The sequence below is a fragment of the Anolis carolinensis genome, chromosome 1 (genome assembly GCF_035594765.1).
Source record: "Anolis carolinensis isolate JA03-04 chromosome 1, rAnoCar3.1.pri, whole genome shotgun sequence".
Lineage (NCBI taxonomy): Eukaryota > Metazoa > Chordata > Lepidosauria > Squamata > Dactyloidae > Anolis > Anolis carolinensis.
In genome coordinates, this window is record NC_085841.1 from 86,873,667 (window position 1) to 86,937,751 (window position 64,085).

Sequence of the window (64,085 nt, forward strand, 5' to 3'; positions counted from 1 at the left end):
AAAATGTTTGCTAAGAATGGTTAGCTATGTTTTTAAACTGCTTTTAGCTGTGTCGAATATCAAATTGTAATAATTTCCACTTACATTGACATTCTAATTATTGTATTTGCATTTACAGTTGGCAGTATCTTTAAAGTTCTAGAGCAGTGTTTCTCAACCTGGGGGTTGGGACCCCTGGGGGGGGTCACAAGGGGTGGTGGTCAGAAAACACACATTTCTGATGGTCTTAGGAACCCCTTTGGCAGAGAAGTCTGAAGATCTCTCCACCTGTCCTCCTCTTCCTTTTTGGAAACAAATAGCAAATCCTCCCACCAAAAGTTGGCCTGCTGTGATTGTCCAGCCTCTCAACTGGCCCCTCAGCCAAGGGGAGGACTGTTTCTGAGACTCCAAGCAGGGAGGGGAGATCAGGCATGCTTGGCGCAAGGAAGTGTGGTCCACAGTTCTCTCTGGATGTAACAGGTGAAATGCAACTCCAAAACTTAAGGTCAATGCCCACCAAACTCTTCCAATATTTTCTGTTGGTCATGGGAGTTCTGGTTCAATTCCATTGTTGGTGGAATTCAGAATACTCTTTGATTGTAGGTTAACTCTAAATCCGAGCAACTACAACTCCCAAATGACTAAATCAATCCCCCTCCCAACCCCATCAGCATTCAAATTTGGGCATATTGAGTATTTGTGCCAAATTTGGTCCAGTGAATGAAAATACATCCTACATATCAGATATTTAAACTATGATTAATAACAGTAGCAAAATTACAGATATGAATTAGCGACAAAATAATTGTATGCTTGGGGGTCACCACAACATGAGAAACTGTATTAAGAGGTTGAGGCATTAGGAAGGTTGAGAGCCACTGCTCTAGATTATTTTAAACAGGATGTTGAATTTGCGCTTATATAAGTCTAATGTTCTAATATGTTCTTCTTTTTCTTTTTCTTTAAATACTTGAAACCTATTGTTGTATATTTATAAAATATGACAGGATTCTCACTGTTTTACTGTATTTAGATAAAAAAGAAAAGATCAGTTTTATATGGTCTAGTTCACATTTCCTCTCCATCCTCTTGCTTATACTCAATGCCTTCAAAAATGAAAACTTGGATTTAGAGATATACTTAAATATGCATTATAACTGTATAGTTTCAAATGTTTTCCCAACAATATGTTTGTGTGTGTGCTTCCAAGTTGCCTGTTGATTTATGGAGACCCCGTGAATTTCATAAGATTTTCTTTGACATGGAAAGTTCAAAAGAAGTTTTGACAGTTTCTTTCTCTGAAATAAAGTCCATCACACCTGATATTCCTATGTTCTCTAAAGTATGTAGTTCTATATATATTTAATTATATCATCTCATTAAAAGTAATGGTTACATTTCTAAACATAATTTATCCAAAAATTCAAATCCTTGTATGTATCTGTTTTAAAACTTGAGAATCGCATCACAAAATGTGGGAATCTGAAGGGAAGCTATATCTAGATCCACTCATGTACAACTTTGTATCTGCAAAGGACAGACTCCTCAAAGATCCTCATCATAACATAATCTACTCTGCATTCTGTTACATCTGAAATACAGCTTAATTGGAATGTATAAATGGATGGAAAGATGGCAAGTTAGTTTTCTTTTTTATTACTGTGAAATACTTTTTCCCATCATAAAACCAAAGCAATTAAATGTTTGCCTTTGTAAAATGTGCACTTCTAAACTTCTGTGAACTGGAACAGGCACAGAATAGGTAAAGATGGTACAATTTGTTTTAATCTATATTCCCTGAAGCACTTTATTCCTCATTCACAAAATATTTTCCTTCTCCTATCAAAGTGAAACATGCACAGATTGCTCTGACTCTGCCAGCTTTTCACATGAAGGGAAATTCTTGGAAGTGAATGTTAACTCCTTACCTAGAAATATTTAAGCCAATATTGTGAGAAGTAATTGCTTACGGTAATGTTTAATATAATACTCAGCAGTTTATCATCTGGTTTGCACCAGAGGTCAGTAAGGCCTTGAGTTTGAAGCAAGGAACTCTGGCAAGAATTTCAGTTCTGGAAGTTCAACTCATGTTATGATATAGTGCAGGAGGAAAATTGTGTGGCTCAATAAAGAGGTTATTAGACTGCATCTTCCAGCAATTGAGCTAAAATAGCCAATGATGGGGAATGTTGGAAGCTGCAGTTCAGTGACATCTAGAGGGTCACAGAATTTCCACAATGGTTACCATGATCTTACACCATGGTATATGCTAGCTTTTCAAGCATGAACCAGAACAAACACAGTAACCTGGACCATATCAGCATCTTATAGGTTCACCAATTTTGTGGGCTTCCTAAGAGGGGAGGGAGCCCATAGGAGACCCCCTACCTACTCTTTTAGGAGGCAATTATTCACAAGTAGTCCTCGCTCACTGACTTCACTGAGTCAAGTCAAGCTTTGATCATTCTGTCATTGTGGGTAGCTCTTTGGAGCAGAGAGGAAGCTTCGCCTCAACGTGTCTCAGCAGCTGGACTCCTCGTAGGGCAATCCAATATCCTGTCCCCTTGAAGTCCAATATCTTTAGGGAAGATCTTCTATTCAGTAGCATCTTACCTTCAAACCTCTAAATTCTCCTGTTAAGAGGATCCCTCCATCAAGAGATTACATCACAGGTGGCACTACTTAAAAACCCAACATTCAATAAAATCGGCGTAGGAAGAAAATATGATGCACAAAAACAGTCATAGCATTTCTTGTTTTCTGCTCAGCTTTTCAAAACCACAGAAAGTGCAATAAGACCAATGGTGAATGCAGGCACCCAGAGGCAGTAGGGCTTGAACATCCAGCATTTTTCAGACAAGCTCGTTCTGCCAACTTCACCAAAATCCTTTCAGCATTCTTATTTATGGGAAAGCGAACTAGCCTAAAAACCCTCAGTGTTGGTTCAATCTGTGACATATTACTTCAACATCCCTCCTGGAATGCATAGCAAAGGTTGGACAAAGGACAAAGGAGGTAATAATCACTGTATCACAAATATTATTAATGTGCCATCTACTGGCCACTCTCTGTATTTTTATTTTATAGGCCTGTGCGAGCAATGAAAAAAAATGTTTCTCATTACTCATTACTAAATTAGGGGAAAGCGCAGTCAATCTTTTCTAAAGTGTTTCTAAAATATCGTTAGAGTCCGTGACAGTCTCCATTCTGTTTTGGAGCTTGCCATGGTGAAAAGGGGTGTTCCGATGGGCAATCGTTATTTCTTTATTTATAACATTTATATCCCAATATTCTCACCCTGAAGAGGGCTCAGGCTGGCTTACATGGGTGGCATTATTTCATGCCTGAACAACAACAATTAAAAGCAATTAAGCAACAATTTAAAGCAACATTAAAACAACATATGTAAACATTAGACGACTATTGTGCATAGATCCAAAGTCAGATGACCAGATAATTATATTCATCAATCCAAAGCCCATTCCAACTATATTGCATGGGCAATTATGCTGTGCTTGCTCCCAAAGCCAGGTTTTCACTTGTTTGCGAAATGACAGGAGGGAAGGGGCCGTCCTAATCCCACTAGGGAGGGAGTTCCACAGACGAGGGGGCACTACTGAGAAGGCCCTATCCCTCGTCCCCACCAGTCACACCTCCAAGATGGTTCATAGAGGGAGACGTGTTCAGTCAGGTAAGTTGGGCTGGGTCCATTCAGGGCTTTATAGGCAAAAGCCAGCACTTTGAATGGTGCTCAGTAGCAAACCGCCAGCCAGTGGAGCTAGCACAACAGCGAGGTGGTTTGCTCCCTGTTAGCAATCTGGCTGCCGCATGTTGGACTAGTTGAAGCTTCCGAACAGTATTCAAAGGCAGCCCCACCTAGAGCACATTGTAGTCGTCTATACGAGATGTAACTAGCGCATGTACCACTGTGGCCAAGTCTGACTTCCCAAGGTATGGGTGTAATTGGTGCACAAGTTTTAGTTGTGCAAAAGCCCCCCTGGCCACCGCCAAGACCTGGGGTTCCAGGCTCAGTGATGAGTCCAGAACTTCTGAGCTGTGAACCTGCACCTTCAGGGGGAGTGTAACCCCATCCAGCACAGGCTGTAACCCTATACCCTGTTTGGCCTTGCAACTGGCCAGAAATACCTCTGTCTTGTCTGAATTCAGCTTGAATTTGTTTGCCCTCATCTAGACTGTCACAGCAGCCAGGCGCCGGTTCAGGACCTGGACAGGTTCTTAAGCAGTAGGTAGAAAGGAGTAATAGAGTTGGACATCATCTGCGTACAGATGGCATTGAACTCCAAAACTCCGGATTATCTCTCCCAGCAGCTTCATGTAGATGTTAAAAAACATGGGGGACAGTACTGAATCCTGTGGGACCCCACAGGACAACGGCTTAGCAGCGAGCTGTCATCCCTCTTTACAGAAGTGCATAATAACTCCTTCCCTTTGCAAATTTCTTTTTTAAAAAATTAATGACAGATATACTGTCGTGTAATAGAGGCATTGCAGAGGGGAGAGAGGGGCAGGCAGTTTTCCTTTGCTGGTTTATTCCAGTGATAATATTGTACTTAGCAGAGAGCTGCCATCCCTGTTTATAGAAATGCATGATTACGCCTTCCTATAGAAAGCAATGGTTTAAAATAGCATCCCTGCCTCAAGGGTCCAATGGGTTTAGTTGCAGAACTATTGCATTCCATGGAAAGAGATGCTGGCAGGTTTGCATGAAGAACAAAACCTGGGACAGAGACTTATCGCCTATGTGTGATGAAGAAGATAGCAGGTGCCTATGGGAAAGCACTAAAAGTCTGATGAGAGGAGAACAAATGAAAGAAGCGAGGGAGGGCTGGAAGGTACCATCAGCTCCCGATTCCTCTCTTTACTTAACTGAACAATGCCTCTCAATACTAGGTTGTTGTGAGTTTTCTGGGCTGTATGGCCATGTTCCAGAAACATTATTTCTTGATGTTTCACCTGCATCTATGACAGGCATCCTCAGAGATTGTGGGATATGTTGGGAACTGGTCAAGTGGGGTTTATATATCTGTGGAAGGTCCAGGGTGGGAAAACAACTTGATTTGCATTGAAAAGCTTTGCAGCTTCAAGACGTGGCTGCTTCCTGCCTGAGGGAATACTTTGTTGGGAGGTATTAACTGGCCCTGATTTTCCTGTCTTCAAAGTGTTGCTCTTTATTTACTGTCCTGATTTGAGAGTTTTTTTTAAATACTGGTAGCCAGATTTTGTTCATTTTCATGGTTTCTTCCTTTCTGTTGAAATTGTCCACATGCCTGTGGATCTCAGTGGTGTTTCTGTGTCGTTTGACATGGTGGTTGTTTGAGTGTTCTAGCATTTCTGTTTTCTCACATAATATGCTGTGTCCAGGACAGGCATGTAGACCGGGGGGGGGGGGGGCGGCTTGAGGGGCTTCAGCCCCCCCCCCCCCAAATTCTCAGGGTGGTCTGTGAGAAGGCCTTACTGGTACTATTATGTTTATTCATATCATGATCTGATCACCATGCTCAATAAATCCCATATGCATGGGGTACTGGGATAACTATACAAAAGGTTTGCTAGGGCAGATCCTCTCTCACTCAGACTCAGCCCCCCCCCCCATCAAAATCCTGGCTAAGGGCCTGGTCCAGGTTGGTTCATCAGGTGCCCTGCTAGGGCTGACTTCTCTGGTTGGATTAGTCTGCAGTGCCTTTCCTGTTCCTTGATTCTTGTCTGGGCAAGACTGTGTTGGTGGTCCTCTGCCAGTACAGTAAAGGTAAAGGTTTCCCCTGACGTTAAGTCCAGTCATGTCTGACTCTGGGGGTTGGTGCTCATTTCCATTTCTAAGCCGAAGAGCCGGCGTTGTCCATAGACACCTCCAAGGTCATGTGGCCGGCATGACTGCATGGAGTGCCGTTACCTTCCCGCCAGAGCGGTACCTATTGATCTACTCACATTGGCATGTTTTCGAACTGCTAGGTTGGCAGATGCTGGAGCTAACAGCGGCTGCTCACTCTGCTCCCGGGGTTTGAACCTGGGACCTTTCGGTCTGCAAGTTCAGCAGCTCAGTGTTTTAACACACTTCGCCACCGAGGCTCCTTGTACATTACAGTACAGTAGAGTCTTGCTTATCCTGCATCAACGGGCTGGCAGAACGTTGGATAAGCGAAAAGGTTGGATAATAAGGAGGGATTAAGGAAAGCCTATTAAATGCCAAAACATCATGTTTTACAACAAATCGAAAGAAAAAGCAGTTCAATACATGATAACGTTATGTAGTAATGACTGTACAGTAGTCTCACTTATCCAACACTCGCTTATCCAACATTCTGGATTATCCAACGCATTTTTGTAGTCAATGTTTTCAATACATCGTGATATTTTGGTGCTAAATTTGTAAATGCAGTAATTACTACATAGCATTACTGCATATTGAACTACTTCTTCTGTCAAATTTTTTATATAACATGTTGTTTTGGTGCTTAAGTTGTAAAATCATAACCTAATTTGATGTTTAATAGGCTTTTCCTTAATCTCTCCTTATTATCCAACATATTCGCTTAGCCAACATTCTGCTGGCCCGTTTACGTTAGATAAGCGAGACTCTACTGTACTTACGAATTTAGCACTAAAACATCGCAGTGTATTGAAAACATTGACTACAAAAACATTGACTACTAAAAGGCAGACTGCGTTGGATAATACAGAACGTTGGAGGCGCGAAGGTTGGATCAGCGAGACTCTCCTAGGATTAGCGCCTTATCACTCTAGAGCTGGAAGGGAAGGCAAAGAGCACGCATCCATCCCAGCTGAAGTCCTGGGGCGGCCTCCTTCCCGCAGAATTCTGGGCCTTGTAGTCTAGGGAAGCCCTGCACCTCTCTGGGCTGGCTGAGCCTTCCAAAGGCCCCTCCCCTGAACTACAAATCCCAGGCGGAAGCCACAGGGTTTCGGACGGAGAAAAGAAGGTACTGCAAGATCCTCCCCGCAGGGCTCCTCCAATCGCGGGGCGGCGCTGTGCGGAGTCAGCGGAAAGGCCGGGAGTGGGCGGGGCCTCTCCCCTTGGTGCGGCGGCGAGTGGGCGGGGCCGCCTGGCCTGATCAGCTGAGCGTCAGAGAGCTGGAGCCCGGAACCCGGCTCGCCGGTGGGGACGCGCTGCTGAGCGGGGCTGAGAGGTAAGGGCGGGCGGGCAATGCCAGGCCGAGCCCTCCTTCTTTCCTTCCTTCCTTCCTTCCTTTCCCCTTTTCCCTCCCGCTTAGGAGAAGGCTGCGGGGGCTTTTCCCCTCCCGTCTTTCCCCTCCCTACCTGCCACTCCTTCCCCTCTCTCCCTTATTCCTGTCTGTCTTCCCTTCCCTCCCTTTCCTCTGCAGCAACACGCCCCTGTGTATTGTATGCGAATGGGAGAGCCTGCCGAGAAACGGGAAGGGTGGCACATGATGCCAGCCATGGAAAACAAGGCTTCCTTTCTGGCGCCTGGTGGCTCCCCCCCCCCTTTCTTCTGGGTGGAGCCATCATGTGACAGTGATAAGGAATCACAGCTCCTCCACCCAAGGCACCCCGCAACATCGTCGGATTAAGGGGAATGGCATGGTGTGTTTGCAGGACTGACACACGCTCAAAGCAAGGCAGCCGGGGCACGTGATGGTGGTTGTTGGCAGCCCCTGCCTTGCTTGTGCATTCCTTCTGGTGGGAATCTGCAAAGGACGGGCTCGGGTTTTGTTGTTGTTGAGGATGTGCAAGCTTCCTTACATCTGGCATCTTCAGAGAATTGCTAGAACATGGACATACAGCCCGGAAACCGCACAACACCCTATTATTATTGTTGTTGTTGTTGTATTTTGTTGTTGTTGAGGATGTGCAGGCTTCCTTACATCTGGCATCTTAAGAGAATTGCTAGAACATGGCCATACAGTCCAGAAACCACACAACAACCTATTATTGTGTTGTCGAAGGCTTTCATGGCCGGGTTTATAGGGTTGTTGTATATTTTCTCGGCTGTAAGGCCATGTTCCAGAAGTATTCTCTCCTGACGTTTCGCCCACATCTGTAGCAGGCATCCTCAGAGTTTGTGAGGACAACCTCTGAGGATGCCTGCCACAGATGTGGGCAAAACGTCAGGAGAGAATACTTCTGGAACATGGCCATACAGCCCGGAAAACATACAACAATCCTATTGCAATGTTCCCTCACTACTTCGCGGTTCACTTTCTGCAGACCCGCTGTTTTGCGGTTTTTCAATAAACTCTAAAGGCTATTATAAATCATAAAAATTTACAATTTACAGCCTAACGAAGGGAGGAAGGAGAAGCCAAAGGGAGAGAAAAGGAGCCCAAGTGGCAACGGGAGGAGAAGGAGGTGATTTATCAACACACGATTGGTTGATAAAGACCTAAAATAGTGTATAACTACCAAAATAATGTATAAATATTAAAATAAATATAGCGTCCCCACTTCACGGATTTTCACTTATTACAGGTGGTCCTGGAACCTAACACCAGCAATAAGTGAGGAACACTGTATTATTATTGTTATTATTATTATTATTATTATTATTGGGTTTTGTTGTTGTTGTTGGGGATGTGCAAGCTTCCTTACATCTGGCATCTCCAGAGAATTGCTAGAACATGGACTTACAGCCCAGAAACCACACAACAGTCTTATTATTATTATTATTATTATTGTGTTGTTGAAGGCTTTCATGGCCAGAATCACTGGTTTTCTGTGAGTTTTCTGGGCTGTATAGCCATGTTCCAGAAGCATTCTCTCCTGACGTTTCGCCCACATCAATGGAAGGCATCCTCAGAGTTTGGAAAACTATGCAAGTGGGGTTTATATATGTGTGGAAGGTCCAGGGTGGGAGAAAGAACTCTTGCCTGTTTGAGTCAACAAAGGATTCCCCCAGGCAGGAATAAGCCAGATTTTGAAGCTGCAAGGCCATTCAGTGCTAATCAAACTGGCCAACTGCACCATTCACACTCTCCTCAAACAGACAAGAATTCTTTCTCCCACCCTGGACCTTCCACAGACAAAGCAGCCTACAACAGTTAAAACAATACATTGATTTGTTGTTGAAGGCTTTCATGGACAGAATCACTGGGTTGCTATGAGTTTTCCAGGCTGTATGACCATGTTCCAGAAGCATTCTCTCCTGATGTTTGGCCCACATCTATGGCAGGCATCCTCAGAGGTTGTGAGGTCTGTTGGAAAACTATGCAAGTGGGGTTTACATATCTGTTGATTATCCCAGGCACTTCCTACACTGCCAAAGAATCCATATTATCTGCTTTGAAGAAGGTTCTATAAGTTTACACTGCCATATAATCCAATTCAAAGCAGATAATCAGGATTTTATATGGCAGTGTAGAAGGGGCCCCAGTTATATAGAATTATAGACTTGGAAGAGACTTCAAGGGCCATCCAGTCCAACCCCCCTGCCATGCAGGAAAACACAATCAAAGCACCCCAACAGATGGCCATCCAGAGAAGGGGACTCCATATTATGGATTGTGATTCAGTATTTTTATTATTACTGGTAAATACCGGAAAAAATGTTTGCGGCATGTTTTCTCCTTTTACTGCAAGAAAAAAAGGGGTTGGGAGTGATTGCAAATTAGAGATTAATAAAGTATGCATTGAGCATCCCTTATCTGGAATTTCAAAATATGAAATGCTCCAAAATCAGCCATGTAGGTGGCAGAGATAATGACACCTTTGCTTTCTGATCAGTGTACACAGACTTTGTTTCAGTGCATAAAAATATATAAAATATTGTGTATAAGGCTGTGTGTATAAGTTATATGTGAAACAAATGAATTTAGCATTTAGGCTTCGATCTCATTTCTGAGAGATCTTTTTGCATATGTATATATACAAATACAGGTACAGTAGAGTCTCACTCATCCAAGCCTCGCTTATCCAAGCCTCTGGATAATCCAGGCCATTTTTGTAGTCAATGTTTTCAATATATCGTGTTATTTTGGTGCTAAATTCGTAAATACAGTAATTACTACATAGCATTACTGTGTATTGAACTACTTTTCCTGTCAAATGTGTTGTATAACATGATGTTTTGGTGCCTAATTTTTAAAATCATAACCTAATTTGATGTTTAATAGTCTTTTCCTTAATCCCTCCTTATTATCCAAGATATTCGCTTATCCAAGCTTCTGCCGGCCCGTTTAGCTTGGATAAGTGAGACTCTACTGTATTCCAAAATCCAGAAAAAAAATCCAAAGCCCCTTTCGTCCCAAGCATCTCAGATATGGGATGCTCAACCTGTATTTCTCCACACAGCACGTAGTTAACTATGGATATTTTTGCGACAGGATATAGTGATGGCAGTTTTTTAGAAGAACATTGGACAAATTGAAACAAAATAAGCTGGCAGTGAATATTATTTTTGGTGGGTATGTGTTCCCTCCAGTCCTGAGTTGAGCTGTTGGAATACAGTATAATTGCTAGGTTGCAATACCAGTCAAAACTACCTTGAGGGCTTCCCATAGGCATTTGGTTGTCCATTTTGTAGATAGGCCTTATATTCTTAAGTTGAGGGCAAAAGAATGAAGAAAACAGGTCACCTCTTTCCTCTGCATTTATTCTTTTTCAGCATGCAACATCCTGATGCTTCTTTGAGTTTTCTAAAAACAAACTCAAACACCACCACTCAGTAATGAGGAGCCACATATGTAGTTTCAACTTCCCCAATTTATTAAGATGTAGTGTGAAATTTTTGGAGATGTGCACAGCTGAGCAAGTATGGTGCAATGGTTTGAGTATTGAAGTGTGACTAGAGATCAGGGTTCATATCCCCACTCAGCCATGAAACCTTGGGCAAGTCATGCTCAGAGCGTCAAAAGAAGGCAGTAGCCTTCTGAACAAATCTTGCCAAGAAAAACCCTTTGATGGGTTCACCTTAGGATGGCCATTGGTCGGAAATGACTTGAGGGCACCCAGCAGCAACAATAGCAATAAATGCTTGCTGGAAGGGAGGTCATTGACTATCGCTTAGCTCCAGTTGGTTGAAAACCGTATAATTTAAAACATAGTTATTACTTTTTAAAATACATTTATTATGGGATTTTAGTATTGCATACACTAAACAATACATAAGAGTTCTACATTAAACCAATAAAATTTCTTAAATTGGTTAAAGTATAGTAACATAAACGTTAAAGCAGTTTAAATTGCTACAGCAATAAAAATATCCTAAGTACAATCCTCTTATCTATGGATTCAATATTCGTGGTTATACTTATCCATGCCCCCAAAATACAATCCTCCCATCTTTAGCAAGTGTTTGTGGGCCTCTCTAAGTTCTTAAGTGCAATTTTATAGTATGCTTTGTTCTCAGGTATAGTCAAAATATAGGTTTCACTGTTATCTGCAGTTTGAAGACTCCATAGGGGGTCCTGGGACAAATCATTCATGGGAAAAGGAGTCATATCATGCATGTACATTTCAAGTAAATTAAGGACCTAGTCACACAGGGGTTGGTGAAGAGAGAGGTAGAGTCGTCTTCCCATCGCGTTCCATGGTGTGATATAATTTACTCACCCCATCACACAGGATGCACCTATGCCCCTTTCTAGTTAAATCATGCATTTCATTCCTCATCAGTCAGGTGGCTGTTGTCTCATCCCATTACATTGTCCACAGGGTTTTTTTTTTAGTGGAATTACAGAATTTCAAAAGTTCAAAATTGCGCAGTTACACCAACATTTTTTTAAAGGAGGATAGAATTATTTACCAGTCCTTTTCTGTGTCCAAAGAGTAATGTAGAGAAGGAGCACCAAGAAGCATGAAAAGACCATCCACATGCTTGCTCACACTGAAATGTCATAAAACAAATTGATAATGTGCAAATGCACCATTTGCCACCCTCAGAAAAATACCCCATTCTAAGCATAGAGAGATGAGTGGAGCCCATCTTTCAAATCCACCTCTTTTTATATGCTGAAGAAAGGAAGTCCCACAAACAACCCATGGAATGAGTTGTGTGTCATTTGATGGAATCTATGAGATGTGTCTTTGAAGTATGTAGAATTGGAAGGTACCTTCTGTGTGATGAGGCCCTAAGTCCACAGCGGCTTCAGTAAAACGCTATGCCTGGACACCAGAAACTAACTGATGTTAGCACCACTCCTTTTACAATTGGGGTGGAACAGCCAAGAAAGCCCTATTTTGTATTATCTCCCATTATATTAAATAAAGCCATCTCTTTCTACTGCATATCACAGATAATATTACATGGTTTCTGAACTCAAACCAAATTTAGTTTGGGAACCTCTTCACAGGTAGATTTGATACTTAAAAGAATTTAATGAATATGATTGTTGACTTTGAAGTTAGTAGTGCCTGCTGCAGAGGATTCTGAAACCATTTGTGGGAATTGCATTGCTGTTTGAAGGGAGGCTTGGCTATTTTAATTTATTCGTATTTCACATTATAACCCTCTAGAACGGTTTGGGGCACCTTCTAGCATAGCATGTCAAGTTGTGAAGGGGATGCAGAAGTGATTACCAAACACTGTAAGATTCCAATTCTTTCCATGAATAGAAGAAATTTTGTCTATAACCAATCTAATACTGTATATGTTATATAAGGGTTCTTCTTGTTGCTTACCCAGTTTAAATAAATGCTGATACTTTTACTGTGTGTTAAAAGATTCCTTTAAATCTGTCACTGTCAACAGTTTTTAACTGGAGTCATTGGATTATTTTGATTCAAGCATAAGAAGGAAGCAATGGTATACAATCTATGAGTATCCCTTCTCCAAGAAAACCCAAAGAAATTATAGGATCACCATAAATTGTCAGGTAATTTGAAGGCACACATATACCATTATGGAACTTGATCATGGAATATCTCTCCCATTTCAAAATAAATTTAGAGCTTGACAATAATATTATGATAGTTGACTCTATGGGTTGAGTAATCTGGATGTTTTCTGGAATGTGAATTCCATAATTCCCCCAGAATTGACTATGCAGATTGACACTGATGGGAGATGAAACCAAAAACACTTGAAGGCCACAGGTGCGTATTCCTGGTGAGAGCCAGCCTTAAGAAAGAAGGTTTTGAGATAACATTGATCCATTCGTCACTTTTTCTTTTATCTATTTCTCAGATGAGATCCTCCTGAACAATGCCTTACTGATGCTAAGAATTCTGAAGTTTGCTTACTAACATGTATTTGTGGAAGAGTAGTTCAGATTTGCTTCTTTCAGGTTATCTTTACTATTATGTTGAGATTACTACTAAGATGTTTTTTAAAGCAAGTTTCAAGTTGGGCAGTTATTTTTATTTTAGGGGAAACATACCTGTATTTGTGAACAGGTTTTTTTTCTGAAGAGTGTAATAACCTCCTGAAAGTGAAACTGTGTGAAGCTTGAGGTACTTAACAAATGTCACCATGGTAGACATTGTGATGAGTCATGGGCCATGTAGTCCCGTTCCTGGCACTGTTGTGCTAGATGAAGAGGAAAACTGGGGTTTTTCACCGTTTCAGTCAGAATTGGAACTTTCCCAGCCAGATTTGGAAACCTTGCACCTGCAAGAGATTTGTCTTCCAGAAGTCTGTCAAACAAGCCCTGAACCTAAATCTCCTACGTTTTCTCGCCATGAGTTTTGTAAACAACAGAGGGGAGTTCAAGCGGCCTCTCGCAGGAGTGCGAGGATAGCTGCTAAGCATTCAGCTGATTAAGTCTGCTTTCCATGGGAAACTTTAAGGAGTCACACATCTGGACTCAGAGAATAGCTTTCGTTTCTGGTTCTCCAGAGAACTGCTCTTTGGCGGGAAAACGGGACCCTATTTAGGTGTTTTACCCACAAAGGGATCTTGCGGAGTCAATTCGTCAGCTACCGGAGTAGCGTGTGTGGACAGCTACTCCGTTTCCAAGCCTCGTTCCTGTTTCAAGCCTTGTTCCCGATTTCAAGCCTTCGTTTCCAGCCTTGTTTTACTCTCCGGATCTTGCCTTGTTTTCCGGACCTCGCCAAGTAATTCCACGGATCCTATTCTTGCTCCTCGTTTCCTTGCTGCCTCGAATCAAGCCTTGTGTTTCAAGAATCAAGTTATTTCCTAGCCTTGCTCAAGTTCATGGACTAAGGACCTTGTCATCTCCCCTCACTTGCTTGGCAAGTGAGTGTTTCGGTTATTGGATTACAACTTTGGACCTTAATATTTCATATTGGACATTGCTTCTTTGGACTAATTTTGACCTTTCCTGAAAGGTCTACTCCTGGACTAATTCATACGCTTGCTTTTATTAACTTTACATATTTCCTTAATAAAGATATTAGATAGATTCTGGCCTCTGTGTATGGTTATTGGTGCTCTGCTGCCTGGGTCGTGACAGACATTATCTTAAACTGAAAATGGGGGAAAGAGGAAGCCCCACTCAGTGAAAAAATTGACTTTGCAGTGAAAGGAATTGAAAGAGGCTTTAAAAATAGCAGTGTGAAAGTTTCTTTAACGGAAAGTTACCAGAATTGTTGCCTGTATGTGGGGCCACCTACTTTAATTTCTACTAGATTTGATATGGCTATATGTAGGACCACTTGCTCTAATTTCTACCAAGTTTGACTGGCTTTTTGTATCTGAGTAGAAAATGGCACAGATGGAATATTAGTTGTTCATGTCAGTAGTTATGCTTCAGTAAAGTTGCTTGTGTTGTTGGCAGTCATGGGTTTCCACAAAGAGACACTCCATACTAGAAGAGATGAATGTGCTTTCATGCTTTGTGCCCCCTTTAAGAAAAGATACGGCACAAGCTTTTCCATGTAATTAATGCTGGAAATGTGCTGCTTATTCCACCATTAGCATCAAGTGACTCCCCATACTTACTGTACATTTCCACATGGGTGGAAAGAACCCACACACAAATAAAAAGATTTTCATAGAAACATGAAGCAAAGATTCCAGTTCTGTGGAAGACAGAGGTCATAGAGATCTTTGTTCATCATTAGTAGACCACAGATTGAATGGATATACATTAGCAGAAAGCTCCATGGCTACCAGGTCAGTGGGCCTCATTATTTAAGAGTTCTTTGCATATTTAATATTTGAAGAGGTGTAACAAGTTATGGCTCGGTGATGGGGAGAAACCAGTAACCCTTGAAGTTCCTATCCACCTTGATTACACCCTCCCAGATCAAATTGAAGCATCATGACAGTAGACAGGTGTCCAGTTTGCTTTCTGTTTCACATTTCTTCCTACAAGCACCTGGCTTAATGCCTACTCAAAGTCTTGGAGAGCAGGAAAGTCCCAGGATGTTTATGACTTTGATCTGAATGTCAGCCAACTGACATGGTACAATTTTATACTTTTTGATTTGGAGGCTACAGGTGAAGGCACTTGCACCCTTTGGCTCTAACTCTCCCTAAAGTTAGTGGAATTTCCTTAAAAATACATATGCTTGAGCTGCCATTACAGAACTGATGTATCCTGCATTCCAGTCCCAGATGTTTTGGACTAAAGCTATACTACATAGGCCCAATTTGATATTTAAATCACTTTTGAGGCAGATTACATGAGGATGGAGCACTGGGTCCTGGTGCCTTTTCACACTACACAATTATAGCACAATGATTCCTCTTTAACTGTCATGATGGTGACTTATTAAATTCATGTGGAGGAGCTTGTGTGAATTCTCAGCAGAACTTTGTAGTGCTTCAGAAAACTACAAACTCTGGGATTCCATAGGATGCAATAAAAAGTATAACCGTACAGTATGAAAGGGCCCCTGGTTGTCCTTGTCTCTTCCATTACATCTTAATTTCTCCATCCATTTGTTGAATGGAGGAACTGATGTAACGTGAAGCCTTCTATACTTGTGATTTACAACCTTCAGAATTCTAAGGCAGAAGACTACATTGCTGCAAAAGATACCCACAGTTGGTGACTATAGTGTGAAAATACCACTATTTACTAAAGTCTAATGCATCATTGAATCTAATGCACACCTCAATTTTCAAAACCTGGAAAACAAAAATAGTATTTGCTGCCAAATGTAATGCACAGTGGCAAAAAGTGCACTTTTTGTAATTTGGCCAGAAAAAGTTTGTGTTACAGTTGTTGTATGATTGGAATTCCTTCTTTAAAAACAAAGGTGTAGGAATACCAAAGCTTCCAGCAATTGAAAGGAATACCTTGGGGTGCATCTGCTGTAGAATGAATCCACTTTAACAGCTTTGGTTCAGTGCTATGGAATCTAGGGGGCTGTAGTTTTACAAGGCCTTCAGCATTCTCAGCCAAAGAATGTGGACGCCTCACCAAACTTCAAATCCCAAGATTGAATAGAATTGAGCCATGGCAATTAAATGAAATGACCTCCCTCAAATAGGAGTTCCAGGTTTTCCTGAAGCAGTTTCCCCTTTCACTTAGGCTCAGCACTAAGATATCAAACAAATCTAATGTGCACCCTAATTTTGGCAATGTAAATTAGCCAAAAAGGTTGAGCATTGTATTAGAGTAATTAGGGTATATGCATGCTGTTTTGATATAATGTAATCATCTGCATTGGCAGACATTGGACTGCATGTGCCTTTCATCTGTTTTTTGTGGCTACCTTTTTCTGAAACTTGGAGAATCTTGTTCTTATAAGCTTTTAGAACCAACAGTTTTCTATAGAAAGTTGCAGGGTCCTGTTTTAGCTAAATGTGTCCTTTCTAATTCAGCTTAAAAATACTTTGTTATTTTGCCCTTTTTTGTAACATAAAAAAATCCAGATTTTTTAAAGCAAGGTCAATTGGAGAGTCCTTGAAGCAAAATTGTTTTCTGAACCTTCTGAAATGTTCCATCTCTTCTGTACATATTTATTGAAAAGAAAGCCCCAGAGAGTTCAGTGAAGCTTAAATAGATGTACCTGTAAGGCTTTCCAGCCATAATTGTAAAGCAAGTGAACAAGGTAGTATCATCACCTTGCCTTCTGCTTCCACTGGCTCTTGATTTAACCTTTGAATCCATTCTCAACCCCAAAATCAATACTACTTACAGCACCACCCCCACTTCCATGGGACCAGTATCCAGGGTTTCATTATCCATGTCAGACAGAATATATTTTTGTAGGCATTTTCTTGTTCCTCTAGCACAGTGGTTCTCAACCTGGGGTCCCAGATGTTTTTGGCCTTCAACTCCCAGAAATCCTACCAGCTGGTATACTGGCTGGGATTTCTGGGAGTTGTAGGCCAAAAACACCTGGGGACCCCAGGTTAAGAACCACTACTATAGCACAACCTACAGTATTCTTTGTCAGAATAGCATAGGTTGTTTCATTTCAATAGGGTTCACTATTATTCACAGTTTTTGTATCTGTGTGAAGTCTGGGAACATGTCCCCAAGATATGGGGAAGTGTGAAGGGGAGTACATGTTTCTTATCCCCTTTATCCTTGCAGCAGGTATGAGTTTAGGCTTAAAAATGGTAACAGGTCCATAATCTGTTCTCACCTATGCAGAGACTCCAGCCTTCATTTTCCCAGTCTAAATTCATCTTAGCCATTCTGCCACTGGGACCAATAAGATGGTGATCTAGAACATTTGCTTTACTTGTAGGAAATGTTTATTTTTTTCACATATGTCTGTATATGGCAACCTTAGGCTTCTGTTGCTTTCTATACCCCTGCCCTATTTTTCAGTATTACTAATTTATTTCTGAATAGAATCCAGCAGAAGACTTTAATTGCCTTCAAAGCCTTCAGTGAATATCAGGTGATGTCAGTTATTTCTTAGAGGGGAAAAGTAGAAAAAAACCTCCACCTCTGAGTACCCTTACCTTAGAAATTTCTGGGGTTACCACAAGTCATGAGGCAACTTACACATCTGCCGAGAGCCACATGGTATAGCAGTTTGAGTATTGGACTACAGCTCTGGAAATCAGGGTTTGGAATCCCACTTGAGAGGAAGACAAACACAAGCTCCTTCTAAACAAATGTCAAGAAAACTCCCTAAAAGTATCACCATAAGTCAGAAGCAACTTGAAGGCACACAACAAAAACAATATTAACCCTTCCAAAATCCAGATTGATATAATATAGCCTTTCCTGAAGTGGTGTTTTTCAAATATTTTGGACTATAGCACTGATGATTGAGTGCTGACTAGAGCTAATATGCATGAAAATCTAAAGCATCTGGTGTTGCCACATTGGGGAAGTGGGTAGGTACCACAGTGTCATGCGAAATGGTTGGTTGATACTGGTAGTTTGCATATTTGTGACTTTTGAATGTGATCCCCCACTGCGTGAAAGTTCTTATCTGTCTTCTCCTTTCAGGTGGTGTTATTAGTGAACCTTCTGCTTATGAGCTTAGTGGCATTATAATCAGCCATGGAGTACAATGGAGGAACCACTGCAGATCCTAACCAGTTAGCACAACGCATAACATCTAATATCCAGAAAATCACACAATGCAGTAAGTTATTTAAACTGTTCAAAATCTAAACTGTTCAAATTAACCGTGTTCCTATACATTACTCTGAGACTAAATTAGAAGGTATATTTAAGAGACACTATCTCAAGAGATTGTGCAAATAGAAATTTTGTTTCATTTTTACCATTTTTGATTCTGCTAGCAAAACACTGTTTCAATGTCAGACTCTTCTGCTGAGGGCTGGGCAGTTAGCCACAAATTATACATCTTGACAATCTTATCTGAAGTATGTATTCAGGGCACTGAAGGCTTGAGTCAAGAATGCTTCACTTACCTTGTTCACTCATTTTGTATTAGAAGAATACTGTATGAAATTGCTAGCTGTGGAAAGATATGCTCCCAAAATTAAAAAAAATTAAAAAAATGTTTTGTGGGTCATGTACCCTGTATATGTAGTTTTCAAATCTCATTTCTAGATGTTGCCTATTGTAGAGGGAATCTGGCAACTGATTTAAATACACACAATTGTAAAAAACGCATTGAAGACAAACAGGCATGTTAGTCTTCTCTTAGGAGAAAATAACGTTAGTACAGTAGCACTTCTGAAAATTGTAATGGTTGCACAGACTTTTTTCCCTAATGGGGCAGGAAATCTGTAAATCTGTAACCTCCAAATTATAGGAAGTTAGCAGTGCACCATTTGCACATGCATGTTGTAACTCAGTTTTATCTGCTAAACATGCTTGTGGTTTAGATACCCTTATCAGTGTAAACCAATTCTTGTGGAATTGAAGGGCAGAGTGTCACTTCTGGATTCTTTTCTGGATACTTTGTTTGGTGGGCTTGAGAAACTTAACTGTTTCAAACTGTATATTGTATTTCTTTTCTTTTGGGCATCTTCACTTGTATTTTTCTCCTGAATGTAAATACCATTTACTATTAATTCACCATATTTGGTGTAAATGCTGGTGTATCATTAACTTTATGAGCTAAAAAATCTGGGGGAAAATTGAATTGAAACAAAAATAGTTTCAGTTAAGTATTTGGTTATTACTTATTATGTAACTTCATATGAGAAAGGGTTAACACAAATGGATGCCTTTCAACAATCCATATTTTGGAATTCAAGTTAGACGGTGTTAAGTAGCTTATAGTTAAAACAGATGATGTAGGTCAGGGGTCCCCAAACTAAGGCCCGGGGGCCGGATGCGGCCCTCCAAGGCCATTTACCTGGCCCCCGCCCTCAGTTTTATAATATAATATTTTATATCAGTTTTAATAATATAATATATTGTATATACATATAATATTGATAATAATCTTATGTTATACAATATAATACTAATAGTAATACCATATAATAATATTAATTATATGTTATACATTCGATATTACATAATAGTATAGTGGTATAGTTCAATATAGTAATATATAATGCTTATATTGTGTTATGCTAATAATATAATATATTATATATACATACAGCTGCTCTGAGTCCCCTTCGAGGTGAGAGGGTGGGATATAAATATAGTAAATAAATGCGGTAAATAAATAATTAATTTTAGACTTAGGCTCGGCCAAAGTCTGACATGACTTGAAGGCACACACAACAACAATCCTAATTAACTTGACTATCTCATTGGCTAGTAGCAGGCCCACACTTTCCATTGAAATCCTAATAGGTTTATGTTGGTTAAAATTGTTTTCATTTTTAAATATTGTATTTGTATTGTTCTTTCGTTGTTGTTGTTGCACTACAAATAAGACATGTGCAGTATGCGTAGGAATTTGTTTGTATTTTTTTTCGGCCCCTCAACAGTCTGAAAGATTGTGGACCAGCCCTCTGCTGAAAATGTTTGGGGACCCCTAATGTAGGTTATATTTCAGAGGGAGAAAATGGAGAAAAACCAAGATTATCATATGTCAATATATATATACATATGTCAAGGCAACTCAAAGACATATATGCACACATAAAGTAGAATGCAGTGGGGAAAGAAGAAGCCTGCATTACATATAGATGGATTCAATCAAGGAAATCACAGATGCCCCAAGTCTGCAAGACTTAAGCAGAGCTATTGACAAAAGAGTAATCTGAGGGTCTCTCATTCATGGGGTTGCCATAAGTCAAAGTCAGCTTGAGAAGTGTTGGAAAATTAGTCCTAACTATCCATAGCAGATTTTCTAGCAAACTTGCTGGAGGGAATTTTTTTTTGAGTTTTGAAGCAAAAATAAGGGCACTGCTACAGTTGCTGAGCTACAGTATATTACACTGAGTACTCATTTGTTTTGTGCTGTGGGTATTATGTACTTTGCTTTGTGTAGAAGGGCCATAGTAGACCACAATCTGATGGAGTTTGGCCAAAAGTATGGCATCTACTTCTTTTGTTAACATATCAGTGAAGCATGTGAGCTCTTCCAGGGAGGTAGTGAAACCAGAGTTAAAAGGGTTGGAAGTTTTTTTATCAGCTGGGGACAGTGATGTCACCTGATTTGTCATTTCTTCAGAGTTTAGCTGCAATCCACACCTTAGCCTTAGAGGAAGTGAATTGCCCAAGCAATAAAGTATTGTCAGGAAGAATTTCTGGTATTTTCAGGATGTCATAGTTATAAATAGGATACTAGCTTACTTGATCCTCATGGAGCAAAAACTTGATAATGCTGGTTGTTAGAGTGGATCAACACAATAGTCCAGTGGTTCTCAACCTGGGGTCCCCAGATGTTTTTGGTCAGTTTACCAGCTATTAGGATTTCTGGGCGTTGAAGGCCAAAAACATCTGGCGACTCCAGGTTGAGAACCACTGTAATAGTCTGTGTTTTTGGACTCTTTCCTTCCTTAGGAGAATAGTTGTGGCAAATATCAGTATGGGCACGTCATTCAGAATGTACCTCAGCACTGTTGAATACTTCTTCAGCTGAGATCAGGGTTGAAGTTCTTTCTTCCATACGTTTGTTTCAATTTAGTTAAGTTGTTTATGTATTGTATTTAGAAACTGAAATGGCCAAGCAGCTTCTCTTGATCTTTTTCACTTCTCACCATTTGAGACCTGCCCCTTTCCAATGTAGGAATTCTGAAGCCTGAAGAGTCCTTGACTAATGAAAGGGTGAATGAATCTCTGCTAGAAAGGCGGAGGCCTCTGAAACTCTGTCAACATTGTAATCTTTCTGACCTTGGTAGCATAATCAGCATCAAGGTGAAGCATTTCAGGTTAAATTAAATTTCTCTATTAGCATTCTTTATGGGTGATGGTACTAGGAGTTTCCCTTGAGAAATATCAGCCCACATGGAGGATGTCATCACTGTTGTAGTACTCTTCTTTAATGCTTTGAATACTTATTACTAAACAAGACAGACTTGCTTCCCTTTAATGTGACAGTAGCTTTATGCATCTTATATGTTAGGTCTGTGTGATGAGTAAAGGACTTCAGTATAAATCCAGGCCAGTTTTTAGGGCAGCACATATAAAGCCTGTGACTTTTGGGGTGTGTAAGTGTGATGACCCATGGGCCTTGTAGTCCTGCTCAGGACATTGTAATTCCTGATGAAGATGAAAACTTGGGTTTTTTACCTTCCCAGTCTGAACTGGATTCCTCTCAACCAGATCTTTCCCAGGCAGATCTGGGAACCTTGCACCTGCAGGAAAGTTGTCTCCCAGAAGTATGTCAAACAAGCCCAGAGTCTACTTCTCCCGTGTTCTTGCGCCGGGAGTTTTGTAAACAACAGAGAAGTTTGGAATCAGCTTCGCGCAGGAGTGCCAGGATTGCAGCTAAGAATGTGGCCAATTAAGACTGCTTCTCGTGAGAATCTTTGGGGAGTCTCACATCTGGTCTCAGAGGTTAGCTTTCGGTTCTGTTTCCCAGAGAACTGCTTCGGCGGGAAAGTTAGACTCTATTTAGGTGTTTTGCCCGCGTAGTAACTTCGCGGAGTCAATTCGTCAGCCTACGGAGCGAGTTGTGTCTGGAAGCGCGCTCCGATTCAAGCCTCGCTCCTGCTCAAGCCTTGCCTTGCTATCCAGCCTTCGCCTTGCTTCCCAGCCTTTGTTTATCTACGGACCTTGCCTTGTTTCCCAGGATCAATCCTTGCCTTGTTTCACGGATTTTACCAAGTTATTCCACGGACCTTGTTCTTGTTCTTAGTTACCTTGTTCCACGTTCAAGCCTTGTTTCAAGTATCAAGTTATTTCCTAGCCTCGCTCAAGTTTCATGGACTAAAGGACCTTGTCATCTCCCCTCACTTTGCTTGGCAAAGTGAGTGTTTCGGTTATTGGATTACAACTTTGGACCTTAATATTTCTTATTTGACATTGCTTTTTTGGACTAATTCTGACCTTTCCTGAAAGGTCTAATTTCTGGACTATTTTCTACACTTGTTTTTATTAACTTTATATATTCCTTCAATAAAGATATTAGATAGATTCTGGCCTCTGTGTATGGTTATTGGTGCTCTGCAGCCTGGGTCGTGACAGTTTGACTCCGCCCCCCTAAGCACCAATTAACCTCGGCCAGAATGTCCACCGGAGTCGTACCTGGGCCGAGCGGCCAGCCGATTACCTACACCATCGACAAGGAAGAGGTGGATCGTATCCGTGATAAGCTCAATGCACAGGATGGAGAAATAAGGGGTTTGAAGGAACGCGGAATTCGTCTCCCGGCCATGGCGTTGCCAACCAAGTTTACTGGAGAAGCTTCTAAGGTTCATGTCTTCCGTCGCCAATGTCAAGCTTATCTTGAGGCCCGTGCTGCCGAGTTTCCCCAAGAAGACATCAAAGTGGCATGGGTTTACAGTCTTCTAGACGGGCCAGCGGCCAACTGGGCGACGGCACTGTTCGACCAAACCTCTCCACACCTAAGATCAGCGCAACACTTCTTGGACCACCTCAAGGAGACTTGGGGAATCGAGGACAATTTGGAGGCAGCCGGTCACAAACTCCGACGCCTTCTCCAAGGAGACAGACCTATGTCTCAGTATATAGCCGAGTTCCGAGTGCTGGCCCACAACACCGGCTGGAACGATGTAGCCCTCAGGGGACAATTCCGGGAGGGTCTCAACATTGAAATGCTGGAAGAAATCTCCAAGGTGGATCCTCCCCAGACCCTCGAGGCACTCATTGATCAATGTCTACGGGCTGAAGTCATGATTGCCAACAGGAAACAGTGGGTTCGAGGCCAGGGCAGTAGAGCCGGGGCAAAACCCCCCGCTCCCGCCAGCGTTCAGCCACGTCCGGTGTGGAGACCCCCACCGCCAACCCCATACCCCAGAGGAGGCGAGGAGGTGCCGATGCAGTTGGGCAATGTGCGTCCCAGACTAGATGCCGCCGAGAAGGCCCGTCGTCAACGCTTAAACCTCTGCTGGTACTGCGGGAACGGGGGCCACTTCGCCAGAGAGTGCCCAGCCAAAGGGAAGCCTGCCGCCCGTCTTGCGGCGGCGTCCTCCACGGAGACGAAGGCCTCTGAGCCGACTGGCACACAGCCGGCGGGGGAAGCCAACGACCGGGTGTAGAGAGGCTCGCCAACCCGGTCAAAAAATCCATCCAAGAGCCGCCAACCGGGGTCCTGTTCCTTCTCGTGGTCACATTATGGTCAGCAAAAAGGGGACCCGTCATGATCCACGCCATGATAGACTCTGGAGCTACCAACAATTTCATCGATAGAGAGTATGCCGACTCTCTGGGATTACAATATCATGATTTCAAGAATGCCCGTGTGGTGCAAGCCATAGACGGCCGTCCCCTCAAGACGGGCCCCGTAAGTCAGTGGTCGGAACCCACCAGGATGTGGATAAGGGAACATATGGAAGAGAATTCCTTCTTTGTTACCGAGGTTCCCCATTTCCCTGTGATTTTGGGAATTCCATGGCTGACTCTCCACGACCCTAACATCTCCTGGTCCAACAGAGAACTGCACTTTACTTCACCGTACTGCCAAAACCATTGCCTCGTAGCCAAGGTATGCCATGCCACAGACACCGAGCCCATCATCACCTTGCCAAAGAAGTACTCCGAGTATTGGGATGTATTCAATGAGAAAGAAGCCGAAAAATTACCCCCACATAGACCTTATGACTGTGCCATTGACTTGGTGGAGGGGGCCCCGATCCCGCGAGGGCATCTCTACTCCCTGACTGAACCAGAGCAAGAAGCTCTCAGGGAATTCCTAGAGACAAACCTTCGCAAGGGATTCATCAGACCCTCTCAATCCCCAGCCGCCTCCCCAGTGATGTTTGTGAAGAAGAAGTCAGGGGAACTACGCTTGGTGGTGGACTACAGAGCATTGAACAATATCACCAAGCGGAACAGCTATCCCCTGCCCTTAATCTCGGATCTACTGGATCGGCTTCGAGGAGCCAAGGTTTACACCAAGCTGGATCTTCGGGGGGCTTACAACTTAGTTCGCATCAGGGAAGGGGACGAGTGGAAGACCGCCTTCCAGACCAAATTCGGATTATTTGAGTCCCGAGTTATGAATTTCGGTTTATGCGGAGCCCCCGCAACGTTCCAGCATTTTGTCAATGACATTTTTCAGGACTATCTAGACAGGTTCTTGATAATCTACCTGGACGATTTTTTGGTGTTTTCCAGATCACAATCAGAACATGAGAACCACGTCAAAATGGTGTTACAACGATTGCGGGATCATGGACTTTATGCCAAGCTGGAAAAATGCGCCTTTGATCTACAAGAGGTAGATTTCCTTGGTTACCGCATCTCGCCTCTAGGGCTTTCCATGGATCCAGCCAAGGTTTCAGCAGTATTGGAATGGCGGGCGCCAACTAACAAGAAAGAGGTGCAGCGTTTCTTGGGGTTCGCGAACTATTACCGCAAGTTCATTCCAGATTTTGCCCGCTGGTCCGACCCCATCACTAGCTGCATCCGTGGAAAGCAGCCTTTCCGCTGGACTGATCAAGCAGAGAAAGGGTTCCAGCAACTAAAGAAACTATTCACCTCCCAGCCAATTCTACAGCACCCAAATCCTGGAACCCCTTTTGTGGTGCAAGCGGACGCCTCTGATGTGGCAATTGGGGCTGTACTCTTACAACCGGTGGGAGATCACCTCCACCCCTGTGCCTTTTATTCTCGTCAACTAACCACACCAGAGAGGAATTACACCATTTGGGAAAAGGAACTACTGGCCATAAAGGCAGCCTTTGAAACTTGGAGACATTGGCTAGAAGGGGCCAAATTTCCCATTGAAGTCCACACTGATCATCGTAATCTAGAACATCTAAGAACTGCCCGCAAACTAAATCAGAGGCAGCAACGTTGGGCTTTATTCTTTGAACGTTTCAACTTCCAGATCCATTATGTGACCCCAGCCCAAACCAAGCAAGCAGACGCCCTGTCACGTAAACCGGAATACGCTGCAGGACGCAAGGAGACCTTTGAATCCCAACTGCTACAACCCGAGAACTTTGCCACGCTCACGGTGGGGAACACCAAATCCATTCCCATTGGTTCAACTTCCCCTACTCCAGGACCCATCTGTGCTCAAGAAATCAGGGCTAGTCAGCAAGCAGATGCCTGGGCGCAGGACCAACTTCGCCAAGGTCTGCATTTTCCCTTTTCGCTTAAAGATGGGCTGCTCTGCTATAGAAATCATGTTTATATCCCACCCGGACCGGGCAGGGAAAAAGCGCTTCGTCTGTGTCATGACTGCAAACCAGCAGGACACTTCGGACTATTTAAAACTATGCATTTGATCCTAAGGGATTTTTGGTGGCCCAAGATCCGCAAGGATGTGGAAAAATATGTCAACACCTGCCCTGTATGCCAGCGCTCCAAGATACGAAGGGAGAAGCCCTCAGGGCTTTTACACCCCCTTCCTACCCCATCTCGCCCATGGGAAATAATTTCCGCGGATTTCATCACTGACCTACCACCTTCCTGTGGATTCACCACGATCCTAGTGGTGGTGGACCTTTTCACCAAGTTAGCCCATTTCATTCCCTGCGAAGGCCTCCCCACGGCCAAAGAAACTGCGGATCTATTTCTTCAACATGTTTTCAGACTACATGGATTGCCCAAGAGTTTAGTCACAGACCGTGGATCTCAATTCACCTCTCGTTTTTGGAAGGCACTACAAAAACTATTGGGCATAGACTCTCGCTTATCTTCAGCTCATCATCCCCAAACAGATGGGCAAACGGAGCGCACCAATGCCACTTTGGAGCAGTATCTTCGCTGTTATGTAAACTATCAACAGGACAATTGGGCTTCTCTGTTACCACTGTCTGAGTTTGCCTACAACAATGGAGTTCAAGCTTCTACAAAAGAAACGCCGTTCTTTGCAAACTACGGCTTCCATCCACGTTTCTTCCCCCCTGTCATTGAAACTTCAGAAGTTCCCGCAGCAGAGGATTGGCTGCAGGAACTCACAGCGGTGCAACAACTTTTGCTCCAGCAACTGGACCAAGCCAAGGAGGACTATAAACGCCACGCTGACAAACATCGCCAGCCGGGCCCCGAAATCAAGGTAGGAGATCGGGTTTTCCTGTCCACTCGCTTTCTGCCCTCCCACCGCCCTTGCCGGAAGTTAGATGCCCGTTTCATTGGCCCCTATCCAGTGGTGGCGCAATTAAACCCCGTGACTTTCAAACTCCAACTTCCGCGTTCAATGCGCATTCACCCAGTGTTTCACCGTTCCCTGCTCCTTCCGGCGGATGGTGTGCGACCTGATACAGACCAACCGGCCCCCCCTCCTGTTTTGATGGATGGGGAGGAGGAGTTCGAGGTTGAGGACATTTTGGATTCTCGCTTTCACCGCCGCCGCCTACAATATCTCATTGACTGGGTGGGTTTTGGCCCTGAGGAACGCTCTTGGGAAGACGCCTCCACAGTCCATGCTCCTGATCTAACCCGTCGCTTTCATCAGACCTATCCCACCAAACCGCGACCTCGCGCCTCGGGGAGAGGGCCCCAGTTTGGGAGGGGCCTTGAGGAGGGGGATAGTGTGATGACCCATGGGCCTTGTAGTCCTGCTCAGGACATTGTAATTCCTGATGAAGATGAAAACTTGGGTTTTTTACCTTCCCAGTCTGAACTGGATTCCTCTCAACCAGATCTTTCCCAGGCAGATCTGGGAACCTTGCACCTGCAGGAAAGTTGTCTCCCAGAAGTATGTCAAACAAGCCCAGAGTCTACTTCTCCCGTGTTCTTGCGCCGGGAGTTTTGTAAACAACAGAGAAGTTTGGAATCAGCTTCGCGCAGGAGTGCCAGGATTGCAGCTAAGAATGTGGCCAATTAAGACTGCTTCTCGTGAGAATCTTTGGGGAGTCTCACATCTGGTCTCAGAGGTTAGCTTTCGGTTCTGTTTCCCAGAGAACTGCTTCGGCGGGAAAGTTAGACTCTATTTAGGTGTTTTGCCCGCGTAGTAACTTCGCGGAGTCAATTCGTCAGCCTACGGAGCGAGTTGTGTCTGGAAGCGCGCTCCGATTCAAGCCTCGCTCCTGCTCAAGCCTTGCCTTGCTATCCAGCCTTCGCCTTGCTTCCCAGCCTTTGTTTATCTACGGACCTTGCCTTGTTTCCCAGGATCAATCCTTGCCTTGTTTCACGGATTTTACCAAGTTATTCCACGGACCTTGTTCTTGTTCTTAGTTACCTTGTTCCACGTTCAAGCCTTGTTTCAAGTATCAAGTTATTTCCTAGCCTCGCTCAAGTTTCATGGACTAAAGGACCTTGTCATCTCCCCTCACTTTGCTTGGCAAAGTGAGTGTTTCGGTTATTGGATTACAACTTTGGACCTTAATATTTCTTATTTGACATTGCTTTTTTGGACTAATTCTGACCTTTCCTGAAAGGTCTAATTTCTGGACTATTTTCTACACTTGTTTTTATTAACTTTATATATTCCTTCAATAAAGATATTAGATAGATTCTGGCCTCTGTGTATGGTTATTGGTGCTCTGCAGCCTGGGTCGTGACAGTAAGGGATACTGCTTCTGTAATTCTCTGTCACAGGCTCCATATATTTGCTAATTATAATTTTTTTACCTTTCCTTTAATCTTAATACATTGGTTTGGTTGGAGAAATGATGAGTGAAACACCACTTGCACAACAGGACTTTTCAGGCTTTCCCCTAACAATACTGCTCTCTGGGGTCATGGGACTCCTTGGAATGAAATGGAGTAGAGCGTGATGAGTTGCAGGAGGACGGGGAAGTAAAAGGAGTCGAAGGAACTATCTTGTACAAACAGAAGTGTTCTGCCACTTGGACAGAAGTCATTAGATCCTTTGTATTGCTGACCAGACCAAGAACTGCTTCACTTTGGCAAAATGACTGTATTTTGTTGTCACAGATCATCCCATGAACCTTTGGTTTCTAGCAGTTTTCTAGTACAGATGGCCCTCAACTATAAACTGCTTGAAAATATTTTTTTAAAATTCCAAAAGCAAGCCTTGATTTTGCCATTTTATATAATAAGGGGTACAATACCACATAATGGTATACAGATTTTAATATCCATAGGCATTGCTGGAACCAAACCCTGGAGGATACCAAGGGCCACTGTACAGTCTTTTTACACATGTCGAGATCTCCTTTTATTCTCATCCTCTTCCTAGTTGAAAGTGGGGTTTTTTTTAGCAGCACAGGCATTAGGAAGGTGTTAATGGAAGGCTGAAGAAACACAAACTTTTGATGTTGGATTGCAGCCCGGTGTTTAAAGTAAGGAATGTGATAAACCTTGATCTGAAATAGAACTGAATGTTGCTCTAGCCATTTTGCTGAATTGTGTATGCCTGCCTAAACAAGACAAAATAAACCACAGCTGCCTCCATAGTTCCTTGTTCAGCATATATGAATAGTAAAACAGAAAGGAAAAGCAAAAAAGCTGATTGATTAGGCTGTTTAACACACTGTCCCTTCCTGTTTGTAGTGTAGGAACCTATCCCTGTTTTTCTGTGGCATTTCTACCTCTGGTGCCAAATTTTCTGTTCATCAAGTAATACCTAAGACCACACCTACTGTACTTTATTAAATAAGGTGTCTATGTATATTAAGTGCTGTTCATTATGGGTAAGAAACCAACACATTTCATTTTAACTTCCTGAGATGATCAGAACATTTAAACCATTACCTTTTATGATGGAAGAATAAGAGAACACCCTTCAGATTAATTAGCTAACTAGGAGTTGATGACACAGAAGTGCTTTAGCTACTTGACTATAACCCAATGGCACCTCTTATATGCAGGTCAAGGATGAAATAGTGATAAACCTTGATTCTGTGCATTTAGTGACCTTAAGTGTTTGAAAAAAAACTTTTAAATATGTCTCCTTTCTGTTGTGATTACAGAGTTGGAAATACTAATGCTTTTAAGGTTATTAATGTGGTGGTGAATGTCAGGACATGGCTTTAAATAGACCCTTTTTTGTTAGCAGCAAATGTTAGGTAGGGAAAGAAAATGTTACCTGCTTGCCATCTTGCTTTCAAAAATTCAAGAGCTTTTTTTGGAGAAAGAGCTTTCAGGTTACTTTGCAGCACAAGGTGTTCCTGAGATCATTACATTTTCTAGAATATGGCTACCATACAAGGCTAATCTTAGCACTATTTCCCCCATTACATATCTACATATTTGCTGAGAGTATATATCCCACCAAGGAGTCTAAATGTCCTAAAGGCATCAGATCCTGTCTGATCTTGACAGCTAAGCAGCATCAGGCCTTGTTAGTGCTTAGATAGGGGACCATCAAGGTGCTGTTAACTATAATTCAGAAGAAATAATTGGCAAACCCCTCTAAAGCAAGTGCCCCTTGCCTAAAAAAAAGCTATGAAATGTATAGGGACACCATGAGTTGACAGGTGACTTGAAGGTGTGCTCACACAGGTGCATACACATGTACATCAGAATGGTGTACTCTTAAAGCAGACAACATCAGAGTCCTGCCAAACCTGTTGAACTGTAAAAGGCTGAGGGTAGTTACCCTGTCCCTGTATGTAAATACTTCCTTTTATTGTGGTTGTTATTTGCTGCCTTCAACTTATAGTGACCCTATAAATGAGAGACCTCTAAGTTACCCTGTCACCAACTGCCAGGATCGCAGCCTCAGTAACTGAGTCTCTGCAATTGGGATGCAGCCCTCCTTTTTCCTTATTGCCCTCCACTTTACCAAGCATTATCATATTTTCTAGTGACTCATTCGATCTCATGATGTGGCCTCTTTCCCTTCTATTAGACTTAATGTCTGGTTGACATGTGATGTCTTCATAAAATATACATTTCTGGACTACTTATTCAAATCTCAGTAAATAGATTGGGCATTACTCCAATCAGATAGTAAACAATGCTTAAATAGTAATTTATGGGGAACAGGAAGAATCCTCCATATAAGAATCATTGAGTCCCTCAATGAGGGAGAGAGGGTAAGATATAAAAATAAATAAATAAATAAATAAATAAAAAATAAGGAAAGGTTTCTAAATTGGAAAAAAAATAGTTCTGTCTCTTTTCCCCAAATGATTCACATAAGTTTGAGTTAGGGCCAGCCTACGATTAGGCAGAGTGAGGTGGCTACTACTCCATCATAAGATGCTGGCCGATTACTGTTACTTAAACAGCAAAAATAGAAATTGCTGTGTATTGCATACTGTAGCCATTATTATTATTATTACTATTACTATTATTATTATTATTATTATTTGCCCCACTTTATCTCCCCAAAGGGGATGCAAAGCGGCTTGACATAAAAGCATTGGTATCCAATTTAAAATATACAAACAATAAAACAGTATTTAAAATTCAGTTAAAATCCATCAAACATATTCAAAGTTAAAAACCATAGCATCTTCTGATTAGATCAGTAATTCCCAAAGTGGGCGCTACCACCCCCTGGTGGGCGCTGCAGCGATCCAGGGGGACAGTGATAGCAGCTATTAGGGCGGGGCCAGAGGAGGGGCAGGACCTCTTCCCAAGTGCCGGAGACAGGGCTGAGCACCTGAGGCATCTGTTAGAACAGAGGGGGCGGAGCTAGAGGAGTGGGTGTGGTTTCTTCCCAAGAGCCCGAGACAGGGCTGAGAATCTATACCTCTCCTGAGGCACTTGTTGGGACACAGAGGGCAGAGCTAGGGAAGGGGGTAGGGCCTCCTTCCAAGAGCCTGAGACAGGGCTGAGCCTCTATACCTCTCCTGAGAGGCCTTTTAGGACTAAAGGGCAGGGCTAGGGGCAGGGGCGGGGCCTCTTCCCAAGAGCACAAGACAGAGCTGAGCCTCTGTATACCTTCCCTGAGGTGCATGTTAGAACACGGGGGTGGGGTATTTATTTATTTATTTCTCACATTTATATCTCGCTCTTCTCACCAGAAGGGACTCAGGGCAGCTTACAATAATGGCAGCAATTCGATGCCCATACAAATCAATATAAAACCGTGCATAAAACAGTTACAACTATTAAAATACATTATAAATTACAAAATATAAATTTCAAACATAAAATCAAATCCGTTCATCCTCATGCTTTATCCGTAGTTCAGTCCTTGTCATCTTCGCCATTTATTGATTAAAAGCCTGGGCACACAGCCATGTTTTTAGGGCTTTTCTGAAGCCCAACAAAGTTGGAATTTGTCGCATCTCTCTTGGGAGGGTGTTCCACAGCCGAGGAGCCACCACCGAGAAGGCCCTGCCCCTCGTTCCCACCAGCCGCGCCTCTGTGGCAGGTGGGACCGAGAGCAGGGCCTCTCCAGATGATCTCAGGGATCTTGCTGGCTCATAGGAGGAGATACGTTCAGACAAGTAGATTGGGCCAGAACCATTTAGGGCTTTATAGGTCAAAACCAGCACTTTGAATTGGGCTCGGTAGCATATCAGCAGCCAGTGGAGCTGGTTTAACGAGGGAATTGTACGCTCCCTGTAAGCTGCCCCAGTTATTAATCTGGCTGCCGCCCGTTGTACTAGTTGGAGCTTCCGCGTCGTCTTCAAAGGCAACCCCACGTACAGGGCGTTGCAGTAGTCCAAATGGGATGTAACCAGAGTGTGGTCAAGTCAGACCTCCCAAGGAATGGGCGCAGCTGGCGCACAAGTCTTAGTTGTGCAAATGCTCCCCTGGCCACCGCTGAAACCTGGGGCTCCAGGCTCAGCGATGAGTCCAGGAGAACACCCAGACTGTGAACCTGTATCTTCAGGGGGAGTGTGACCCCGTCCAACACAGGCTGTAACCCTATTCCCTGTTCAGCCTTGGTCAAAGTGGTTCCTGGTCAAGTGGTGCCTGGTCAAAAAGATTGGGAACCACTGTGTTAATGGCATGTGTTATGCGTGCATCATTTTTTGGACCCTGCAGAGATTGGTACTCCTTTCCTCCTCTGCCCCGTCTATTATGTGTGCCACAAGGAGCAAGCAGAATAAGAGAAATCTAGCTGTCTCCATAACCAGACTTAAAATAATAATAACAGTATTGAGATCTCCAGAGGACCTCAGTGGATCTCAGTGATGATATAATTGGGACATATTAGCCATATACCTCTCTAAAGAAAAGGCAGTGGTTTTTTTGGGAGGGGGGTTGAGTTCAGAATCATTTACATCTAGGGTGGGTGGCTCAACCTAATCTAAGGTCTGCATGTGAAACTAGTTGAGACATAAAAGAGGAATTTAAGATCTAATCCAGTAGTTCCCAAACTTATTTGGCCTACCTCCCCCTTTCCAGAAAAAATATTACTCAGCACCCCATGGAAAGGGGGGCATGGCTTAGAGGGGTGGGCGTGGCTCCTGCTCAAGAAGGCGGGGCTGAGCTTCTCCCCTAGTCCAAGATGCAGGGCTGGGAGGGGGAGGTGGGTGGGACCACAAATGGGTGGCCAGGACTGGGATGGGCGGAGTTACAAGCTCTGAGGCAGGGCTGAGCTTCTATCCCTGCCCTGCGGCACCTGCCAGGACACAGGGGGTGGGGCTAGAGAAGGGGGCGGGGCTAGAGGAGGTCGAGGGGCCTCTTCCCAAGTGCCTGACATTGCTTGTTTAGAGTAAGAGCTAAGGAAGCTCTATGACATTCACAAGTTGGCCATAAGTTGACCAGTGACTTGAAAGCACAGACATGCCATTAACAAGTGCAGGACAAAAGCCAAATATGGCCCTGGTACCATTCTTAACAACTCTAGCAACTCCCCCCTTATTTTTTTTTTAAATAACTTGGGGGCACTTTGTCCACGCTCACATCAGCTGCTGTAGGCCAGAGGGATTTTTTCTATCAATATTTAATCAGAACAACCTTTTTAGCTTTAGAAACCAACGCAAATGCCTAAAAGGGCTTGAGGGCCACCCAAAACACATAGCAGAATGGGTGATATTTTGAATTAAAATAGTTTAAGTCATAAAAACTGAAGGGATGGGAGTAGGGATTCATCATGAAAGATCAGTGTTTTCTGCTAACCCCTGGCAGTTTCTTGGCCTGATTTATAGAGGAGCCTGCATGTGGTTCAGCAATAGGATGCTAAACCTGAAAGGAAAGATCAGAGAACCAGTTTGCTTGAAGTGAGAGGCATATTGTGAAATAACAAACAAGAGGAAGATTATTTTCTTCCTGTTGTTCAGTTTCCTGACACAGATCAACAATGGCATAGCTGATCCCAAACTGGCTTCCAGATGTCACATGTTCTGAATCTAGAGCTTTGGTGTTTGGAAACACTGCTCTCCAGATTGCAGACAGAGTTTTCAAACTATAGCCTGGAAGCAGTGAAAAGGGGAGACTCCCATGTTATTTTATATGAAGACATGGAGGGATAATTATATTTATTTTATATTTACCTTTATCTTGGGTGTATAAGGAAGGAAGGTAATATGTGCTTGTTATTTTCATCTCATACTTTAGAAGAAAATATGGGAAGTAAAATGTAACTGACTTGCTGTTTTCCCCACATCAGATGCACAATATACCCCTCAAATAGCAATAGAACTATTTTTTGCCTTTTAGGGAGACATTGCAAACAAAGTTTGCATTTTTTGTTGTATTCTGTAATTATTTGTTGATAATATGGTTACCTTATGAATGGGAGGCCTCCAAGAATCCTGGTCATCAAAAGTTCCGCTCAGGTCTTGCAGACTCAAGGCTCTTGCTTCTTTGATTGTGCCAATCCACGTGTGGTGCAGTCTTCCTCTTTTCCTACTGCCTTCTACTTTGCTGAACATTATTATCCTTTCCATTGAGTCACTTGTCCAATGATAGGTCAAAGCCATGATAGCCTTAGGATGTTTTCCCACCATCATTATAGAACAGAGGCCAATAGTCCAATCTGCTCCTGCAGAATTCTGGGGAATGAATTTAGGGAGGCCGAGGACCTCTCTAGCTGAGAACTCCCTGAACTACATTTCCCAGAATCCTGCAGGAGCAACTCAGACAATTGCCTAATGATAGCCTCCGTTCTTTAATGCTGGTGGGAAAACGTCCCTAATCATCTAGCTTCTAGAAATGCAGGGAGAGTTCAGACCTGATTTACTCTAGGATTCATTTACATTCAGCTCTTCACATTTGCAGAGTGAAGGCAACAGGGTTGATACAAAAATTGAAAAATTAATATTGTAAGCCCCCCCCCCTCCCATTTAATATATACAAAAACGCAATACAATCCATGGATTCGATCCACCTTCATTTCCAGAAACAGATGGTTGACAGGGCCTGCTGCTGCATCCCTTGCTGCCCTATACCAATTTTTAATAGGGATTTATAAGCCTCATCTCAGATTCCCAATGTCTCTCAATCTTGTGAGGGTTATAGAAGGACTGGAAATATGAGGCAGGACTTATAAAATGTCATATGATGGCAATGGGGTGGTGGCGGTGGTAGCAAGTACTCCACCAAAAAAAATCAAATCTTTGAAAGTTAAACCCACAATTATGGTGGACCAACTTTATTTTAACAGTTCACAATATCCATACAACTCTTCTAAACGAAATGTGCTGCACAATTCTTGAAATAATTGTATAATGTACGTATTTAGTCTTTGGGCTGTTGTTGAATTCCCTGTGCTGTCCTCATAGAGTCTTTTTGTTAGGTAGTGTTGCTGTGGTAGGGGGTTGCCAGGATCGTACATTACGTGAACGGGAAGAGAGGTCACTACCTGATGAAGATGCTGAAATAGTTCAAGATTTTCCACACCTTGATTGAATCATTTATCATAATGGAGACTGCAGTCAAGAAACCAGAAGAAATCTAGGACTTGGAAGGGCAACGATGAAGGACAAGATCCCAACGTGTAAAGATATATAATTGAATCCCAAAGTTAAAATTGTCCATTAGAGATCTCTATCTGACTGTTCTAATGCTCCTCCATAAATTGAGACTGTTCCAGTTTCGATGTATGGTTGTGAAAGCTAGACAGTGAAGAAAGCTGTTAAGACGAGAATCCTCTAATTTGAAATGTAGTGCTGGAGAAGAGTTCTGTGTATAATGTGGACTACTTTAAAAAAGGCAAATAAATGGGCCTTAGAACAAGTCAAACCTAAACTCTGACGAAACTAAGAGAATTATACATACCATGAGAAGACATGACTCACTAGAACAGGCATGGGCAAACTTCGGCTCTCCAGGTGTTTTGGACTTCAAATCCCACAATTCCTAACAGCTGGTAGGCTGTTAGGAATTATGGGAGTTGAAGTCCAAAACACTAGAAAATACTGCATGGTAAGTCAAAAGGCAGCAGGAAAAGAGGAAGACTGCATTATAGCTGTATAGATTCAATCAAGGAAGCCATGGCCCTGAATCTGTAGGAGCTGAGCAGGGCTGATGATGACAGGGTGACTTGGAGTTTTTACTTTCATAGGATCACCATAATAAGTTCACGTGGACTTGATGGCACTTAATAGCACTTCATGTTAATATACTTTTGCTGGCTTAGAGTGCCTCTCTCAAGATGGCCAGCAGGTGGCGCTCATTCAGAAGAAATAGTAATGAATGACGTCTATTTCATTCCTAAATGTATGTAATGTTGGCAGAACCTTCACTGTAATTTCATTGTAAGTAAATGGTCTAGATTAGAAATGTTGATTTAAATAAGACTTCTCCAGATTAAACAGAGTGGAGGTTAGAGAGTCAACAACATTTCAAGAGATGGCATTTATCTTTCAAATGTGCCACTTTAATTTCTTTTTAAAAAGTAGGCAGTTGGAGTAATTGTTTTTGGTAGTTCACGTCTTACTTGCTCTTTTGCCTTCAGGATAAAAAAAAACCCATACTGATCTGTAGATGAAATTGAGTATAGTACTTAAAATAGTGTAACTTTGGTGCAGCTTCTGAAATCATCTTTTAAAGTAAATTTTAACCATACTAATACAAACTCCAGAGAACAACATGTGTTTTCATCTTGGAGAACTTTGGACCTCTCTTGAAAGCCAATTATTCTGAGCCATAGTGTCATGTGCTGAGTCTCTCTGTGTTATTTCCTTAGGGGTAGCCTCAAAGACATGCAACGACAACAAATCTTCTCGATAGCTTACTCCTGAGCTAATGGGGTGATCTCTCAATATTTTAGAATACAATTGATGTCATTCTTAATGACAATAGACAAGGCTGTATTAATATGATAGTCAGAACATAGGAAACAGGTTCAGCTGTCCTCCAGTAGTAAAATGTGTTTGCATTTTCTTAATACAGATTGATTATGATACACTAAAATCATATATTTTATATTGTAAACTAAGATGACCAAATTGTAGACTTTAGAGTCCTCTTTGTGATATTTTACTTGTTTCTGGAGATCTTGCAAACAGAGCAGGTATGGAACAGTGAGTGGCTCAGGCAAGTGGATATGCAGGCAGTTCCCAAGTTCTGAGCAAGATAGCTCCTGTAGGTTTGCTATTAAATTGAATTTGTATGTAAGTCGGAACAGGTACATTTTATAAATGTAACCAGAGAAATAAAAGCTTTGGACATCATAGGGAAAGGGTAATATCCCTGTGGTGTTTTTTTTTTTGTTTTTGTTTTTTTTGCTGTCTGTGCCCCTGTTTAGACGATCTCACCTCACTTTCTGTCCCTTTGATCACTGGGTTTTGAAAAAAAAATTGCTTTTTGTGGAAACAAGCACTAGTGAGAAAGCTTTAGTGGAGACACCTTTTCCCCATGATAAACTCTTCCAAGAGTAAATTTCCTGAGGTGTAGATTTATCTCACTTCCTGTTGTTTCACTCCCATTCTTAACTGGGAGTTGTTTGTAAATCGGATGTTCTCGGCTGTGGCCCCCCTTCTTCAAGAAACAAGACTTGGATGTTTAGTTTGGCCTTTGGTGAGACAGTCACTGAATGACCAGCCTCAGTTGACATTATAATTCTATCCTGAATTTTATTAGGTCCCTTTTATTTGGGTATTTTAATCTGATGATGCTTTTTTTTAATATTGCTGCTGCAGTTCCCCCATCTATGAAGTTGACTGAATTGTACTTGATGATTGATTGATATTATTACTGTTGTATTAACTCTTGTTTTATTGCCTTATTGTGTTTTATCTTTTGTATATTGTGTAATGTATTTATGCTGTTGTTTTTGTAAAGTATGCTGATCGGGCTTTGGCCCATGTGAGCCGCCCCGAGTCCCCACGGGGAGATGGTGGCAGAGTATAAATAAAGTTTTTTCAATTATTATTATTAGTTTGTAATTTAGGGACTGCCTGTATGTTAAGATTGAAGGAAGGGAGGCTCACTGATCACATCCCCTGCTCTAGTTGTCATATTACTCACATGACTATCAAGCTTATGAGTCCATTTACCACATTGATCCTTTTAAACCAGCTCTGCTTCAAAAATCAATATAATCTGCTTTTAATTCATGTATTACTAATAATAATAATAATAATAATTTATTTATATTCCGCCCTTCTGCCCAAAGAGACTTAGAGTGGATTGCAGCAGATAAACAGACACAGGAACACAGTCAATGCCTTGTTACAATGAAATATAATGAAACACAAAGACACAGACAAAGGCAAAGGCTTCTCCTTTCATTTCCAGCTCTGGAGGCAGTGATAATCTCTGGCTTTGGGGGAGGTGCTCTTCTCCATTACCAAGCTGGGGAGCCTGCGTTGTCCATAGACACCTCTTGATTGTGTGGCCAGCATGACTACTTGGAGTGCCTTTTTGCCTTTTTCCTGCTGAAGCAGTACCTATTTATCTACCTGCATTTGCATGTTTTTGAACTGCTAGGTTGGCAGAAGCTAGAGCTAACAGCGGGAGGTCACCTCGTCCCCTGGATTCAAATTGCCAACCTTCAGGTCAGCAGTACAGTAGTACAAGGGTTTAACCCATTGCGCCACTGTGGCAAAGTGGATGATAAATATCAAACATTCACTTTGGAGCCCCTGTTATTCTGGATTGTTTTTACACTAACAGCATCTTGTACAAGGATAGGTGCAGCACCTGTGATTTCTGGTTCTGCATGCTTTATTCATATATTCAGTGCTGAGAAAGAGCGATTGAAAACTGCCTTTTTGTTGTGTCTCTTTTTTGTTGAAATGTCCTTATGTATTATTGTACTTGAAGTGAAAGGAAGATCAAGTTGCCTTTTAAATGCAGGTTATTTTTCTGAGAATCTGAAAATGTTCTGAAGTTATCTTTCCCTTAGTACCTAAACACATTGGCAGTTATTTTTGCAACACTTATATTGCAGTAAATGTTAAGTTTTAAAATGTGGTATATTTTAAAATGAACTCGGCTTGTACTGTGATTTTGTTTTTGGTATGTGTGTGCATAACTTCAGTAGTTGTGCTGAATTTAACCTACCACAGTGTAAGTTTCGTAATCGTCAATTAGAAATGCATGAAATTGTGGAGGAAATGTATCATTTACAAAAAAAAAACCTCTCTTCCTCTTTTTTGTGAACAGCTGCAGAAATACAAAGAGTACTAAGTCAACTTGGAACACCACAAGACACGCATGAATTGCGGCAACAGCTGTAAGTGCTTCATGAGATGACCTTTAATTTGACTACATTGAGGATACATTCTCACTATATGTTGTTGCCTTACCAAATTTCTCAGCAGCTTTAAAACAATGAGGAACAAAAAGAAAGGGTTGTGTGGGAACAAATTCTGTTTATATGTTGACTTGTTCATCCCCCAAGTTGCATTATTGACACTATCAATCACACAGATGTTATGGGAAACAACAACATACAAAGCTAACAAAAGCTGATTTGCTTTTGAGAGTTTAAACCCTTTTCATATTTGCTGTTTTTAGAGATTTGGAAATTGCTACAATTAGGATTTTTCACAGTTAGCAAGTTGTGTTTCATAACTGATATAAATATTTTGTATAGTATGACATAAAAAGGAGGAGTGTATGCCAAAATATTACATTGGTTGATCGGGATAGGGGCATCCAAATAGAAGTGTATTACTTACTCTGAGTAGTGTTTATAGATATCATTGGTGCATTTGTGGGGTGAGCAGATAGTAAGATTTAAAATCTGTTCAAGTGAAAACTTTAAAAATATAGTTGCATTTAACCATACAGCCAGTTTTCTGTCATAATATTTAGTATTTAAAATTATGCATAAGTCAATCTCGTGTATAAGTTGAGGACAGGTTTTGGAACCAAAACTATGGTTTTTTCCTATGGCCCATGGATAAGTTGAGGACAAAATTTATGGGCACATAGCAAACAATTCTCTCCTTTAAAAATGCAAAAAGGGGCAACATTAATAGGAAGAGCGCAAGAAAAGGAGAATATTTGTTTATCTCAGTGGTTCCCGCCATTGGTCCATCAGGACTTCAGCTCCCAGAAATCCCAGCCAGGTTACCAGCTGTTAGGAAGTGTGGGAGTTGAAGTCCAAAACACCTGGAAGACCAAAGGTTGGGAATTACTGGATTATCTGAAAGATTACAGTATGAGGGGTATGCACATTAAAAGTTCTAGGTTTATACAAATACAAATGGGAAAATGAATATTAAATCAGGAAAAACAAAAGAATGTGAATGAGAAAAAAGGCGGTGGGGAGAAGAGCAAGGAAAGCAACATACCTCTATCTCAGGCATGGACAAACTTTTTTGCCTTGTGGGCTGAGCTGGGCCAGGAGGGAGGGAGGCTGTACACACGGTCGGTGGAATGGACCCAGGAGGGGGAGGGTCTGAGAGAGGACAGGGCCAGGAGAGGAGGGGCAGGGCCCAGGTCATCCTCAGGTTGTCCTCCTGGCATAAGTATGGGGCTGCTTATCCCATCCTTATGCCGGGAGGAAAATTAGATATGCTGCGACTGCCCCAATCTTCAAACTGTCCTCTCAGCATTATGCTGGGAGGAGAGCAAGACAGGCGACATCCAAGAGCGCTCCGGAGGGCTCTCAGCTACTGTGTGCCTTCCTTGAGCCATCCTCCCGGCATAAGGATGGGGCTGTTCACACTGTTCTTATGCCGGGAGGGGGGCGAGACACATGGTAGCTGAAAGTGGTCCTGAGGGCTCTCAGCTGCTGTGTGCTTTCCTCCCCCGTCCTTTCTGCATAAGGAGGCAGCGGGCTACCACTTCCTTATGCCAAGAGGACAGGGAAAATAAGGAGGTCCAGAGGTAAGCACCCAGGGAACCGCATCCGGCCCCCGGGACCTATTGCAAATACAGTGACAAGAAATTGGGGGGGGGGGTGAAAAACTCCTCTTGGCATTTCTTAGAAGAAGTGCTCCCACCTCATTACTCCATCCTTGCCAAAATTGATTTTTAAAAAGCAGCCCCCCCTTCCCTACCTTTTTTTTTTTGGCCCAAGAAGCATTCATTAGCAATGAAGAATGTGTCACACACACTATTTTGTGCACTTCAGGTGGAGCTGACCAGCATTGGCTATTTTGGGGGGGGGGGGGCTACTGCTCAAGACTCACCTCATGAGCCATTTTTAATAGAGACTTATTGCATAAACCTCACCTGCCAAGCCTCACAAGGCTTATACAGTGAGACCCTATTAAAAATGGCCACCCCTGCTCTGCTCTGCTCTACCCCAAGCACCCAAAATGGTGAGTAGCGCAAAACTCATCAAACTCTTCAATGTTGATCCAACACTGACCCATTGATAAGTCAACCCAGGAATTTGGGGTAGATTTTTTTCTCAAAAATCTTTCAACTTACACAAGTATATATGATAACTTTTTGTGCTCTGTTCATAAGTGAGATTTTATAGGGAAAGCACACAATTATTTGCATCATTCTGCTGTGTCACAAATGCTCTCTACCAAATATGATGTGGACTTGAATGCCAAGACTTGGTCAGAGTAATCGGAAATATCAGTGCCTGGAGTTCAAGACAGAAAATGTGCTTATTGCCATCGTTCTCTACTCAGACTTCCTTTCTGATCGATATGGTAAATTTGGAATGGGCAGCCTTATATATCTAATAATTAGTCATTTTAATAGTCTTCTTGCTAGAATCCTAATCACAAGCTGGACTATATTTCTGGGGACCAGGGTTCAAATCTCCATTGGTCCATGAAAACCCACTGGATGATTTTGGGCAAGCCACACTCTCAGCCTCAAAGGAAGGCAAAGGCAAGTCCCTCTGAACAAATCTTGCCAAGAAAATCCTTGGCAGGTTCTCTTATTGTCATAAGTCATAAAAAACCTGAAGGCACACAGCCAGCAAAAAATTTTAAGCACATGATTAACCCATTTTTTTTTCAACTGCAGAAACTAGAGATGTACTCTTTTTCATTCTTAGTTGTTTCTTAGCGTGGCTGACTTTAGAAAGCCTAATTTAAGGAATGGGACAAATCTTGCTTTAAAATTGAAACTGAAATCTAAATGGTGACCTTGCTGTATATTTTCATACAAGGAGAACTTTTTCACCATTACTGTAATTCTTTCCTACCTCCCTGGTGAATATTTGCATAAAATATGCTGACTCAGCAGTCAAGATTCATCAGTAATCTTCATTGAATAACCAATCACAATTTCAACAAAATCTGTTCCTTTGTAGTTCTTTGCTCTTGGCTTCCATGGAACTGAAGTCAAGAGACACTTGACAAACATTGAGTACTATAAGTGCCTTTCCTGAATACAGTAATTGAGTGTAAATTTCTGTTTTAGGCAGCAAAAACAGCAGTATACAAACCAACTTGCCAAAGAGACAGACAAATACATTAAGGAATTTGGATCTCTGCCTTCAATAAATTTACAGGTATAAGATATGAAAAAAAAATCTTGTGCATATGTTTAAAAATGCATTTTTCTTTCTACAGTTTGTATATGTTCTTCTGCAGCATATTAAATGCAAAGCATTGACAAAACTTAGTAGTATTTGATGTAATTAAAGGGCCAAGCATTTCTGAACTGTTAGGATTATAGGATTTATTCTGGTGCAGGCACTTGGATTATGATCATTTTAATCACATTGACTGCAGTCTTGTGCACAGCTATGCTTCTTAAATCCTGTTGACATTAGTGGGGTTTAAGCAGCCTAAATATGTGCAGCATTGTAATCTTTCTGTTTACACTGTGCATGTGCATTGGATCCAAAATGTGACTTTGGAGCAAACTGCTCTTAGAAATGACTACTCAGTCATCAGGTCTGCTTTAGGTTGTAAAAGGAAAATAATAAATGTGTTCGTAATAGAAAAAAAATCCTATCATCTGTCCATTGTCAGTACAGATTTTATTTTATTATTGCTCTAACACACACTGCATGGCATTTAGGATCTCAAGTGGTTCCACAAGTGGTCACTGCTGTCTGGATAACTTCGCTCCAGCCCAAAATTCTAGAGAATTGATTTATTACAAGGACTTGTCCTTGTCGCACTGTTTACAAAAAGGGCAGAGGTTAAATCACAGATCTCAGCTCAACATTTTGAGCAGAAACAGATGTTCAGTTAACCATTAGCTTTATTTAATTAGTAATGAACTTGGTACCTCTCTTGAATTGCTGCTAGATATCAGGGATAAAGGTGTGACTAGGATTGCATGATTAACAATGGGAATCCCAGGTTTAAACTGTGCAGCCTCCTACTACTATACTGTCTTGAATGCATTGTATAACACTTCCGGGCTTCCTTTCACACACTACTGCTACTCACATACAGAGGATGGTATTATCCATAATCATCTGCTTGTACAAGTGCTGAACATCTGCTGTGAGGCATTCATAGTTTGAGGTGCATTTCATTAATGCACAAGACATTATTACAGGTATAAATAAACATGTTGCCCTCTAGACATTTGGGTCAATAGCTTCCAGTTGTTCACCCAACTAGAATGTTCTAGTCCTAAACATCTGGAGGACACCCAGTTGCTTATCTTTGATTTCTTCAACTTTAAAAGGAGCACTACCTTTCAGTCCTCAAAGGCCAGAACTATATGTGCTTAACAGTACTGTATGTTTGAAAGAAGGATGGAAATGTTTTGAAATGACTTAATTGTTTATCCACTTGAGACTTAAAGATCTTTTGTGGTCATCAGGGGATTTTTTTCTATGTGAATTGCTGGGATGGGCAACTTTGGCAGAGCTGTTTTCTCTTCAGCATCACCTGGAGGTTGCAGGAACTGCAAAAAAAAATGTCAGAAGACATACAAATACCCCTAGAAGTGATTGGAAATCCTCTTCGACTTAAAAAAAAATTATAGCAGAGAGTAGATGGAGGACCATAAACTTTTAAAATGGTGTGCCAGTGCTCCTAGAGACTTCCAACAGAAGCATTTCAATCTACTTATTGCCAGAAAGAGGCCAATTCTGGTATGCTGGGTGAGAATACAGAATCGGGTTGCTTAAACATGTCTAAAAACTACATATGAGCTCAGAACCACACTTTGCCCAGACCTTGCATAGAAGTTTGTTATGCTTCTGCTTTGAACCAAAAAAGGACAATGGAAGCTCTACAGAGTTTCAGCTGGTCAGATGAAAAACTGCTTTGCAATGCTAATTTCCCCCCTTCTTTTTTAGCGTCAAAGAAAAATACAGAAGGATCGCCTTGTGAATGAGTTCACTACAGCCCTTACAAACTTTCAGCGGGTCCAAAGACAAGCTGCTGAGAAAGAGAGAGATTTTGTAGCAAGAGTGCGAGCCAGCTCTAGAGTTTCTGTAAGTACAAATTAATTAACTCTGCTTAAATGGAAGCCATTTGCAGGTCTGGAGTTAGGGAACATCACAGTTGACCACCAAATAACACTCACAGTCTTTATCAGGATTCGTCTCTTCATTCACTAGTTTACCTTGCTATGCGACTAGCATGTTTTAATTTTTAGAATCAAATCATATTCAGAATGTGTTGAAGAAAGATGAAACAATCAGCTTGGCAATTATGGCGCTGAGGACGGCTGTGTAGTGAAACTCCCCAGCCTGTCTTTTAAGTTTTACTTAATGTTTTAAATATCTGTTCTATTGTTTTATTAACATTTTATCAGCTATTTTTAAACTATACTTTCCAAACCACATCTATGAAACCGGGGAGGAAGAGAAACTAATTAGGCTGTTGATAATCCTTCAGACAAACAAGAAGAGACGCGAGGCACAGTTAAAATGCCTAATAGGAAGAAAATGCCTAATAGGAAGAAAAAAGTTGCCTTACCAATTGTTCAGGGCTCTCAAGATGATAAGAAGGATTGTAAAAGAAAGAAAACATCTCCAAAGCCAGTAGGTGAATCTATCTTACTAAAACAAAGTTACTTAGAGGACTCTGCAGCTGCACGCCAAGCTCAAGCCTCAAGGACGCCTGAAGAGACCGCTATCACTTTAACCAACAGATTTGAGCCCTTGAGGGTTGGGGAGCTGACACCACTCCCTGATCAATTCCACAAGGCTCGTGATATATACCTGAGTCCTGAGAGGGAAGATCTTCAGATTCCTCAGGTTCCCCAGTCTCCTCAAGTTTTCCAGGTTTCTCGGGCCTCAGTGGATCTCCATGAGGGGACCACAAACAGCCCCGTGCGATTCCTGGATCTGAATGCGATCTTGGATCTACCGAAACCCCTGGAAGAAAATCTGAAGGGGCCAGACCGCTCAAACTGTTCGGATGATCAGAGACCTGGTCAAGATGGTGGAAGATCAGATTCAAGATTGGTGAGTCTGCTGTTTGCAGAATTCAACCAACTGGCCGATCAGCTTAATCGGTTTGGGAGATTGCTTTGCCTACTGAACCACCCATCAGCTCAATCCCTAGATTACACACAAGGGAGAACCATATGGAATTCATTGGACCCTGACCCTCAGAATGCCAGAGACCTAGCTTGGGCTCAAAACCGGGACCACCCCATGGAGCCTTCTTCAATTCTGCGAAGAGCTTCGCTGGAAACTGGAGAGCCATTTGAGAGTCCCATGATGAGCCAGGATGCGCTCTCGATGCCGAAGGGGGAGATTTTAGAGTCAGCTTCCCATGGCTGCTTGTTTGGTGGTCTATGCCCTCTTGATCTTGGGCCGACCAACCCATGTCCCTGGTCTGGGCAGGGACCCCCTGGGACCACCAGACAGGAAAAGGACTGGCCCTCTCTGCCTGAAATGGACGCATTGGATGTGACAGAGATCCTTGGACGGGTGCCTGTCTCTCCTTCAGTGCCCCCCTTTTGTGGAAGCCCCCAACGACGTCGCTGCCTCTCCCTGTCAAAGAGGCAAGCACCAAAGATGGCGGCTGACCTTGGGGACGCCATCGGTGAGCTCATGCCTTCTTCTCCAAACCCCAAAAAGCTTCGGCACAGGCGTGCGGGTCACACCGACTGGAGACAGAAACGCTGCCATGATATGCGCCGGACTTCTGGTGAGAAGCCAGAACAAATTATTTTTCTAGCAGAGGGAGTTCCTGGCACTTTGCAGAGTGCTGGATTGGCAGCGGGCCAAGATGGTCTGACCACAGACTCTGGAGAACCTGAAGCCCCAGACATGGACAAATATACAATGATGGGAACTGGTAAGCCTCCAAATCGTAGGTCTCAGAGACGTGGCTGTCATCAAAAGAAATTTAAGACTAGAATCTTCTGGGGAGTAGGATTCGGTAACCGGACAAGGCCTGCAACTACTCCCTTCTCCCACAAATTGGCCAATGTTCCACCAAGTGGTTCTAGATCTGTTAATATGGAGAAGGGAGCACGCCCCCAAAACACTAGTACCTGGGATTCGAGTATCAGAACTGTGGACATAAAAGAGAGAGTGACCTCCCGGTGTGGTGGAGTTAAGAACTTATCCCAACACTCTCGAGGGAACCTAGACTTGACGTCCCCTAGATCACCCCCCCACCCACAATGCTGGCCGGGTGTTCTGGCCTTTACACCTGCCCCTCATTACTTTGAGGGCTCTATTTATGACCACTTGGTAATTGGCCATGCCCCACCTCCTTTTCAGGGGGCCAGTCAAACATTGGGCACCTAGTTTCTGCTGTAGAGCCCCCAAGAGAAGTAGGTCTGTGTATGGGAATTCCTACGATCTCTGGGAGGGGGAGATATGACGGTAGGCTCAGGCCGAATATTAGAGGGAGGCTGAGTCGACGGAAGACTCGGCCCCCCTCTGACCTGCGGCCTATCCCCAAGTGCACCTATGACAGGCGACCAGTTTCCTCCCCTCCTACCCTGGTGTTGGTGAATGCTAGGTCCATAAGGAATAAAACTGCTACTATCAGAGATTTTCTTACTGACCAGGGAGCTGACCTAGTGTGTATCACTGAAACCTGGATCCAAGAGGGGGACGAGATCCTACTCCAGGAAATAACATCTCCAGGTTATGTAATCACCCACCAGATGCGGAGTGGGAGGCGGGGGGGTGGGGTGGCTATGCTCTCCCGAGAAAGCTTTTCTCTTAGGGCAGTTCCTGTTGTGGACATCTCTGGCACTGAATGTGTTGGTCTGGTGTGGGATTCCCCTGAGAGCATGGCCTTTCTGCTGGTGTACCGTGCGCCTAGTGCACCAGCAGACAGCCTATCCCAGCTGCTCGAGACTGTGTCGGAGTGGTCCTTGAGGTTCCCCAGACTTGTTGTCCTGGGGGACTTCAATGTCCACGCTGATACGGACTCTTGCTCAGCAGCGGCTATGGACCTAGTGTCTACCATGGAGACACTAGGACTCTTGCTCTGCAGTACTGGGCCCACGCATCAAGCAGGACATACGCTAGACTTGATCTTCAGCGCAGGAATTCAAGTGACCCAAGCCTCTATTTTAGAGGTTCCATGGTCGGATCACTGTGCCCTGAGAGTCAGGCTGGAGCATGCCTACCCACCTGGCAAGGGCGCCGAGCCGATTTGGGCTCGCCCAAGAAGACTTATGGAACCTAGTAGGTTCCAGAATGCTCTGAAGGATCTGGAGCCTGTCAGCGACTCAATCGATGTGCAGGTGGACATGTGGAACATCAGGCTGTCCAATGCACTCGACGAGATCGCCCCTAGACGCCCTCTCCAACCCCGCTGAAATCGGTCTCCTTGGTTCACCGAGGAACTTCGATCGATGAAGCGGGAAAAGAGACGGCTAGAGGGCGTGTGGCGAGAACTTCATGACAGAGCTTCGAGATCAGCTTACAGGGCATTTATGGAGTCCTATGAGCATGCTACCATCGAAGCAAAGAGAGTATACTATGCCTCTTTGATAGAGTCCGCCAGCTCACGCCCGGCAGAATTGTTCAAAATAATTAGATCTCTAACGACGGTTCCTACCAACCCAAAAAGTGATGATCAGACCCCTTCAGCCGAGGCTTTTCAAAGCTATTTTGCTGACAAGATCTCACTACTACGCCGGGACCTCCCCGCCACAACTGATACAATGAGAGAACTTGAGACTTCGTGGCCACTTGCTGGGCCCACCCTCGACCAGTTCATCCCACTGGACGCAGAGGGTCTCGATAGGCTCATAGCTGCAGCTAGACCGACCACTTGCTCCCTTGACCCGTGTCCCTCTTGGTTAGTAAAATCCTGCTTGGAGGGATTACGTGACCCGCTGCTGAAGATAATAAACAGCTCCCTTGAGCAAGGAGTCTTTCCAGAGGGATTAAAAGAGGCAGTGGTCTCTCCTCTGCTGAAAAAACCAGATTTAGATCGTTTGGTTCCCTCCAGCTACCGCCCAGTTTCGAATCTTTCATTTCTGGGCAAGGTGATTGAGAGGGCAGTAGCGGTGCAGCTGCAGCAGTTCCTAGACGACACAGCCGGACTGGATCCTTTCCAGTCTGGCTTCCGTGCGGGGCATGGGACAGAGACTGTATTGGTTTCCATCACAGATCATCTCCGATGCCAGCTTGACCGGGGCGGGTCGGTGTTGCTTGTGTTATTGGATCTCACAGCAGCATTTGACACAGTCGATCACAATCTTCTGACCCACCGCCTTGCCGTTGCTGGAGTTAGGGGGACAGCTTTAAATTGGCTGGCCTCCTTTCTTCACAACCGTGGACAGCGAGTGGAGAGGGGGGGCCTGGTCTCTGAGAGGTCCCCTCTACATTGTGGGGTTCCTCAGGGGGCCATTCTCTCCCCTCTGTTGTTTAACATCTATATGCAACCACTTGCTCAGCTGGTCCGAGATTTCGGGCTCGAGTGTTATCAATTTGCTGACGACACTCAGCTTGTGTTAAAGATGGAAGGCCAACCGGAGTCTGTACCCGACAGTTTTCACCAGTGCCTCGAGGCCATTATTGGATGGTTGCGTTCCAGTAGTTTGAGGGTGAATCCAGCAAAGACGGAGTTCCTATGGCTGGGCCGACCGGGCAGTGGGGATATCCAGTTGCCAACCCTGGATGGTGAAGTGCTACGCCCGTCTTCACTAGTAAAGAGTCTGGGAGTCCTCTTGGACCCTTCACTGACGATGCAGGCCCAGGTCTCCGCCGTTACCAAAACTGCCTTTTTTCATCTTCGGCAGGCTAGACGGCTAGCCCCCTATCTATCTAGGGACAACCTGGCTACAGTGATCCAGGCTACAGTCATCTCGAGACTGGATTACTGTAATGCCCTTTACATTGGCCTTCCTGTGTCGGTGATCCGGAAGCTCAAATTGGTGCAAAATGCAGCTGCCCGGCTCCTTGCGGGAGTCCCCATAAGATGCCACATAACACCAATCTTACGGCAGCTGCACTGGTTACCAATTGAGCACCGGATCACTTTCAAAGTGATGGTGCTTACCTTCAAGGCCTTACATGGTCCAGGGCCGATGTACCTGAGGGACCGCCTCACCCCTTACAAACCCCAGAGATCCCTCCGTTCTGAGGACCAAGACCTGCTGGAAGTCCCCAGCTTTAAGACCTTGCGTCTAACTGCAACTAGACGCAGAGCCTTTTCAGTAGTGGCGCCATCTCTGTGGAACACCTTGCCACCTGAAGTTCGTGCCTTGCGGGACTTGTTGGCCTTCCGCAGGGCATGTAAGACACACCTGTTTCGGCAGGCTTTTGAGTTCTGTTGCTGATGTTTTAAAAGGTGCTTTTAGGATGTTTTAAAGATTTTTTTTTAAATGATGTTTTTAAAATGTTTTTTAAATTGTTGATTTTAGCCGGTTCTTGTAAGCCGCTCCGAGCCCTAGGGGAGTGGCGGCATATAAGTTTGAAAAATAAATAAATAAATAAATAAAATAAATAAATTTGCAGTGTTAATAGTAATAGAACACACTGGAGAAATTGGGACAGATTATAATGTTTTTATGCTCTGGCGGTTTTTTCCCATGAAGATCTACATTTTAAGGTGCATAAAACTGGTATGATCCACATGAAGTCAGTTTCTAAGCACCATTTGTGAAATGCAAGATTGTTTCTTTCAGTTGTAGCAAAACGTGTGTGTCATTTATCATACTCCAGATGATTTATCAGGGTCACAAGTAAGAGAGCATTAGAGTATAGAGGTGGTTGAGGGAGGGGGACCACATGGGAGTTTTGATATGCTAAGCATTATCACATCTAGAAGCTAATTGAATTTAAAAGAGTATTGGGCCCAGACAGTCTTTCCTTGATTTTATTTAACAAGAGAGATTTCATCTTGCCTGATTTCCAATGAGCTGAAAGCAGTGTACAGGACACTGTTTCCTACTTTATTCTTAAAATAATCCTGTGAGAGAAAGCAACTGGCCAAATGTCACCCAGTGAGTTTCATGGCTCAGAGAAGATGTGAACCTGGATATCTCAGATTGTGGTCCAATATCCTAATTACTCTACCATACTGTTATCTCAGATGTTTCAGTAAGCAACACTGCCTGATGTGCCTGTCTTTTCATCAGAAGTGTAGTGCATACTTAGATAAATATGAATAGCATTTGCTGCTTAATTACTCACAAGAATTGCATCAGAATCATCATGCCTTTTTGTCATATCTTTTGTGAGTTTGAGGAGATGAGGCACTATTGTGTCCTTTTCCAGTGTATAACTTCATGTTGATCTTAAGAGAAATCAACTTAAAGAGGTTCAAAGATGCAATGTTCCCCAACTGGTGACCCACCAAAAGTCTTAATGGGGAGTTGGTTAACTTCACTTAGCAAGCTTTTTGTGAAGCTGCAATATTAGGATAGAATGAGGCTGTTTCCTATTATTTCCTTGAATTATTTTAGGATTATAAACAATTATTTTTAATTTTCCATTAGACTTTCTGCTAAAGTAATCCTACGTAGCCTAAGATAATGTTGGCATCATTGTTTCCCACCAAGTTTTATTCAGATGAATAAGGGTTATTGAAACACAGTAGTTTTCCCTTTCTATTCTGCATTGAACCTTTGCCCTTTGTTGACCTGCCATTCTAGCAACAACATATGGTCATTCTATCTTCTTAACCAAACAGAATGTACATTTGGATGAATAATTTATATTTATGAATGTATATATTCAATGAAGATGACTAATTGTTATAGTCCTTATCCTTTATCCTAAAGTGTTTCAGAAAATTATTCTGCACAAAAATACATTTTTGTGCAAAAAACAGTTTTCAGAAAGCCGCTCATGTTTTTTTTTTTTGCACAAAAAAAGAGTTTCCTGGGCTGAATAATTTTCCCCAAACCTAAAGATGTATAAGTTTTACATAGTATTATGAACTCTGTGTTCTTCTTCCTGAATAATTTTTCAGCAAGGGAGAACATAATAACAAATATTCTTCTATCCTGATTAAGTACTCCCAATTTAACCTAAGATTGCATTTTTTTCCTGTGCAAACTTTTCAGGGCGGAACCACAGATGAAAGCTTCAGAGAAGGAACACTTGTCTCCTGGGACAGGTAAGCAGCAAGCACGCACCAGGGCTTCTCTAAACTGGGCCTTCCTATTATCCGACAGTTCTGGTTATCTGACATTCGGCCTGCCCATTTATATCGGATAACTGGAACTCTACTGCATCTCTGTGTAAATATTACGTTGTTCTGTAACTAAATCAATTATGACACTGATTTATACGATATATATAATATGTACAGTAAGATTATTTTTAGTATCAATACCATGGGCAAAATACATATCAATATCAATTATATTATCATGTATTATCATTGTGTTTAGCCAAGTACTAAAGAAGAGTACAGATTCTTCTGATTTACAAATTAAAAAGATATTGTCGATATACCTGCCATAATATATTATATCTGATAAAAATGGTTTTTTGTATCATTTAGGATGCAGGTTTCTTCCAAATTTGGGATAAAGAGATTTGCCATAGAAGGGGCCAAAGGGCTTCCCATCGCAACACTAAAAATCTGTAGATAATACTGGGTTTTAAATCTGAAAAAATTATGTTTAGTTTAAGAACATTCCTAAGAAGAAATAACGAGGAACTGTTGACAACTCACAACATTCTGTGAATGAGAACTTATTGTTTAATGTCTATTAAGAATGTTTTTCTTGATTGAATAATTGATATAGATATGTATTTCGCCCACACAAAAGTATATATGTATGTGTATATGTTTATATAGATATGTTTGTGTGTATGTGTGTGTACAGAGTGTTTCAAAATGATGGACCCTATTTTAAAGCAGCATATTTCATGGTGGCAACGTGTTACAGTTTACACAAAGCATTACAAACAGTTTGAGCTATCGGATTATCACGTTCTACTAACCATTTGAGCCAGAAACACATATTAAAAAATCACTGCAAATGGAGAATATCTCATTAGGCCTTATATTGCAGAGTGGCCATCTTGTGGCCATTGAAGCTAGGGCCTGTTTGTGAGCTGGGATAGGGGTCTAGTGGGAGTAATTTGAACCTCTATGCTCCAACCTTTCAAGAGAGAAGAGTTTCATTCATGGGTGGTTCATGGTTGCAGGGATACACCAATTTCAAATCGGAGCAATCTGCCATTGTGTATTAAAAGCCTACTTAAATGAAATGTATTAGCATGCTGGCAAAAGAAAAGCAGGGAGGGAACCAGGCTGGTCTCTTACGAAAAGGAGTTTCAGTGGGTCAGAGCCGCTACTGAGAAGGCCCTCTTTTGTATCCCCACCAAGCAAGCCTGTGATGGTGGCAGGCATGACAAAAAGCTCTCTCCTGAAGACTTTATTATCCTGGACAGTTTGCATAGGAAGGTGTTCCATTAGACATGGATGTAATTAAGATCAATTCTTTAGGGCTTCTCTGTGTTTTTTCACTTTCAGCCAACCTCAGACTCAAGTGCTCGATGAAGAAATCACAGAAGATGACCTTCGTCTTATTGAGGAGAGAGAGTCTGCCATCAGGCAACTTGAGGCAAGCATTTTGGGGCAAAACCTAGAATGGGGCATTGATTTTGGCCTGCAGTCCATATAATCCCTGACCATTAGTCAAGATATAAATGGTAGTCTAAGACATCTTAGGGCCCTTCCATACAGTCATATAATCCAGAATATCAAGGCACATTTTTTTGTGTCAGGAGCAACTTGAGAAACTGCAAGTCACTTCTGGTATGAGAGAATTGGCCGTCTGTAAGGACGTTGCCCAGGAAATGCCCACATGTTTTGATATTTTAACATCCTTTTGGGAGGCTTCTCTCATGTCCCCACATGGGGAGCTGGAGCTGACAGAGGAAGCTCATCCGTACTCTCCCCAGATTTGAATCGGCAATCTTCAGGTCAGCTACCCAACCTTCTGGTCAGCAATACTGCTGGGTGAGCCACTGGGTGAGCACAATATCTGCTTTGAACTGGGTTATTTGAGTCCACACTGCCATATAACCTAGTTCAAAGCAGATAATGTGGGATTTTATACAGCTGTGTGGAAGGAGTCTGAAAAGCATCAGATTTCCTGCTTCTGATTTAAGGTCAAGAACAGAATTTTTATTTCATTAATCTGAACATTAACTGAGAAATTATTGTCATATCCTGGCTTTTCAGTTAGGGATTCCCACATGATAGAGCAATTGACCTGCTCAACACATTTGAGACAGCAGGTGGCATTGTTCTGTCTTACAAGCTTTGGAGTAGTTCCTTTCAGTGACTTTCCGGTACTTTAGAAAGATGTCTGTCATCATAGGCCACACAGTCAGGACAGAGCTCAGCAGTGATTCCTTGCCATACTTGATGTAATAATGTCCCCTTGTTTCCACCTTTTATTTTCTCTCTATTATATTCATAGATTAAAACTGGAGATTGACATCTCTATAACTCTATAGGAGACCCATTCTGAGGCACAAAAAGTAGATATAGGGTCCTAGGTTTGTACTAATAATCTGTATTTCATAGCTTCAACTTTCTGTACTAACTTTACCCATGATATTTCCCTAGTTGTTGCTTTAATATAAAGAAAAAAAATCTTAAAAGGTTTGGTAAATTGTTTTCTCCTTTTTGTTCATGAAATTTAATTGAAATCATTTAGGCCTGTCCTTCAAGCTCACTGAAATCGATACATTTTATTATAAATTCGTTGGGCCCATGGTATTCACTGGGGGTTGGGTCCAGGACCCCACACAGATGCCAAAATTCATAGATACTTCAGTGCCATTATATACAATGGCATGGTAAAATGGCACCCCTTATATAAAATGACAGAATCAAGGTTTGGGGTTTTTTGGATTTTTTAAAATAAATATATTTGAATACTTAAATATGGAGGGCAAATTGTAAAGGCACACTGTCATTCAAGGATAATTATGTGGATTAGTTCTCTTTCCTTCCTTTTCTTCTTTTTCTCCTAGGTGACACATGCCTGCAACTTTATTCATGAATGCACATTTATGTATTTATAGGCAGACATTCTGGACATCAATGAAATATTTAAAGATCTAGGGATGATGATTCATGAACAAGGAGATGTGATAGGTAAGCAAGCTTTTGACAAAATGCCTTGCATTTTGGACACAATAGTTGCAATATTTTACCTTTTATTAGTCTTGTAGCAGCAACTGATAAAACAATTGAGTTAGTTGCTTCAACTCATCTACATAAAATATTGTTTAAAAAAACAATTCTGTTCCTTCCATGAAGCTCAAGAAGCAAATCTTTAATTAGAAACCATTCATGAATGTTTACACGTATAGGTGAAGAGTGTCATATTTATGGATTATGGATTGCAATACTTTTATTATCATCCCTTACTTAGATATAGTACATTTTTACAAGTGTCCCCAATTGTGTACTTCCATTTCCTGTCTCTGCATTTCTAAAGGATTCTAATTGCAGAAGACAATAATGCCCAAAATGCTATATTTGTTTAAATGAGATAAAACTATTCATTTTTTAAAAATTAGAAAGGCTCCCACTGAAAATGACAAGCTATAATGTTTTTGCCAATCCAACGTGTAATTCGGTTTATCTTAAGTCCTGACTGTTGGGTTCTGGAAATTGGTGGATCAAAAAACTAATTTTCCCAAGTTTTAATCTTTTATTAGTGACTTCCACTGGATTGAACCATCAGTTGGGGCAAGGGAGGGTGTCATTGTTAAACAAACCTCCCCCTTGAAATGCTTTGAGCTGCAACTTCCATCATTCCTGACCAAAGTGCATGCTGGCTGGGGCTGCTGGGAGTTGTCACCCAGAATTTCTGAATAGCAGTTTGAAAAAGGGTAAATTGGAATAAAAGTTAAAAGTGCCCCCATGTTATTTGAAGCCTATAATCTTGCTATATGTTTGGTTTTTACATTTGATCTCTTCAGATGTGTTTGAAAGTTTCTCTGTGTCATGGTCACAAAACATATCAAAATACATAAAGTGCCAGAGCAATACATATGCTGCAAATGTTTACACTCTGTTTTCAAATGGACATTTTAATGTTTGTTCTTTCATCCCAAAGATAGCATAGAAGCCAATGTAGAAACAGCTGAAGTCCATGTTCAGCAAGCAAATCAGCAGTTGTCTAGAGCTGCAGACTACCAGGTAAATATTGTCACAATTAAAAGGGTGTGGTGTTAAATCTTTCTTAAAATTCTAAATGAAAATTTTCATTGGATTAAGCAACTAGGAAAGTGAGCTTAAATGAGTTTTAGGCCATGTGTTTGATTATTGTTTTTATTTTAATAACTTTGACAAGGATCGTTGTATTTAAAAACAATCCAACAAACATTCCAATAAAAGCAGGGGGGAAAGCAGAGAAGAAGGAGAATTAAAACATACTAGGGAGCATCTCAAATTTTATAAAGTGGGAAGATCTTTGTGTGTTATTCAAAACTTAGTATTGAAAGTGACAAGCAGACATTTTGTGCATGGAGGAAGGAAGTGAGCAGCCCAAAGTGGTGTGGGTACAGGTCACTATCCAGCATAGACATTAAGTGAACGCATAGACAGAATTTAGCCATTTAGTAGTGTTGTGCTTTTGTATGGAATTGCTATTCGTTTTGTGTAGTTTCATTCATTTCGGTCTTATTTTTGTATTTGTTCCCACTCACTAAAATGGGACGCCTATATAAACAGAATTTTCATCTGGCTTACGAAAAATGAATTTTTTTGGACCATTGGCTGCAATGGGAGGGCTTCTAAGGCTCAACCCCCCCCCCCCCCCCCCCAGCTTGGTTTTTGGTCTAGAGGGATGAAAATCGCCACACACGGAGGGCATTTCAACCCCCTTTAGCCCACCAACTTTTAAAACATTTGCGTCTTCTCCAGAGTACTGTTGTTGTTGTTGTTGTTATTGTTATTATTAACACCCATTGGCACACATCAGCTGTCATGGGGAGGCACTCATCTTCCAGACTCATAACTATCATTATTAATATATGATTAATATGCTGTATGGAATTAAATGCTTTTAATTGTTTTTAATTGTATTTTATTTTATTCTAAATTCTTGTTTTATTGTATTCTGTATTAGAAGGCATTGAATTATTGCCTATGTTGTGAAGCTGCCTTGGGCATGCAAGGAATAGGCAACAAAGGCTGAATTTTAAAGACTTGCCAGTCTGAGAACCTGCCACAGAACAAGCTTAACCAAAATAAAATTATAGCCCTCCCCTAGAGAGGTTTCATTTCACTTAGTTGATCTTCAATTTGAAACCCATATACCATTGCAAACATCACTCTCTTATGGCTTCATCTGACCCTGAAGGAGAAGTAGATGTAACCATCGTGATTATATTACTGATACTTCACCCTAATTTCCAAGTATTATTCTCAAAAAGTTGACCAGAATCAAGTAGAATTCTACGAATATAAATACCAAGGCATATACCTACATGAGGGCCAGCACAAGACAACCATAATCAGTTTGCCTTTTGGTCACCATAAAATGAAAAGCAACAAGATCTAAGTGTTGAAAGCACACAACAAGGTCTAAATGTAGAACAAAACTCCAGAGGATATTGCCCAATAAAGGGCATAAAAAAGCTGTTTCCTTTTAGTAAAGAATCAGTGTGTTTATTTTATCTGAAATAAAATTAGATGGTCTCTTCCCAGTTTGTATTTTTCTTGCCAACAATTAGTTTGGTCTGTAATTTCTCACTTGCTATCTTGAGGTGTTGATTGATTTTGAAATTTGCTCTGGCACTGTTGCTCACTCACCATGGCTGATTTCATAATGAGCTATCTCTTTCTTGTGAAAGGGACAAAATAGTGCTGTAATTGGCAAATGAGTGATGCATTTACCCTAGTCATGAATTAACTGTCTGCTTAATTGGTGAAAATAGATGCCTCTCAGGCACAAAACAAAATTACTGAAAGGCGATTACTGACTGATAATCATTTTGACATTTTGTTTCAGTCTGACATGATAATCATTTTGACATGTAGACATTTTGTTTCAGTCTGTCAGGTTCCTGATAAGGTAGCTGCATCTCCTTTAGTTGAGTGAAATATTAAAACTGCCTAGGCCTGCTAATGTGATTACTGAAGGCACTAGAGGTTTTGCCATGAGACATACCTAGAAGTTCCATTTGATTTTTTCAAATCTTACTGTAAGTGTGACTGGGAGCCAGATGTATTCTGGGGAATGTAGAAATACTTGGTGTATGGAGAGTAGGAAACCTGTAGAAACAAAGAGTCCTAGATTTGGAAGGGTCCTCTAGTAAGCCTCCCTGCCATGCAGGAGTGCACAGGCAAAACATTCTCACTTTTCAGTTGCAGGCACTCTGCCCCATCTCTTGCCATGTCAACTTCAGTATAGTAAACTTCAGGGCCAACAGTTACAGGGACTTCTTTCGGTTCTTGTTTCTCCTTGTAAGGGCAGTTACTTGGAGCTATCACCACCTGCTGTAGACCTGGAAATCCCAAAACTCCCATCAAATTACAGCAGAAGAAGGAATCTGTGCCATATGGAAAATGGATATTAATCACAGGAGCCCCTCCCTAAAATCTGAACCTTTCTAGCCCAGTTTTATTATGCTGAGAGTGGAACAATCCAATATTCAGTGTGTGAACGTAATATACTTTATATACTAAACTGTCTCCTGTTTCTTTTGCAGCGCAAGTCTCGTAAGAAAATATGTATACTCATTGTCGTGCTGGTTCTGGGAGTAACAGTCCTTGGCCTAGTCATCTGGGGTGCAACAAAAGAGTGATGTGCTAGACTGTGCAGAAACATTTCCAATCATGTCTCATTATGAAATCTGTTCAGTAAATTATGTGTCAATCTTTGTCACTTCTGCTTTGTCACAAAATGCATTTTTAATCCAAGAGAGTTCTTTACTCAGCTTGTGCATTAAAATTAATTTGCTGTAACTTGGCAGAACTTAATCTAGGAGTGGGCAGCTTTTTCTTTTGTGGTGCCTGCTTCTCATCTTTCTTTTTTCTTCTTAAAAAAAATCAAGTCAAGTTACTTTGACTCTCGGGCACAAGACTGATGTGTGGAGTGGTGCAATAATTTCCTGTTGGTTGACTGGGCCAAGTTTTTGCACACATGTGCAGAGTCTTGGAAGGTCATTTAGCTGCATCCCTTGAAGGCCTCATAAGAGGGGCTTATGAGTGAGCTTCAGACTTCCTAAATCCAAATTTAACTTGTCAGTCTGCAGCAATCATGAATCACTTTCAGAGATTATTACTCTCTCAAAATCTTTGGTCCACATTAATTTTTACATTGATTCTCACTTTTGATATTGCGTATGTACTGTCTAAGTGCTTTGTTTCATAAACATGTGGAAGCATCTGTTTAGTCTGCTCACTCCATTCATAGGCCAAATCTAATAGTTGGGTGACTGGAGGTTGAAGGCTTATTCTGTCATAATCTTTCCAAAACATTTGGAGGAATTCTTCAATTTCTTTTTTGCATACGACTCCCTTCCCCTTGCAAATATTTTGATATATAAACATAATGCTAGGTATCCACAAACATGGCAAATCCTTATCTAAAAAGAAAGGGTTTGATCAGTTGTAGACTATATGTGTTTATGTGGCCGTTTTTAGAATAACACTTTGGAATACACATCAAATTAACCAAAATGTGCGCCTTTGTTTATGCACTTTCCAGGTACTTATATTAATGCTGATATAGTTGCTTAACTACAAACCTGGCTGTGCAGACTTCTGTGATCTCAACTTCCCATGATATACATGTACCTTCCTGAGGGGGCTGTTCCTAGATCTGTTGTAAGGTGGGGCATAATGGGAGAGTAGGGAGATCCATTGTTAGGTTGGGGCATTGATCCAAATACTTATGAGTTTGTTTATATGTCCCTATCCAAAGCTTCTCAGGCTGGGGAAGCATTAAGCCTGGGATATATGGCACAAGGGGAATAATTTGCTTGCCTCATTCCGTGGCTACAATCTACAGAGAGAAGGGCACCTGTAAATTTGTGATTAAAAGTGTGTGATGAAATCAGATGATCTGATTGTAGAATTCCTATTGTCTTATCACATTTGGTTCACAGATTTTTGCATATGGTGGTGATCAATAAAGACTCTGAATTTCATTATCTTGAGCTCTGGACAAGATGAACAGCAAGAGCTTTAATTGGTTTTTAATAAAAGAGCAAGCCCTCTTTTCCTCAGTTTGTAAATACTTTAAGGTTCTGAAAAGCCTTTTTTTTAAAGTTCTGAGTTCCAGATAATTAAATGCAGTTAATTTATCTCAAATTTTAATTTTTTTCAAAAAGAATAAGTTTTTGGTGCCATTTTTTGATAACACTCAGCTGAAAAATTAATTTGTCACTTGCCTGCTAATCAATTTTGTTTTTTTGAAAAAAATAAGGTTCATTATTGGATTTTTTAAAACGTTCTGTATAGATGTTATCACAGTCTTATACCTTTTTGTATAGTGATTTCAGAGAAGAGCAGCGTTTACATGATGAACACCTGAGACTTGTGATGGGGAAGAACTAAAAGTATTTACGAGGCTAAATTTGGATCAAAGCATCTGAAATAAAGGTTGTTTTGAAAGTGATCATGTGGTGCATTGTCTACTACTATTTATTATCCATTAGTGTATCTCATTGATAAGGTAAAAGCTGAGCTTTTTTTGGGGGGGGGGGGAATGGCTAGTCTTAGAGTCAATTTTTAATGGCTAATCTTAGGGTGAAGCATAATCCTCAAGAAGAAAAACACAGACTGTAGCCCTGCACCTTGTGAACTTCTTGTGAAGGTTTTGTTTCTGCTGCATGTTCTCGCTTTCTCCTAGATACGCAGCCAAGCATAGAAAGAGGCAGAAAGGCTATTGAAGGGCCTTAAAGGACCACCCCTCACAGTTTTGTTCTTCAAGTATACAGGCAGTGACAAGATTAGAGCCTTGTATCCATTATCTCTGCTTCTTTTCTGTCTGTGCTTCAATTTTGGTCACACCATGAACTGTTCACCTAGTACAGTTGACCTTTCTCATTTTTAAATTTGATTATTCACAGACGTGGTTAACATGTTATCTCTAGAATCTCTAGGTTTTCCAGTGCAGCTCTCTGTGGTCAACTTCCAGCCGACATTGACCAGAGAATTGCATGGGAAAACCTAGAAATTCCAGATAAGTGTTATCTCTGGTAAAAAAGTGAACTTTTTATTTGCATTTCTTCACTTTTGCAAGAGTCCTGTACACAAAAGCAGAAAACCTAATGTGATTTATTTTGTCAAAGTGTCCATTGGATTTAAAAGGCAGCACTTGATATTGGATTCTACTGGCAGAACAGTGAAATTCGTCAAAAACAATGCAATCCCCCATATAATATATGCCCCCCCCCAAATGAGCTCTGGGAGCCTGGAAAATCCCTGAGGGCTATTTTTCCATCTTTGGAGGGGAGGGGAGAGACATTTTGTTGTGACCTCCAGCATTAGAAGGTTGTCAAAACAATAAGATATCTTCTACAAATAATGTAGGTCGACCAATGGCAATAACAGGCTTTACATTAGACATTATTAAATTTAACAATTATTTAATGCAGTTTTTCCCATAATTGCTGGAGAAGCAATGCTATACCTTAAGCTTTTAGTTATAAATGAGCCACATTTAGGAATTGCCCGTTTTCAGTTACTTGTTCCTGTATGTCAGACTTTAGCTGAAATAAAGATGTTCACATTCATTCCTTTATTATTTTTCTGGCTTGAGACTATATAAAGTGATAACCAATACTCTTGTTACTGGGATTTTTTTAGAAATTCCATTTACTAAAGGTTAACTGAGTAGCTGCAGACTTGCTCTTCTTCTGACCTGCTTAATGTGTGGATTTGCCATTACAGTGCCCCACTCCCTGCGATCAATATTCCTTTCTCCACATATGGAAAAGTGTCCTCAGCAAAAAAAAGAAGAGAAAAGAAAGCATGACTTTCACGCAGTTATTTCAGTGACCTGGGCAGTTCAAGGAGGATGCTTGTCAGTATGATGCATCACAACATATACTAAAGGCTTGTAAAGACCTGGTATTGTCATCATTGTGCCTTCCCTTGGGTAAATGCTATTTACACACCTGTCATTCATTTCAAAAAAATAATATCCTCTGTATCTGCATTTATTTTGAATGGAATAAAAGATTTAATCCCATTCCCCCGCCCCACACACACACATTTTAGAAATGTCTCCAGTAAACTGAAGCTTTAAAAAGCTTTATTTCATGCTTGAAGGTGCCTGGAGTTTTAGATGAAACTGATGTTAATGGTATCGACTGTCTGGGTGCCCTAATGACACAAGTGTGTACAAGGAAAGAACTGCACATTGGCTGATACGTTCTTTGGATTGCAAGGCAAACCAGTTTGCTGTTGGATGTGTTTCTTCTCTTATACTTTGCTGGAAGAAAAACATCCTAAGGAAAGATGTGTATGCCACCCTCAACTTACCTGTGCATACACAAAGCTTCCTTGTATGATGTCTGGGGTGGAGTTAGGAGAAAGTGTTTCAAACAAGCCTGGGCTGCATTTTTTAAAAAATTTAATAGCGCCTTGCCAGTCAAATCCCAATATGTGAGCTGATTCAAAAGCAACACACGTCAAGATGAAGTAAGAAGGAAATGCCAACCCTTCACATCCATCATCACAGTACGTAGATAGCCCAACCTGAAGCTGAGCTTCAGGTTGAGACTGGAACACATCAACAATGCAATGAGTTGCCTCCCAAAATTACATCTACTCTTTCCCTGGAGGTTTTCAAAAAGCACAAAGTCAAAAAACCAACTGTGTAAGGGATACAATACTGCCAACTGGCCTGGATAACCCAGCTGTCCAAAACATATTGCAGTTCTACCCTGTGCCAGATGTACAAGGATCACCTATCCCTAATAACGGACCATGTCAACCCATCTGGTTATTGATCCTTGTTCTTTCGGGCAAATGTTGTGATTGTTATTTATGATTTTTACTGTTTTATGAGTTGTATAGGTTTTAATCTTGTTTTAATAATGTGTTTATTGTGTTGCTTATGTAGTGTATGTTGCTGTTTTTATGCTTGGAAAATACACTGAGTCCCTTCGGGGAAAGAGGACGGTATATAAATAAAGTTTTACTTACTGACTTTTTACAGACAGCATCCCAATTTTATGCCCTGCCTCTCACCTGTGACCAGGGCTAACCTAAGAGATTTCACTGCCTGAGGCAGAGTAGCAAATGGGAAAACCACCAAGTCAGGGTGGGTGTGGAATACTCTAGGCCAGCCAAGCTTTTTTGGCAAGGTTGACAGAAAATCTTTCAATTACTTTTTTTCCATCTCTAGCAGTAAAAAATGCAACAATAACAAATTACTTGGCAATTGATGCCCTTTCCTGAGGCAGCTGCTTCATTTTTTATACTGGAGCAAAAATGATGCACTCCCCCAGATATTGTTATTTTACAGTATGACCCTATATCTAGTACCTGCAGTTTCACCTATGCCAACAAAAAACATGTACTTTCTAGAAATTTTCTAGGCCCTTCAGGCAAATCTATGGTATGGTTTTGCTGGTAGTTACCATAGGAGCCCTGGTGGCGAAGTGTGTTAAAGCACTGAGCTGCTGAACTTGCAGACCGAAAGGTCCCAGGTTCAAATCCCGGGAGTGAAGTGAGTGCCCGCTGTTAGCTCCAGCTTCTGCCAACCTAGCAGTTCGAAAACATGCCAATGTGAGTAGATCAATAGGTACCGCTCCAGCAGGAAGGTAACGGCACTCCATGCAGTCATGCCGGCCACATGACCTTGGAGGTGTCTACGGACAGCGCCGGCTCTTCGGCTTAGCAATATAGAGTCACACTGGAGGAACCAGAAAAGTCCAAGGAAGGACACCTCTCTATGAATTTTCTAGCTCATCTAGTGTGACTCCATGGTCACCTCCAGTGGAAATTGTTCATTTCAGTAAGGTTCACTATTATCCATAGTTTCCTGTTTCCACAGTAAGTTCAGAAATATATATCCGTAAATATGGGGATCATGTATTATAACATTTCATTTCATCTTTTTTCCAATGTGGAACTCAAGACATCTTTCAAAACTTAACACATACACAGCATACAAGAGATAATGAAGTTCAAGAGATAATGAAGTTATAAATAAAATTAAAAACAATGAAAAACAGATTGTCAGAAAGAACAACAAATATAAACAACGCATCCATGCAGAATCCTGCTTTGTAAATAGCTGTAATGGAAACTAGATAAGTGTATTTTTTTGATACCGTCAGCGAGTTAGGCAATTTACCGGGACAAACATTTCATTTGATGAAAAGCCGGCTTGTGAACAAACTGAAATCTGTTTACAGGTTTCCTGTAATCAGTATGTGTTCCTTGGCTGTTTGGACAATGCATTCTTAATGTGTGTACTGAACTCAGGAATGAATTTCACATTAATTTCCTGTTACTTATACTGAAGACTAATGTTATGAGCAAGGCCAACTGAACTCAATGGGCGGTACAAAACCCATTTATATTGTCCCCATATGCAACCAGTAACAAGAGCACTATTTTAAAAAAATAGAACCATGCAGCTATCGCTGTGTGACTCTGCATACTATAGCCTTAAAAAAATTCTAAACAAATTTCATGTGAAGATTTGAAAATGATGTACAATAATAAATCAGATTATAAGAATACATATTATCAATGTTTGCATTACCTGCAAAACAGACAATAGTTTAATCTGCTGTGACAATGGAACAATTAACAAACCTTGATAATTGAATGTCCCTTTCAATCTGCAGAAAGTAACTTGTTTTTACACTTCAGTAGGGGTACCTACTGGCTTCAAGGATTAACCCAGCATGCCATTGCC

At 41.8% G+C, this 64,085-nt stretch overlaps 1 protein-coding gene across 1 annotated transcript; it reads left to right on the forward strand.

Moving 5' to 3' along the window:
• Nucleotides 1-6,986: 6,986 nt before the first annotated feature.
• Nucleotides 6,987-59,822, forward strand: stx7 (syntaxin 7). The gene is made up of 10 exons (XM_062978557.1): nt 6,987-7,142; nt 18,234-18,372; nt 39,111-39,180; nt 42,288-42,378; nt 44,134-44,271; nt 51,279-51,331; nt 52,703-52,793; nt 54,268-54,340; nt 55,311-55,393; nt 57,910-59,822. The coding sequence occupies exons 2-10, from the start codon at nt 18,288-18,290 to the stop codon at nt 58,003-58,005; spliced, it is 780 nt and encodes a 259-aa protein (XP_062834627.1). The 5' UTR covers nt 6,987-7,142; nt 18,234-18,287; the 3' UTR covers nt 58,006-59,822.
• Nucleotides 59,823-64,085: the final 4,263 nt, after the last annotated feature.

Excerpts from the sequence above, each read along its gene's own strand:
- stx7 (XM_062978557.1), top strand. The coding sequence starts at position 18,288 with ATGGAGTACAATGGAGGAACCACTGCAGATCCTAACCAGTTAGCACAA. Across the intron at positions 42,379-44,133 it reads TGCCTTCAATAAATTTACAG|CGTCAAAGAAAAATACAGAA; the intron begins GTATAAGATATG and ends CTTCTTTTTTAG. Across the intron at positions 44,272-51,278 it reads GAGCCAGCTCTAGAGTTTCT|GGCGGAACCACAGATGAAAG; the intron begins GTAAGTACAAAT and ends CAAACTTTTCAG.